At 33.7% G+C, this 72,089-nt stretch overlaps 4 protein-coding genes across 4 annotated transcripts; 2 read left to right on the forward strand and 2 right to left on the reverse strand.

Moving 5' to 3' along the window:
- The first annotated feature begins 6,773 nt into the window (after positions 1 to 6,773).
- LOC133307394 (uncharacterized) lies at positions 6,774 to 7,694 on the forward strand. Its single transcript, XM_061507900.1, has one exon. It carries the CDS (start codon positions 6,774 to 6,776, stop codon positions 7,692 to 7,694), a length of 921 nt encoding a protein of 306 aa, XP_061363884.1.
- Positions 7,695 to 23,217: 15,523 nt separating this feature from the next.
- On the reverse strand, positions 23,218 to 25,466 carry LOC133307399 (deSI-like protein At4g17486). The gene is made up of 3 exons (XM_061507906.1): positions 25,116 to 25,466; positions 24,300 to 24,587; positions 23,218 to 23,578 (listed from the first exon to the last, which is right to left on the reverse strand). The coding sequence occupies exons 1-3, from the start codon at positions 25,252 to 25,254 to the stop codon at positions 23,358 to 23,360; spliced, it is 648 nt and encodes a 215-aa protein (XP_061363890.1). The 5' UTR covers positions 25,255 to 25,466; the 3' UTR covers positions 23,218 to 23,357.
- A 15,111-nt stretch (positions 25,467 to 40,577) lies between these two features.
- LOC133307401 (uncharacterized protein At2g39795, mitochondrial) lies at positions 40,578 to 42,289 on the forward strand. Its single transcript, XM_061507909.1, has 3 exons — positions 40,578 to 40,847; positions 41,114 to 41,442; positions 41,685 to 42,289. The coding sequence occupies exons 1-3, from the start codon at positions 40,608 to 40,610 to the stop codon at positions 41,842 to 41,844; spliced, it is 729 nt and encodes a 242-aa protein (XP_061363893.1). The 5' UTR covers positions 40,578 to 40,607; the 3' UTR covers positions 41,845 to 42,289.
- Positions 42,290 to 54,381: 12,092 nt separating this feature from the next.
- On the reverse strand, positions 54,382 to 55,357 carry LOC133307403 (zinc finger protein 1-like). Its single transcript, XM_061507911.1, has one exon. It carries the CDS (start codon positions 55,344 to 55,346, stop codon positions 54,483 to 54,485), a length of 864 nt encoding a protein of 287 aa, XP_061363895.1. The 5' UTR covers positions 55,347 to 55,357; the 3' UTR covers positions 54,382 to 54,482.
- Positions 55,358 to 72,089: the final 16,732 nt, after the last annotated feature.

A 72,089-nucleotide genomic window follows, 5' to 3' on the forward strand; every position in this document is an offset into this window, starting at 1 on the left:
TGTCAGTCTTTTCAAATACTTGCAGAAGCAAGTGTACATGATTAAGAGTGGAGTAGAAATGTTTCAGACTCTTAATGACATGTTTGCTGCGTCTAGCAGCTCTGCTAGACAGAATGCAGTCGGTGCAGGTTTTGCTAAGAGTCTTGTTAAATCCAAAGGGAAACCCAAGGGTGGTAACAAGAACAAAATGACTTGGTTATCAGTTGTCAAACCAGTTGCTATGAAGAAGCCGCAAGGCAAGTTCTTCAAGTGCAGACTGAAGGGATACTGAAAGAAAAATTGCCCAGAGGTGATGAAAAGAACCTGACATGGGCATATCAAGGCCTGATCAGTGAATGAATTATTGATTCAGGAATCACTGATTATGTTTGTTACTCTTTGTAGTAGTTCAAACATGGCATACCTGTCAGCAATGGACATAGATATTTTAAGCTTGAAAATGGGAACTTGTGTCTGCATTTGCAGTAGGACAAGTTATTTATAAGACTATGGTTTTGGGTGACTGTTTATTTGTTCCAGATTTCAAGAGAAATTCAATTTTTGTAAGTTGTTTTGGTTAAAACACGGTTTGTCAATGCAATTGATTCCTCAGTTACATTTCGAAGTTCATCTTCGTCTTGTTTTGTTCTGGTACATTGTTTAAATAGTCTTTATTACCTTTGTCCTATACCCCCTAAATTTTTGTGTTGAATGGAAAGGATGATGAACAAGGATTTTCACCAAAGAAATAAAAGTTTCAAATGAAACAACTTTGGCCTTTGTGATTGAGTCACATGATCTCAAGTAGCAAACATGTTTTAGTTAAAAGAGGGACTGAAAGTTCAAGAATCTTTTAACTAACAGCTACATGTTAGTCCTATTTGGAAGGTAAAATGGCCAAGCAATCCTACCAGGGTCAAAAAGGTTTTGCGCAACTATTCAACTGGAACTGGTACATACTAAAGTATGTGGACCACTTAGCGTTCAGACCAGAAGAGGTGATAAGTACTTCATTATATGAATGTTTACCCTGGATTTGGACAGATGAACCAAGTGCGCTATAAGTCTAAAGCTTTTGGAAATTTCCAAGAGGTTTAAGTCTGAGGCAGAAAAGCATGTAGGTGTTCAAATCAAACCACTTTGGTCTACTAAAGTGTTTGGCTACCTGTCTGGTAATTTCAGGTCTTACCTGATTTAAGAGGGGATAGTTTTCGTAACTGTCAACTCTAAGAACGCGTTAGTTGAATGAAGTTGCAGTATGCAAAAATCAAACATTTCTAGACTTGGTGAAGATCATGTTCAGTTATTCATCTTTGCCAATGTTGTTCAAGGGAGATGCCTAAGAGAAGGAAATCTATCTTCTTAACTTGGTTCCATCAAAGTTTGTTGTAAAGACACCTAAAGAATTATGGAAGGGGTGCAAGCCCAGATCAAACCCTATTCGGATTTAGGGTGCTACGGCACACGTCCTACAACAGCAGTCAAATAAGATGGAATCTTGTATGGAAGAGTGCATATCTTTTGGCTACCCTAAGAGAACTAGGGATGATTTTTATTTAGTCTTAAGGACAAGATAATCTAAGTGAGCACTCACATGATTTTCTTAAAGGAGGACTAGATGAGAAATTATAAGCTCTTAAGTTAGGTTATTCTTGATGAGATTTATCTCAGCTCAAGAATTTCCAAAATCTCTAGAAGCTTCATCCACTGTTCCCTTGATTGTTCAAGAGGGGATAGATATATCTCTAAGTGAACAAACAAGAGAACCATGATTGGAAATTCAACATGATAATATATAAGTGAAACTAGTAGAAATATTAGTATCACATGTAAAGGAACAATATCAAGTATAAACGGATCCTCAAGAAATTGAAGATCCATCATTTGACCCATTTTTTGTTTTACTTATAAATACACAAGGTCTAGTGCAGTACATTCGTAGTGGGAGAGAACCTTGTTAACTCTCAAGTTGTCTCTTGTTGAGTGATATTGATCCTACTAGTTACGATAAAGCACTAGAAGATGTTGTTGATCAAGTGTTGCTCAGGCTATGAACAATGAGATGAAATACTTGTATTTCAACTCTGTTCGGTCCTAGTAAAGACACCAAGAGGGGTAAAACCCACAAGGTGCATGTGGACATAAAAGGCAAAGAGAGGATGGACAGAAAGGTGAATACCTTTAAAGCTAGCTTGGAGGCATTTTTTGCCAGACGCCATGCTTGAGTCTATCCAGATTCTCTTAGTTGCTATAAGTCTCTATTATGAGATTTCATTTTGGGAGTTGGATGTCAGGATATCTACATACAACAACCAAGAGGGTTTATAGCAAATGAGTAGGAACACACGGTATGCAAGTTGTGAAAGTCTATTTCATAGACTTAAGCAAGCATCCAGGTCTTGAAACATCAGTTTTGATCAGGTTATCAAAATTTTGATTTTGAGAGAACCTTGATGAATGATGTGTATTTGTATGTAAAGGATACAACGGAAGACAGTAGCTTTTATGGTACTTTATGTAGATGATATGCTCCTTATTAGAAACAATGTGGAGGTAATATCAAGCATAAAGAGTTGGCTAAGTTAGTATTTTGGTATGGAAGTACTGGGGAAGCCAATTATATTCTTGGTATAAAACTCTTATGAGGCCGGAAGAATAAGTTGTTGGCATCACCTCAGGCTACTTACATTGACAAAACCCAAAATTCAACATGAGAATTCTAAGAGAAGAATTATAATTCTCAGATGTGGAATTCATCTTCCTAAGGAGTGACCAAAGACTTCTAAGAAGGAAGAATGCATGAGCAAGATATCTTATGCTTTGGCAAAGGTAGACTCACGCATATCACGTTGGGCGTTAAACCAGGCATCTGTCATGCAGTGGGAGAAGTGAGATAATATCATTTTGAACCTAGAGGAATACTAGATTATTGTTAAGCATGTACTCAAGTATCTTTGGAGAACGAGAGATTATATACTGGTATATTCTAGTGGGAGTCTTGAAAAGCTGAGTTTTCAAAAATTCAGTTATTTCAAGTGGATATTGACTCAAGAAAATCAACCTCGAGCTATGAGTTTTTCACTAAACTCAGATAGCATTAGAGGTGGATCTTGCAGACCCAGTTACTAAGAGTTTGCCTGAACTTGTGTTCGAGAAGCATGTTACTTCTTTGGGTCTTAGGAGGATCTCAGACTTGCATTAAGCAAGTGAGAGTTATTGGTTTCATTGTGCTCTTGGAGTAAGACGATGAAACAATAAAATAATTTTCTGAATTTCATAAATAAGGTTTTATTTATTTATTTTGCGCACTATTTACAAACATAAAGGTCCGGATCAAATTGTGGAGTATATGATCATATGGATACGTTCATGGAGGACATGATCATAGGTTCTCACAGTTGATGAATGGAGTCACAGCCGTTAAATAAAGTTGGACACTTTATTCAGGCTGCAATATTTTATGAAATGATTTTGTTCGAATCATTGTAAAATATTGGTGTGAATTAACATTCACATTGAAAGGATCAAGGAGAGATTTGATTAAGGTTGTTTTTCTGTCATAAGGTATCAAATCTCCAGTTAACTATAGTTATGTGATTGCTCTTAATCCTGAGTTTATTATAAATAGGTAATCAAATAGTTTTTATTCTTTGATTTACCAACGGGTGAGGTTCGATCTATTGACGGCCAATAACTCGGTATTTTGGGAGTGAGATTATTTGATTATCGTTATTTATGAGATAAACAACATGGAATTTGTAGGATATGTCCCCTTGATATGTTTTGGTACTTGGATATTAAAGACACTGGCCAGTGCATGTAATCCATTAGAGAAACTATCATAGTCAATGGAATAAATAATTGATTGAGTTACAGAAAACTTGTCAATCAATTATAGACATTCTACAAAGGGGCGATGCATATTCATTTTATAAAGGTCATTAATCTTGGAGTTCACGTTCGGGCTTTTAGTGGAGTAGTGCCGAATTAAATAATCTTTCAAAGATTATCAGGAGTCTTGATCAATGACAAATGGTAGGTCCCCAGGCTAGCTCGAGATAAGGGATGGGGTATATTATCAGATGATGATAGCTTATGGGCTACATGGCCTTGGGTTTACGAACTCAAGTTTGTATCTTAAAGAGCAAGTGGGAGATTGTTGGATATATGCTCTTTTGGTCACTAAAGTCCTATTGGGCTTCAGTGACACTTGAGCCCATGAGGCTTAGGGTTGAGTTATGTCTAAGACCTAAGCGTATATATTCATAGTTTTCTCCTCTTGTGCCTCCAAGGTGAACAGATCATCAGAAACAAACCCCAAGAGGCAGACGTTCATCATCTGAACGGTTGCCCACACAACCATCTCATCCTCCTCGAGAGATAGTCTGGAAGATCTGCCACAGTCCAGCTTCAAGGAGGTTGTTCGTGCTGCGGCGCTGAGGTGAGCTGTTCGTGAAGAGGAATCCTACAAGGGAAGATTCTACACGAGACCTGCGCACCGAGAGGTAATTGTGAAACAAGGATGATTCGGTAAGCATACCAATGTACTAGGTCCTAAACCGCTTCCACATAAATCTAAGATTTCCTACAGTTTCTTGATAAGATGAGCGAATGGATACATTTTGACTAAAGATAATGACACCATGAAACCACTTAAAGACTTCATTAGTTCATATGAATGTACCGTATTAATATAGAAGGTATGTACATAAGATTATTTAAAAAAAAAAACTTTGTCTTGATTGACATGAACACTGACCCAAAAATATTCTTATTGTATACGGCAATACTAAATAAAATTGTGTTAAATAGACATAATATGTGAACTAATACATTATTTACATTACTAAGGTTTAGGAAACTTATATATATATATATATATATATATATATATATATATATATATGGGAAAGTTATATTTACAAACTACACTAAGTATGACCGGTCATACTTAGTGTAGTTTATAAAAAAAGTTTGTAAACGGATCATTCCTTATATGTGTGTGTGTGTGTGTGTGTGTGTGTGTGTGTGTGTGTGTGGGTGATGATCATTTTTTTTTGGTAATCGGGTGAGGATCATTTTACATTGGTGTAAGTTACACACTCAATTTTGGCCTCTGATTTCATTTATATCTAACAGCTCTAATTTTTTTATTACATGAGCTATTGGATACTGTTAGAGAAGTATATAAATCATTAAAAAAGACATCACCTAACACAAGAGAGCCCATTGAGCTTGAGGGCATCTTTAATGGTTTTATATCTCTAACATGCACCCTTCACAAGATAGCCCATTGAATTTAAAAGGTGAATGATGCATCAGGCCCAAAATTATTGAAATAAGTGTTGGGTGAAGGCTTTTTTAAGGATTTATATACTTTTCTATCACGCCCTTTCACACGAGAGCCTACTGGTCATAAAGGGTGGATAATTGGGTGAGAGTCTTTTTAATGATTTTATATACTTTTAACAAATACAAATTGATCAATAATCAATATTAAGCGTAAGATTTCTTATTCTTAAAATTTCTGGCCCCTATATTGCTTGTATTGAACCCCTCACATATGGGACAACGACCATTTTGCCACCATTTTGGCAAAAATTTACCGAATTGCCATGCCAAGAATTTTTTTTGCCAAAATGTCACGTCACCAAACATGTTGCACTGTGCAGCGAGATCACGTGGCACTATGTCAGCAAGTTTAAGGCCACGTAATCTCGCTACACTGTGTAGCGAGATTACGTGGCAGAGCCTAATTTGCTGCATTGTGTAGTGTTTTATGTGATTTCAGTAACAATTTGACACGTGGATTAAGAGGACGAATAAATAGTAATTTATTTTGTTTTCTTTTTGACAAATATAATAAACAATAAAGACAATAATATAGTGTCCATGGAAAAACGATAAAGACAAATTAGTGTCCAATAAATGTTGATTTGCTTTTTGTTTTCTTTTCTGAAAAATATAATACACAATAAAGACGATAGAGTGTCCATGGAAAAATGATAAAGACGAATTATTGTCCAATAAATATTGATTTATTTTGTTTTCTTTTTGAAAAATATAATACACAATAAAGACGATGGAGTGCCCATGGAAAAACGATAAAGGCGATTTAATGTCCAATAAATGCTGATTCATTTTTTATTTTCTTTTTGTAAAATATAATACACAATAAAGATGATGGAGTGTCCAAAAGGAGTATTCATGGAAAAATGACAAAGACGATTTAATGTCTAATAAATACTGATTTATTTTTTATTTTCTTTTTGAAAAATATAATACGCAATAAAGACAATGGAGTGTCAAATGGAGTATCCATGAGAAAATGAAAAAGACAATTTAATGTCCAATAAATGCTATTTTTTATTGGTCTTCTCAATCCATGTGTCAAATTATTACTGGCGCCACGTAATCTCGCTACATAGTGCAGTGAATTAGGTTCTGCCACGTAATCTCGCTTCACAGTGCAACGAGATTACGTGGCCTTAAACTTGTTGACATGGCGCCACGTAATTTCATTCCATAGTACAGCGAGTTTGGTGACATGACATTTTGGCAATTTTTTTTCTAACGTGCCAATTTGATAAATTTTGCCAAAAAAGGTGGCAAAACAGTATTTGTTTCCTCACTTATCAATGTATTATATTTAGACAATTTTATTTGTTTGTGCAACAAATATTCAAACTCAAACCCCACAAAACCCTACATCTCAAATATTCAAAAACCAGTTATACCCCTTTTTCTCTTGTTACATTCCCAAAACCCAAAACATTGAAATAACTTACAATCAAATGTCCATAATCTCCTCTCCCTTCCCTTCCTGCTTCCGCCTATCCAAAACCACCAACGACGACCACCACCACCCGCCGCCGCTCTCCACCAACCCCAACCTCACCACCTACATCTACGACACCGACGCAGGCACCGTTTCCCTCACATGGTCCCGCTCCATTTTGGGTCGCTCCTTTCACATTCACCTCCCATTTTACTCCTCCTTCCACCTCCACATCAAGCCCTTCCTTTTCTGGAACAACCACGGATCCAAGAAGCTTTCCCACAACACCCTCATCTTCTGGAACCTTTCCAACGCCAGGTTCGGCTCCGGACCCGAACCTCACTCCAGCTTCTACGTTGCCGTCGTCGTTGACAACAAGTTGATCCTTCTCGTCGGAGATATCTCCACCAACGACGCGCACGCCAAGTGCAAAGCCCAAGAGCCCAATAACCGCCAACTCCTCGTGCTGAAAAGGGAACACGTTGACGTGGCAGCACATCAAAGAGTCGTGTACACCACGAGAACTCGGTCGCGTGGGAGAGAGATAGAGATAGAGATAGAGATAGATTCGGTTAGTTACGATAACAACTCGAGGCTGTTGTTCTGTGTGGACGGGGAAAAGGTGTTGGAGGTTAAGATGTTGAAGTGGAAATTCAGAGGGAATGAGAGAGTTGAAGTTGACGGGGTTTCCCTTCAGATCTCGTGGGACGTGTGCAATTGGCTTTTCGAAAACGACAACAATAATAACAGAAACGGCCACGCGGTTTTCATGTTCAAGTTCGAGGAAGACGAGGTACGAGGTAAGAGCTGGTCAGTGTCGTCTTGCGCAGGGTCTTTTGGTGGAAGTTCCTCTGTGATGGAATGGTCTAGTGTGGAGGAGAATGAGTTGGTGGTTCCGCTTGGGTTTTCTTTGCTTGTTTATGCCTCGAAAAGGTGATCACAAGAACATGGATCAATTGAATTGGTTTCTAGTTTGAGTACAGTTCTGTTAAAACTTGGTAAGCAGAGTTTTGCAGAACATATAATTCTATACGACTTGAATTGGATTTGTCCGATGAACCGATAATGTGAACACAGATTTAGCCATTTAGGTGCTAGTTATTGAATTTCTTTTATTATTAGTACTACTAACCAGTAAGAAAGTATAATTTAGAATACGGATAGGATATTGTAACAATTAATTAGTGTTACTACTAATATTACTACCAATTAATTTCACCGTTAGATTGATTATTTTGATCCAAATGGTTATATTTATTTCCATCTTTGTATGGTTATAATTTCGCATATTTAATGTGGAAGCATTAAATATGAAAAATCATAACCATACAAAGGTAGAAATAAATATAAAATATTAAATATGAGAAATTATAATCATACAAAGATGGAAATAAATATAATAGTTGGATTAACATAACGATCTAACGGTGAAATTGATTGGTAGTAAAATTAATTAGTTGTTACAATATCCTTTTCCTTTATAATATAGATTTTATTTTTATTTTTTGCTCAATAACACATTTGCTTGGTGAACATATAGAGAGGTTGAATAAATCTACTTAGAAAGCTTTTGAGAATGTATTGGCAGATCAAACAGATTTATTTTTCCTTGCATTTTTTCCTTCCACTTCGTTTATGGTTTTATGTGGAAATTGTTGTCTTGCAATGTAAATGTTTTTTTGGAATCATGTTTTGCAGTTATCATGCTATGAGAAACAGATTGGTTAAGTTAAGCATGATGGAACGAATTATTGTTATTGTTATTATTGTTATTGAAAAGCATGATGGAATAATGTTGGTAATGAATTTCTAAAGGAAAATTTTCTAAGAAAACATTATTATTGCTATTGTTGTTATTATTATTATCATCGGGTTGGGGGTGATTGGAATTGGACTCGTGATGTGCATGTTATATGTTCGACCAAATGACAGCGTGCGAGTTAGGATGTGTTTTTTTTCTTTTTCTTTTTTCTTTGGTTCAATTACAGGGAGTCATTTCAATTGAATGGTTAATATTTGGTCGACAGCACAACAAAGTGGTTGTTCTTATTTTCTTCCAAAAATAAAAACAAAAAGTTTTTGCGCCCAAAAAGAACAAGTTTCAGCTAAGGAAAAATAGCTATCTTCAAATTGTAATTTTGAAGACCCTGTAGAAGGGTTGGGAACAAGAATAAAGAGACTATTGGGGGTGCTTTATAGGAAACAGCAGAAGAAAATGGATGCGACCGAAGAGGCAGGGAGCAATTATTGTGGGTATTATTGTGTTTGGATAGAAAATTTGGCGGAGTAATTTATACTTCAAAAGATTTACATTTTTTTATTATAAAATAAGTTATTTGGACAATCAACACAAATTTCAAATGTTTTATGTGGGTATTTTATTATTAGAAAAAAAAATTAAAATTATACTTTAGTAGAGGAAATTTATAGAATTTATCATCTCTCTGGACACTCTCTCCTTGTTTGACTATGAATTAGGACTTTAACTTATCGCACTCGCGTGGAATGTTAGGCGTTTGATAAACCTACACGGTGATTGATGTTTCTAATATTTTGTTTAAAGCTGGCTTCGATCGCAGCAGAAGAGGATAGCAAAATCTTCAAACTCGGAACCATTTCGTGTCGCAAAATTTTGTGCTTTTGGTTGCTTTGCAGTTACATTTGCAGCCGGAGTTCCGCACCGAATGTGTAAACGAGTTAACAATAATTTTATAAACCGAGAAATGTACACGATGAAGCAAAATCGTTTTCTGAGATTTTAACTTAACCAATCAGTTACACTTTTGTACTGCTTCACTACCATGAATTCTAAACTAGTAAAGAAGTCCACTATACGATGAATTGCACTTGCGTGCTCGATAAGTAGTAAGTACCACTCAGTATACACCTGAACATTAAAAAAAACGACTGTTAAAAAATTTGTACACTCTAGCGCAACATTGGACCCTATACTTTTTACAAGAGTCGGGACAATTTGATGGAAGGCTGTTCATGTTGAAAAGTACAAAGTATATGTACTATGTCATGAAGTTCAACTTTTAAATTGCGAACTATTAGTTGAATTATATAAGAACGGGGCACGTTAAGTTTACAATTTTTTTTTATTCAGAACTCTTACGATCTCAATTATGTAATATGGGGAATACACTCTAAAGTATTCGTATTTTTTGAAGTACATAATTGAGATTGTGAGAGTTGTAAATAAAAAAAAGTTGTAAACATAAGTACGTAACCCTTTCCTATAAGAATATATTAATATTATTGTTTACAATATATACACTAATATATCGAGAATAAATTATACCTATAATCATATATATGTATATATAGGGTTTATCATTTTTCCATATGCTTGAGATAATTTTATCTTCAGCTACTAATGGTGTGCATGACAACCTTTCCGAAATCAATTCTTTTTTAATTTTTGTTCCCGTGAATAGAAATTGATAGGAAACTCGTTTGGTAAAACCGATTTATTTTTTGTTCCCAGGATGAACCAGTTTAATTTTTGTGCTGGGGAACACAAAAAGAATCAGAAAATTTTTGTTTTTTTGTTCCCGGGCACAAAATGAGAAACACTTATCTCTCTAATCACTTTCCACCTCTACCATCATCACCACCACCACCACTACCATCATCCTGACACGACTACCGCCACCATCATCGCCGCCGCCAACGTACCACTAGTGCCGTCATCACCATCCCTCACCACCACAATGCCATCGCCACCATTACCACCATCACTACCACCAGGCCACCGTCACCACCACCATAACTATCACCGCGGCAACCGCCAGCACCACTATCACTGTCACCGTCACCACCACCATTACCACTACCGTCATCAACCACCACCACCATCATCGCAACTAAGTTGCCGTCACCGCCACCATCGCCATCACACGCCACTGCCACCAACCCCATCGCCACCACTACCATCACCACGACGCCACCACTACTATCACCACCACTGTCACCAACCACCACTACCATTACCGCAGCCACTACCGTCACCACTATCACCATCGCCGTCGCCACCGCCACCAACAACCACCACCATCGTCACAGCCATTACCTTCACCACCACCACTATCGCCACTATTACACCACCCCTGCCACTACCATCACCACGTCATCGCCACCACTACCACCACCACTGTCACCTACCTCCACCGCTGCAGCCACTGCCACCACCATGATGCCTTCACAACCACCACCATCATGCCATTGCTACCATTGTTGCCGCCACCAACCACCATACCCACCACCATTGTCGTAGCCACTTCCGTCACAACCACCACCACCACTATCTTCACCATGTCACTGCCACCACCACTATCATACCGCTGTCGCCATCGCCACCACCACTATGTCACCCGCCGCCACCACCACCACAACCACACCATATGAAAAGGAAAGTGATGATCTAATTTTTTTTATATTTAATAGGAATTATTTTTTATTATATTATTTGTTGTGTTATCAAACACAATTCTCATTCTCAGAATAAAAATAGAACATGTTATCAAACACATTTTTTTCTCAGAAACTATTCTAAGGCACAGAAATAGAAAAGAATTGTTTCTTTGCAGAAACAGTGCTAGGAAATAGAATGGTTGTCATGCACACCCTAAATCATAACCGTACAAAGATGGATCAATGGTGATAAAGAAAGAGAGAGAAAAGGGTAATCATAACCATTCAAAGGTGAATCAATTAATATAAGAAAATTAATAAAGAAAACGATGTAGCTTTGGGGTGACTGAAGATAAATATATCTCAAGCAGCTTGAAAAATATTTTTCTCATATATATATATATATATGTGTGTGTGTGTGTGTGTGTATTGGACGTCCAGCAATAAATCTTACACTGCTGATTAATTATGATTCCTCGCATTTAATGCTTTCACCTACCTTTGTATGGTTATGATTCCCCGAATTTATTTGATGGACGTCAAACGGATAGAGAAAAGTAAAGTCACATATATATATATGGCTTTAATGTTTCTAAAGTGAATGTAGATAAGTTATCTACATCCGCTCCCAAAACGACATCGTTTTGGGTTGAAAGATTAAAAAATTATAATGAAAAAGACTATTATAGCCCTGAAATAAATTATAATTACAAAAATACCTTGATTTCCGCCTCAAAACGACGTCGTTTTGGGCTCACTGTAGATAAGTTATCTACATTGACTGTAGAAAAAGCGAACTCTATATATATATATATATAAAGTGTTTGTAATTTTAAATAACATAAATTTATGTCATTTTAAGAAAGAGATAGACACAATATTTTTTTATTTAAAATTTAAATTAAAAAAAATCACTCATTTTCTCTCCCATGATTTTCATTCCTTGTGTCTATATCTCTGCTAAAATGACATAACTTATGTCATTTAAAATGACAAACATCAAACTCATATATATATATACACACACATATATATTTGGGTTTAATATTTTTCATGTTGTAGGAGATAAATTTTATCTGCTACACATGTATAAAAGTGTATGGAACCCATATTTTCTCATTCTCTCTATTTTCCTCACATTGGCTCACACGAGCCCCACATATTTTTTTTGTATGTTGGAGAAAAATTTATTTCCTACAACATGCGAAACATTAATCTCTTTATTTTGTCCTATCGTATTTTATCTAAGAAAGAAAGAAAAAATTAAATTTATAATAACTGTTTATTTAAAATACTTTATCGTAAGTTCATGAATTGATATTTATCATTCACTGCATGTTAGTGATTACCTTATTAATTAAGAACCTGCTTACTATAAAGACGAAAACAAATCTCCTTAGTGTGATCAGATTTCTTACAATGGTTGTACCAACATCTGTCTCACTTAGGTGTAGAAAAGGTAGAAGGTGAGCCTTGTTTAGTGGACTTATGGCAGTTGGCATCTAACATGATTGCCCCCGCGACTCTATTTTCTCAGTGTGTGAAACATTTCAGAAAGAGTGGGCAACTTTTTCTTTCCTAGAATTTGATCCCTGATATGGTCATACTCAAGGTTTAGCCTAGAGAAATTTAAAGATCTTATCATGTTCAACAAAGCTTGTCAAGGTGGCAACATCATTGCTACATTCCATTTTGAGATTACGGACTTGATCAAACTCGACCCTAAGCTATTGAGAATGTCGTAATAGTAAGTCACAGAAAGGGTGCCTTGTTTTATAGAGGAAATCCTAGTTTTCAATTCACAAACGGTGGCGTCATCCTGCTTTATATAGTAAGTCTTCTGAAGACCATCCCAAATCTCACAAGCAGTAGGCAAGAATATGTAATTCTGATTCATCTTTGAAGTCATAATATGTAAGGGACGCGAACCCTTGAACATTATTTCAGTAACATAACAGAGGGAAAGAGAGGGAAGAAAGAAGAAAAGGGATGAGTTTGTATATTTCTGAATTGTGTTAACTGAATGACAGCTGGTATCTTTTATTACATGTGTCAAGGTATCATCTAACTTGACTAACAGCACACTACTCACCGTATGCTACCACTAACAGCATGTACAACCAATGTTCAATGCAACAAAGTAAATTGACTCACTATTGTCTATGACCTTCTATGACTTAGTGATATAGTCCTTGGCCCACAAAGGAGCCCCAACTATCCTCTTGGACTTGAGCCTAGTAGCATCTCTAACATTCGCCCCTTCTGCAACAGAAACCTTGTCCTCAAGGTTTGATTTAGGCAAAGAAAATTCTGGATAATACAAAGTAAGATCGATCTCATTCTCCCAGGTAGCATCCTCTGGAAGGGAGTTGGACCAATGAATTAACCACTGTATATAAGTTCCATGCTCATCCTGAATGACCGACTCATTAATGCAGCCAAAGGTTGCTGAATTGGGCAATTTTCATTGCTGTCTATAGGTAAAGGAAGAGCTACAGCTGACACATCTCCCTTGTATGACTTAAGCACAGAAATATGAAAGGAAGAACGTATCCTACAACCATCTGGCAGCCCAATCTGATAAGCTACAGGGCTTAATACTCTCACCACTGGAAATGGACCAAAGTACCTCTTGGCCAACTTCTGACTTATGCGTTTTGCCACTGTGATTTGTCTAAAGGGTTGTAACTTTACTAAGACTAAATCACCAACCTTAAAAGAAGCATCCTTCCTATGCTTATCAGCTTGTGCTTTCATTCGGTTCTGTGCACCATGCAAATGTGATTTCAACCTCTTCAGCAGCTCATCTCTTTGAGTTAAACTTGTATCCACAGCCTCCACTCGAACTGACCATCTAGGATATGGAGGAATCATATAGGTATCTTACCATAAAGGGCTTGAAAATGTGTCATCCCAATAGCTAAATGACATGCAGAATTATAATGATAGTCAGCCCATCCCAAGAAAACAGCCCACTTGTGATTCTCATCATGGCAAAAGTCTCTGATATACTGTTCCAGATACTTATTGGTGACCTCTGTTTGGCCATCCGATTGAGGATGGTAAGCAGTGCTAGTCCTGAGTGTAGTGCCATTGCATTTGAAGATCTCAGACCAGAACTTGCTCACAAAAAAACTGCATCACGGTCTGATAAAATTGTCCTAGGAAACCCATGTAATTTCACCACCATCTCACAGAATAAGGAAGCTACTTTTGCAGTAGTGTAAGGATGAGCTAGAGCACCAAAATGTGCATATTTTGTCAAACGGTCAACAACAACCAAGATGACATTAAATCCCTTAGAATTTGGTAATCCTGTAATAAAATCCATGCTCAAATCCTCAAATACCCCTACTGGCACAGGTAATGGCTAAAGCAGCCCCAATGGTGGTGAATTGGCTGTTTTGACCAATTGGCAAGTAGTACATCTCTTGACAAAATCATGTACATCCTTCCTCATTCCTCCCCAATAGAAAGAAGCTGTGAGCCTGAGTAATGTGCGGGAAATACCTGCATGTCCTCCCATAGGGTAGAATGTGCCTCTTTTAATACAACCTCCCTCAACTCAGATTTGGATCCCAACAAGAAACGATCCCTGTGATAAAGTATTCCCTCCCTTTCTGTTATCTCAGTATTAACCAACTCTCCTTTCTGTAACTTCAATCTCATGTTAGCCAACTCAGAATCAGATACATTCTCCTCTCTAATTTGCTCAACTAAATGGAAAGTTGCCTCGGATAGCAGGGATAAGGACACACCTGTTTGATCTTCCTCCATACAACTTGATAAAGAATCTGCTACAATATTTCCTGCACCCGGTTTGTATTCAATTACAAAATCATATCCCATCAATTTGGAGGCATATTTCTGTTGCTCTACAGTCTGTACTGTCTGAACAAGGAGTTCCTTCAAGCTCCTATGATCGGTGCGTATGATGAATTTGGATCCCAACAAATAATGACGCCTTTTTTTACTGCCTCTGTCACAACATACAATTCCCGGACATAAGTAGAGGCCATTCGCATCCTTGGACCCAATTTCTTGCTGAAGAAAGCAATAGGTCGATTCTGTTCTTGGAGGACAGCCCCTATGCCTAGTGATGAGGCATCTGTTTCCATTATGAAAGGCTTAGTGAAATCAGGTAAGAGGAGCACTGGTGTCCTAGTCATTACTTGCTTTAATTTCTCAAATGATTGCTCAGCTTCTCCACTCCAATGGAAGGAATCAGACTTCAACATATTTGTCAAAGGTGAGGCAATAGCAGCATAATTCTTTATAAACCTTCTGTAGTACCCTGTGAGGCCAATAAAGCCTCTTAGTTGCTTCACATTCTTCGGTTGTGGCCACTCCCTCATGGTAGCAATTTTTTTAGGGTCAGCTTTGACTCCATCTCCTGACACCACATGACCCAAATAATCAATCTCAGCCAAGGCAAATCCACGCTTGCTGAGCTTAACCACAAACTGGTTCTGTTGTAAACAGCCCAAAGTGACCTGTAGATGATCATAGTGTTCCTTCATTGACCCACTATATACCAGAATATCATCGAAGAATACTATAATAAATCTACGAAGGTAAGGCCGAAACATATGATTCATGGCTGCTTGAAAGGTTGACCGAGCATTGGTCAGGCCAAATGGCATTACCAAAAACTCATAATGCCCCTCATGGGTTCTAAAAGCAATCTTGGATGTATCCTCAGGCACCAAGAGTATCTGGTGATAACCACTCCTCAAATCTAGCTTGGAAAAAATCTTGGCTTCCTTGAGTTCATCCAGCAATTCATCTATTGTTGGAATTGGAAAACGATCCTTGATTGTGATGCTATTCAAAGCCCGATAGTCAATGCACATCTGCCATGAATTATCTTGTTTCTTTACAAGCAAGACAGGTGAGGAAAATAGGCTCCTACTTTCCTTAATAAATCCAGAAATCAATAGATCTGAGACCTGTTTCTCTATCTCTCCCTTTTGGTGGTGAGCATATCTATATGGTCTCACATTGACAGGTTTAGAACCTTCAATCAGATGAATAGCATGATCACAACCTCTATGTGGTGGCAGCCCCTGTGGTAGCTGGAAAACAGCTTGAAACTGCACTAGAATGTCGCAAATAGCTGCTGGAATGATGTCTTTTAATGCCAATAATTCAGGTGCTAAATCGGGTACACTATCCCTTGCACCATGCAAAACCAAAGGGCTTTTCTTCATTTGACCACAATGTGCACCATGCAAAACCACCCTTCCATCCTTAGCCATGAATTCCATAGACATCTCAGCATAATCATGGATAACTCTGCCAAGTGCACTTAACCATGAAATTCCCAAAATAACTCCTAAATTGGCCAAATCTATCACCCACAAATCCACAGAAAATTCATGCCCTTGGATATTTAATGGAACTGCCAAACATTTCCTTTCACAGACTAAGAATTCCTCATTTCCTAAGAACACACGCATCCTTGGGACTTTCACAGATGACAATCCAATAGCATCAACCAATTTCTCCTGAATGAAACAATGAGAACTGCCAGAATCCACTAGAATAGAGACTAACCTCCCTTTGAACTCCACATGAAATTGAAGTGCTCTAGGATTTCGGTCTCCTGCTAAGGAATGCAACGCAGCTTCAAGAGACTCCTCTTGAGGAGGTTCTGGTTGCCAAACAATCTGTTCCTCACCATCAGCTGTTAACTCATCCGAATCTCCCATCAACAGGAACAACTTGCCCTTACACCGATGCCGAGAGTTCCACTTTTCATCGCAAGTGTAACAAATTCCCATGTCTCTCTTCTTCTGCAACTCTTCATGTGATAATTTTCTATAAGGAGCTGATGAAGGCAAGGCAGGAACCACTGGTTTTGAATTTGGCAGCACTGTAGCAATGGGATTGGGTTGCTCGACAGTGTAATTATTGTTTACAAATCCTCTCTTAGTACCAGAAGAAGAAAAAGAAGATCGTAACTCCACAAAATGTGCATCATAAGTGATTGCCAATTGCATTACTTGGTGGAGAGAAGTTGGTGAATGAAGCTGAATTGCCCTTCTTAAATCAGGCAGTAAACCAGACACAAAAAAACACATTAGCACCTCATCAGAAAACTCAGTAACCTGGTTAATCATGGCTTCGAAGTTTCTTATATATTCACTCAATGGCCCTTCCTGTGTTAGCTTGGACAAAACTCCCCTTAAATCTTGATAAGCAGTACCTCCAAATCGCTGACGAATCGCAAGCTTTAACTCCTCCCAAGATTGGACCGAACCTCCATTAAACAACCACTGGAACCATGGCCCTGCTAATCCTTCCATCTTCATACCAGCTAATCGAACCTTAATGGTTTATGGTACTTGTTGTAAGCCAAAATACAACTTAGTACGAAAAATCCAGCTATTTGGATCTGCTCCGTTGAAACTTGGAAGCTCCATTCAAATCGATTTCAGCACCGAGCGAGGATCAGTAGGATCCCACCGCGATTGATTTCGTCCACCCGACTCCATAGTCGGCGAAGCATGTGTGCCTCGCGAGTGAACATTTTCTCCACTACGAGCCTCAACCCCAACCACGGCTGCATGAATTTGCTGGAGCTGCGCGGTGATGTTAACAAACTGATTCTGATGATCATTGAACCGTTGTTCCACCCTAGCTTGCAGATCCTCGAAATTTCGCTCGATTCGAAGCTGGAAAGTACCAAATTCCTCAGCTAAATCCTGGACACGCATCGTGAATCTCGAAAAGAGCTCAATCAATGAAAGCACCAATGTAAGGGACGCAAACCCTTGAACACTGTTTCAGTAAGAGAACAGAGGAAAAGAGAGGGAAGAAAGAAGAAAAGGAATGAGCAATTTGTATATTTCTGAATTGTGTTAACCGAATGACAGCTGGTATTTTTTATTACATGTGTCAAGGTATCATCTAACTTGACTAACAGCACACTACTCACCGTATGCTACCACTAACAGCATGTACAACCAATGTTCAATGCAACAAAGTAAATGGACTCACTATCGTCTAGGACCTTCTATGACTTAGTGATATAGTCCTTGGCCCACAAAGGAGCCCCAACTATCCTCTTGGACTTGGGCCTAGCAGCATCTCCAACATAATATTCCACAAAAAAGTGATGATTTTTGTTTGGAGTTTATCTCCCGGTAATTCCATAGATTTTCTATGGACTAATCTGGAGTTCGGAGTATATCCTCCTAAAAATGATACTGGGAAGGATTGAATGCATCCTCGCATTCCCATCTCCTCAACTCCTCAACTCCCGTGTGCCAACTACCATCATTTAGTACAAAAAGTGATGATAAGCAAGTCTTCATCATCCCACTCATTGAACTTAGGATCTGTTTTGTCTAAGGCTTGCCTTTCAATATGAGTCAATTTACGATGTCCTTTAAGGGTAGTCCGAATGATCCGGAACCGCTATAGATAATTTTTCCCAATGAGGTAGTAAGTCTGATGCAAAATTGGGAGGTCATAAGGAGAGAAAAGTGTAGTCATGGTGGAATGAGAAGCGGGTTGGTTGGCCGTTGGTCGACCAGGAGATCTGGGTGGTTTCAAAATGTAACATGGTATGAAAGCATGAGATAAGTTATTCTACCTACCTTTACCTACTACTCTCCAACATCGTTAGATCAGAATCTCAATAGGAGAGAGAAATAATAAATGTAGTTGAGATTCTGATCCAATGATATTGGAGAGTGGTAGGCAAAGGTATGCAGAAAAAATAGTAGGTAAAATAATCTATCGCTGAAAGCATTTATAATCGTTTAGAGTTTTATTATTTCTGCCTCTATTATTTTAATAAAAAATTCAATGAAAAATAGATGGACATATACATTATTTACGCATGAACGCCAGAAGACCCTTGCGTGTGGATATGTGTTAAAAATGTAAAAACATGGGAGCGCATAAGAAGGCCAAGGTGGCAATTTAGGTCGACACGACCTGATACTAATTCGACACAAACACGAATATACTTAACATGAACATAACACGAATTTGAAATTAGGTTAAAATATTTTACACAAACACGACTCACTTATTTTGTGGGTTAACATGACACGCATAAACAACCTGCAAACTCATAATATATCGCTTATTATGCGAGTTGACACGACACGACACGACACAACACAACATAAATAATCTGTCAACACCAAATTGTGTTATTTATTATACGTGTCGACAGGATATGATAAGATACAAATAATATGTTTATGACATAATACGATATAAATAATATGTAAAAAAAATTAATGCGGATCAATTTCAAATTTGCAGATTGACATGTGACACTACATAAATTTTTTCGGGCTAAATTTTATCAACCTGAATACAATATAAATTAAAAAATGAGTCGACTCAAATATAAATCTTTTGTGTCGTATTAGTAGATCATATTAAAAATTGTATCCTCTGTGAATAAAACCACGTTGGATCTTAAAAAACAGTGACCAATTGATCTTCAAATGTAATAAAGGCGCAAATAAAAGAGCCGCATTGAAGGGGGTAACTACAATCAATACGGACTTAAAAGATCAAGTACATATATTTTTAAAGGGAAATAATCGTTTATAATTTTTTTTTTATAAATTTACATAAATTACATTATGTTCTTCCAAGAGAAGATAATGTTATTATTGTTTTTCAGGAAGAAAATAATGTAGATTGTACGAGTTTGTATATAAAAAAGTTTGTAAATATAACCTGTCCCATTTTTAAAGGGATATATATTTATTATATTGTACAAAATAATTTTATCTCTTATATGCATATATAAAAGTGTGGGGCGCTTTATTTTCATTTTTTTTCTTTTTTCTTTTCACATGACCTCAAATAAAACTCATATATTTTTATGTGTATAAAAAGTAAAATTATCTCTTACTGAGAAATATCAATCCTATATTTATAATATCTATCTAATATGCATAATTGATTACCTAATAAAGAATTAATTCTAAGGAAACAGCTCAGGAGTGAATCAAACCTTAATCTGTCACATATTTTTTCAATAATCAATCCTATCATAATCTATCTAACAAAAAAAGAAAAAATTATTCAATCCTAATCTGTCTAATAAAAGAAAAAAAATAAATCTATAAGAATTACTATAATCATACATTCTTTATTTATACCAGTACCACCCTTCCTGAGAAGGCGCAATAAAATGAGGTAGAGAATCCGAAATACCAGTACCAACCTTTTAGGTCTAGTTTAATATTTTAACACGTTATACTTTTTTTTTTTTTAGTATAACTCTCGGAGGCCGTTTGGTGAAAGAGAATTTTTTTTTTTTTTTGAAAATTACGATTTTCAGGAATATAATGAGAAGATGAATTTTCTGTGAATGTTATCAAAAAGTTGTTTGGTAGACCAAAATATTCTCGAAATATTAGATTGATTTTCTTGATGCTATGTTTAGTTGTATTAAATTTTTCCTTGCCATAGAAATCCTAAAAAATACCACCCCTGGATAGTATTCCTGGATGGTATTTTCAAAAAAAATTACACACACAAAATAAAATTCTGGAAAAATCAGATTTTTAGAAAAATTTTAAAAATCTTGTACTAAATAAATACAATTACCACTTTAAGTTTTCCGAAAATTCTAAAAAAAATCTTGTGACAAACGCTTCCGTAGGTATCCCCAACCAACAGTTGAAGACTAATAATACCCTTGAAGCTTAGAGATCACGATACTTAATAATTTCATATTCCATAAAAATTTCACCAAACTCAGATTCCTTCTCCGTAACAGTACTAAAGGAATGAATAAAAGAGAAAGGGAAAGGGATGGCTTGTGTGGACACGATTTCCAAAAAAAGCTTTGTTGATTGTCATGCTTCCATGCGACGTTTTGCATCAAGCATATCCAAAGTACGGGAAAAGGATTAATAGGGTGCTTATCCTTCACAGTACTGCTACAAGCGAAAATACAACTGCGCAAGAAAAGAGAGCGGGCAGGAAGAAAATGCTAACGTTATCTATTTCAGTGAATTAGCTGTGAATTTTAGTATATTGATGTTAGAACTTGGAAGAGTCCAGATAATTTTTTCCTCCTAATGTCAAATTCAGTTTTTGTAGTAATTTTCTTTTCATGTGGATAATGCTGGAGCTAGATAACAAGAAGAGTTCTTTCCGTTGATAAAGAATCACTTCAACCCAAAATCTTAAGATTAAGATTAAGATTTTGGATAAGAGTCTTTTTAATGATTTATATTATATTCTCTAACACACCTCCTAACGCAAGAGTTCTTTGGGCTTGAAGATTGGATATGACACAAGTTTATTTTTGATTTGTCTTGTGAGGCACAAGCCCATTATTTAATCTGCCTTGTACTCTTCTTAATTTTACCTGAAAATAGGGGCGGTGATGATCGAACTCGTGACCTTGTGGTCACTTAAACTCAAATATCATGATAAAGAACCACTTCAACCCAAAACCTTAATATTTTGGATAAAAGTCTTTTTAATGATTTATATTATATTCTCTAACATCTGTTTCGTGGTTCATTTGCATATTTAACTTTTTTTCCCCTCCCACTCAAGTTGTTGGGAGTAGTTGTGCCAAAGCTAATGCGTTAATCTAGAAGTACTTAGCCAGCAGTATCGAGAAGGAGATGAGCAAAATATTTTCATTACTCCTCCTGGGAGTGGAAAAAATATATATTAGTCCCTTTCTCTCTCTCTTTTATCTTTCTTTCTCTCTCTTTTCCTCTGTCTCTAATTGGCTCAGCTGATCCGAGGAGACAAAAAAAACGCTCCTAGTAGAGAATACTTGAACATCACTTACTAGAAATAGAAAAAAATAACGCCCCTAACACCGGGATTTTTTAAAATGATCCGGGCCTATTTTCTTATGGTGGTCCCTTTTCTATTTTTTGAAAAACGTGTTTTCTTTTTTGTCTCTCGCTTCTTTAAAAATTTTCTCCAACTCCCTTGTTCTTTTCTACTTTTAAAATGGGACCATGTGTACCTGGCTCACTAAAACAAAGCTCCCTAACACCAAACCCTACCCCCTCTTTTGTGATTAATGACATGTTTTTTATTACTTTAGATAAAAAGGCACCTACTCCGGGAGCACCGGAAATATGTTGCTGGATGAGATGATTATCGTTTAGAGGTGAGAAGTTGGACCGGGGACAATGAAAATGATGATAAGGTGTAATGGGTAGTCGTTAAGAGTGCCTTAAGTCACTCTTAATAGTAAGCTATTGGATGCCATACCAACTCAGGTGCATTTAAGATAACAGGCTGTGATCTCAAAAGATCATAAAAACTAAACATAAAAAGCGAATAAAAACACTAGGACCAAGCTCAGAAGATCATATAAACACAGACTCCTTATTTGCCTAGAAAATTCCAGCTTTCAAATCATACCTAATTGAGGTAGCAGCCGACTATCAGCTGCATCTATATCTACCCAAGATTTTTCCCGTACAATATTGCTTTGTATTTAATAATACATTGGCAGCCAACCATAGGCTGGAGCCTATATCTGTATCTACCCGATAACATTCCCCACAAAATTTAACCTACAAATCCGTGCCAACCCTATTGGGTGGAAGGATAATAACCGTGCAAATCAAAAGGTCCCAGGCCTAATTTGGAGCCCATATTATTTCAAGCTAATTTGGTCTCTCTAATACTGCATCCCCGAATTCTCTTTCCCTGAATATTTCATATCTTGCATATCACAATGGAAAAGGATCCTATTAAATGGGATTGAGAACCCCGAATAGATTCAGTATCTAAAGCACAAGGTTGAGAAATTAGGACTCTAGTTTGTGCTAATTTAAGACTCTGTTGCCGTCAACTCACCATCTCTCTTATATTTCCTGTCTTGAATTTATTTCGCACTTAATTAAATGTACACTATCTTACATAATGAACACATTACTATATGCTACATCAGCAGCTAATATAGATAAATCAAGATTAAGAAATACGTAGCCCAAAAATCTAAAAATAAAGGACCCTTCCTTCCCGTTCACCAAAGAAAGCAAGCATTTAAAAAGAACAGAGACAGAGCAACCATTCCATTTTAGCCATTGCCACACAATTGAAGATATACAGCAGAATAGACAGATGAAGCAGATGAAAAGGTTGCTTCCCTGCTCATCTTTGGTTGCTTACATGATTCTAACATCCTATGTTTCAGAGCCTGTCTCCTGTCAAAGCTTTACTTTACTGTTAAGGTTGAGGATGAACAAGCATTAATTACAGATGAAGACGGAGGAAGGCAATGTCTTTGGCTACTAGACAATGGAAGATTGGAGGAAGCCTCATACTTCCTGGACTGGCTTCTAATTTTCTTCTTTTCTCCATCCTGAACCCTGTCTAAAGTAACTGGAATCTTTGCTTCATTTAGGCTGGTTGGAAGAACGCAGTTACAGAGAAAACCTTCATAAGGAGAAGTAGAGCTTAACATTAGAAATCAGGAAATGCTTAGTAGTTGTTTTCTTCTCTTTTACAAGTAGAATCATAGGAACATAAAAAACTTTTAAGTGCAACATATGACATAACAAGTGCATATTGAATGTGGAACACTACAGCATGATAAAAACAGCAAGAGATTTAAACTTTACAAAACATCAATTAATCCTGGCAAAACATCTCTCTTGTCACTTTATGCAAAGAGTGAACAAAACAAAACAAAAGCACTCAATTCTTTATTTCCAATAAAATTAGATGGAAAACAGTGCAAAAAGTAATTACAACCTAAAAGCAGATATAAAAAACAAAGATTAATCTGCAATATAACATTCAAAACTCAAACATAACCATATAACTACATTTTTCACAGGTGTGTTTGATATGCAAGAAGCAAGAGTTAGTTCATCCTGTCCAGATCCTATATCATTTAAAATTTAAAAGAGGAAAAAGAGGGTGATTGCCATTCTAGAATCTAGTGGTGAGCTAGCACATTGATCCCTGAAAATAACATCAACGCCTGACACCTTTTTGAAAAATAGGAAAGAATTCATGATAAAAAATATCTTTTTTCACAATTATCATAGCTTCTTGCAAAATCTTCTAAGCATCTGAGTGAAAAACAAACTAAGACAAACAAGATGAATGAAAGATAATAACTAATCACAATACACTTTCATATATCTCTTACCAATTCTAGCAAGCCGATTTACCCATCCAGGGATTGACCTTCCTGTTAATCTGAGACAAACATCGTTACAGAAGTGGTTACAGTTTTTTTGGATAAGATGGTAGGTGTTCCCAAAATAATCTTCAGCTAGCTTCTCCATAAATTCTCGAACATCCTTCTGGCCCAGATCCGTTGATCCAATGAAAATTGATTTTCTGAAGGTGAATCCAGGACAGTGTTTAGGTTCCACTTCAAAAATCCCGGTCGCGTTACGTTCATGTGCTCCAAATCCATATTCAATACCATGAACTACAAAAAAAACTGAAGCCATTAAAAAAAATATATATTTTTTAATATAATGACAAACATCTAAGCAGACAATGAAAATCTGATTCAATTACAGCAGATTTAAAACAACATGGAGAACAATAGTTATTAGTTTATAATTCGTATCCAACATTGATGTTAGCCTTCAATAGATTTAAAGAATAGATCATTTTATTCTGTAACTAACTCCCAAAAAAAAAAAAAACAGTTAGGAAGAAGTTCGTGAATGTTTTTATATTGTCGTTATTAGTTTATATTGAAATATAACATTTATACACAGACGAATGTTCCTTTTACGCACACTAACCTATTCCGAGGATTGAGCTTTTTACCAAACAGGTAGCATATCCTCGGATCTGGATTTAAAAATCCAGATTCAAATTAACCGTAATTATCTGGAACAGTAATTGACAATACCCAAACATCCAAAATATGATTCATTAGGAACATGTCCAAGGAAAGAAGAACCAACGACAGAACAAAAGGGAACAAAAAAAAAAACCGCGTTACCTTGAACACCAGAATGGTAAACTCCGAGGCCAAGCCAATAAGCGTACCCATTGATCGGGGTAAGATCATAAACGTTAAGGTAAACCGGAACCGAACCGGGTTTTTTCTTCCGCGGAAGCGGTACCAGTTTACACAGCATTATTTGAATTTGATTTTTTTTTTTTTCTTTCAGGTTCTCGTCCTAACAGAGTTGGTTGGTTCTGGCTTTTGGCTATGGTGTGTGTATGTTACATTAGCGGCGAAAAGGAAAATTTAGAGAAATTCCAAGGGCAAATTGGGAACCCCAAATAACCCCTGAAAATTTCTCTGAATTTAAATGATTCTTCCTTCTCAGTATATGATATATGCTCCCCTTACCTTTCGGAACAAAGAAGAAGAAGAATGTTGTAGTGTGCTTTTGCTTCCCTCACTTTAGCTTTTATTCCTTTCTTTTTGGTACATTTTTTTATTATTATTATTATTACCATAATTACTGGGAATAACATTTATCATTTTAAAGGATATAAACTTATATCCTTTTAGATACTAATCATTGATTTTTGTCCATCAACGGTTATAATTTATTAGATTAAAATTATTAATTAATTAATAATAAATTTGACCCATTAAGTTTGGTCCAATAGATTATAACCGTTGATGGACGAAAATCAACGGTTAGGATCTAAAAGAATATAAACTTATATCCTTTAAAAGAGGATAAATGTTTTTCTCTTGTTTCTGGGTATCACTATTATTTATGGAAAATAAAACACGGCCATAATTTTACAAAATGAAAGTTAAAATGATATAGTTAAGATCTTAAAAATACATTTTGTACATTATATATTATTTTAACAAAAAATAAGTTAAGAGATTAAGCCATTCTCAAAAAAAAAAAAAAGTGTATTCTAATTTAATATAGAAATAAGAAATATTTACTAGTTAATTTAGATATGATACTCAATCTTAATTGAAATTTGGAAACACTCCCATTAAAAAAAATAAAGAATTGAATTTTTAAAATATTAATAGAGAACGAGTAATAATATGCTTACCTTTTTTCATGCTTATTGTTCTTACTCCTCTTAAATGCCATTAAGGACCAGTTTTGATAGACTTTTTTAAAGAAGAAAAAAAAAAGCATTTTTACTACAAAATTTGTTTGAATTCTGCTTTTAAAAAAAAAAAAAAAAAGTCATAAAAAAGTTAATATGCTTTTTTGGAAGTTAAAAATTTTGACTTTAAAAAAAAATACGTTAAAAGTTAAATATTATTTTGAAAAATCAAATATTATTTTTAAAAAATAAATAAATAGTTTTACCTCTTGTAAAAAATACTTTTAAAATAAGCAAGGCATAAAAAATATTTTTTTTACAAGCCCATCCAAATGAATCATAATCTGAGCTCACCCTCGTTCTTTTTCTCTAGAAATTGTCATCAAACAATGTTGAAGAATGAAGAGTAGTAGGTATAGGGTTGGCAATATGGGCCAGCCGTCCCGGCCCGCCGCTAGCCCGTCCAAAATGGGCTGGCCCGCCCCGGCCCGTTTTGACAAAATGGGTTGAATTGAGTAACCCGGCCCGTTTTATGAGTGGGCTGGCGGGCTACGGGCCAGCCCGCCTAAAATAAAAAAAATAAAAAAATAAAATACAAAAAATTAAATTCTGCATAAAATCACATAAAAAAATCTGTATAAAAGCATACAAAAATCTGTATAAAATCCTAATGTGCTTATGAAACCAAGAAGATCAGTGTTTAATAATCTGCATATAAATATGCATCTTTCAATCCAAAAAAAATAAAAAAAAAATAAAATCATATCAGGATAAAATAGAATAACAAAACAAGTAACAAAGTGTTGTATGAGCAGTCCACAACAATTCAAAAAAGCCACTTGCAAGCAGAGAAATCTAAGATACGGAGCTACATAACAATTGGGTAACCTAAAAAAAAAAAAAAAAATGACTTGGCGGGCTAGCCCGCCCCGTGGCGGGCTGACCCATATGGGCTGGCGGGTTTGGCGGGGCGGGTTTGGCGGGCTGGTGGGTTGAAAGACTCAACCCAGCCCGCCCCATTTGGCAGGCGGGGCGGGCCAGCCCGGCGGGCTCAGCCCATTTTGCCGGCCCTAAGTAGGTAGAGTAGAGTAATATGAAAAAAAAAGTAGGCATAATATATTATCCCTTGAAACTTGAAAGTAATTAATACGCATAAAGAATTTGTTTTGCTTATTGTATCTATCCCTCTTCAACATCGTTAGATCATGATCAGAATTCTAAGATGAGAGAAAAATTTTGAAAGTCAATTGAGATTCTAATCTAACTAGTATATTATCCGTGCGATGCACCGAGAAAAAAGATTAAAATTTTTGTCGTTCGTCGTGATTGGTTAATCGCACTGCAAATCTTATATTTACAAAAAATTGTGTTATTATTTTGTTCTATATTTCAGGTGAAAAAAATTACAACATTGACATAGAGCTTTGCAAATATCAACAACAAACAAAAATCTGCTATTCAGAGGGATAAATAATTTTGCATACAACTACTTCATAATACACCATAATATGTTATAATACACCATGTTAACACGAGAAAGGGATATAAAAAGAAAAATGCATACAAATCATTGCTTACTATAATATTTATCAACAAAATCAAAGTGACAATAACACCAAGCAAATATGGATTTAAAATATCAGCTTTTACCTATAATATGAAAACGCTATTCATTCAGTGTCATTTCATAGCAATCATTGGAGGGATGAGTTCAACACTTACTAAATATGTCATTTCTTGTGTGATTTTCGTTCCTTGTGCCTACGATACAGAAGGAAAAAACTCATTAAATAAGTAACACTAATATGTTAACACCCAAAAGTCATAGTATTAGCAAAAAAAAAAGAATGTATTAAATTTTTTTAAGGACCAAAAAAAATGTTGTCTGAACGGAATTTGAATGCAACTTAATCAAATAAGCATGTGTAAGTCATATTTTTTGCTTACATTGCAACAAATGCATATGAACAGAATCAAAGCAACTACACTAATCTTTGAGATAGACTTTCATTTATTGCAATAACATTTAAAAAATAATAATAAATAATTATTATTTGCAAGGATTTGTGTCGTTAGTATTTGGAATTCTACAAATTTGTATTTACAAAAATTAAAATCAGATTTAGGAATTTAATTATAAAAGAAAAAGGATGAAATTTTAATTTAATTATAAAAATGTGTTTGTGGGTCGGCCCTCCTAGCCGAGTCCAGTTTGTCACCTCTAACTATAAGCATGTAATAGGTTTTTATATTTATCCATAAAAAAAGATTTTTATAGTTGCGTCTAGATTTTTATGTTTTATCCCAGAGATGAACTTTCATTTACTACAATAAGATTTATAAAATAATAATAAATAATTTTTTTGCGAGGATTTGTGTCGTTAGTCTTTGGAATTTCACAAATTTATATTTACAAAAATTGAAATCAGATTTAAGATTATTCAAACCAGAACAATGTTTCCCTCCAAATTATTCCAACCAACACGTTGTTTCCCTCCAAAATCCAAACCACGAAGAGCACCGACGCCTCGGGCCGGCCGACTCGTCACACGGTTCGTACTTGCGTGTTAAACATAATTTTTTATCATGTTTTTTTTTAATTTTTATTAATATATTTTATTAAATTTTTATTAAATTATTTTATTAATTTTTTATTAAATTATTTTATTAATTTTATGTCCAAAATACCCCTGTCCCTATCCGTTGCTTCTCTCCAGATTATTCAAACCGAAACATTGCTTTCCTCGAGATTATTCAAACCAGAACAATGTTTCCCTCCAAATTATTCCAACCAACACATTGCTTCCCTCCAAAATCCCAACCATCAAGCGCACCGACACTTAATTATAAAAGAAGAAGGATAAAATTTCAGTTGAATTATAAAAATATATTAGCGGGCCAGCCCTCCGGGCCGAGTCCAGCTTTTCACCTCTAACTATCAGCATTTTATACTTGCAATTTTTTTTTGCAAGGATTAGTGTCGTTAGTCTTTGAAATTTCACAAATTTGTATTTACAAAAATTGAAATCAGATTTAGTAATTTAATTATAAAAGAAGAAAGATAAAATTTCAATTGAATTATAAAAATATATTGGCGGGGTGGCCCTCCGAGACGAGCCCAGTTTTCCACCTTTAACTGTTAGCATTTCATATAAATAATTATTTTTTGCAAGTATTTGTGTTAATTACACTATTGCAATAAAAAAATGAAAGTTTGTTTATAAAAAAAAAAAATGAAAGTTTAATTTCTTTCTTATGTTCTAAATTAAAATTTTAATTTTTATAGTTCTTAAATTTTAATAATTTTTTTTTTTACAGAATGACAGACGTCATCTTTTATTTAAATTTAAAATTTAAAACTTTTTATATTAATTGTATATATTCTTTTATATAATTTTTTTCTATTTTAATTTATGGTTTTTATATTTTTTTTAAGTGGTTATACATGTATATTTAAAAAAATTATGTTAATTTTTTTTTTAAAAATACATGTATATTATTTTAATTGGTTATACATGTATAATTAAAAAATTTATGTTAAAATTTTAATTTATTTTTTGTAAAGTATAAATTGTGCCATTTCTTATTTTTTTTCTTTTAAATTTGAAATTTTAAATAATTTTTATCTATTATAAATATTTTTTTATAATTTTAAATATTTTATTGTTTAATCTATAATTTTATATTAAATTTAATTTATTATATAAATCTTTTTCCACTGCATAAATATTAAATGCTGAACTCTTTTTCCACATATCAAGTTCACATAATTTTTCATTTAATTTATTTCCAAATTTCAAATTTATTTTACAATATAATTAATTTTGTTATTTTACAATTTTTTTAATGTTTTGTTTTTTTATTCAGCATTAATAGGGCTAACAATTATCCATGTAAAAAATAGTGGATATACAACAAAAGAAAAGTATAGGTCTTTTTTTCTTATAATATACAATAACAAAAAAGTAGTGGGACATTAAATGAGTTGTCTGCCACAATAAATGACTAACTTAATTTTTCATTGTTTTTTTATTTTGATTTTTAAAATAAATTATTATTTATTTAATTTTTTTATTTCCAAATCCTTTTCCACCATTCCAATTTGAAATTTAAAATTGAAATTCAAAATTTGAAATCAATTCAGAATTTGAATTTCAAAAGAGTGAGCGATTCCAATATAGAAAGCATTTAAAAGAGCTGAGTAGTTCAAATGTACAAATCAGTGAGACATTGAATGAGTTGTCTGCCACCATAAATGATTAACTTAATTTTCCATTATTTTTTATTTCGATTTTTAAAAGAAATTATTATTTATTTAATATTTTATTTCTAAATCCTTTCCCACCATTCCAATTTGAAATTTAAAATTTAAATCCAAAATTTGAAATCAATTCAGAATTCGAAATTCAAAAGAGTGAGTAATTCCAATGTAGAAAGCATTTAAAAGAGCTGAGTAATTTCAATTTACAAATCCGTGGGACATTGAATGAGTTGTCTGCCACCATAAATGATTAACTTAATTTTTCATTGATTTTTTTAAAAGAAATTATTAATTATTTAATTTTTTATTTCCAAATCCTTTCCCACAATTACAACTTGAAATTTAAAATTGAAATTCAAAATTTGAAATTAATTCAGAATTCGAATTTCAAAATAGTGAGCAATTCTAATGTAGAAAGCATTTAAAAGAGGTGAACAATTTCAATATACAAATCAGTGGGACATTGAATGAATTGTCTACCACACTAAATGATTAACTTAATATTTTATTTATTTTTATTTTGATTTAAAAAGAAATTATTATTTATTTAATTTTTTATTTTCAAATCCTTTCCCACCATTACAATTTAAAATTGAAACCATAAATTTGAAATCAATTCAGAATTCGAATTTCAAAAGAGTGAACAATTCCAATGTATAAAGCATTTAAAAGAGCTAAGTAATTCCAAAGTACAAATCAGTGGGACATTGAATGAGTTGTCTGCCACCATAAATGATTAACTTAGTTTTTCATTGATTTTTTATTTCAATTTTTAAAAGGAATTATTATCTATTTAATTTTTTATTTCTAAATCCTTTCCCACCATTACAATTTGAAATTTAAAATTGAATTCCAAAATTTGAAATCAATTCAGAATTTAAATTTCAAAAGAGTGAACAATTCCAATGTAGAAAGCATTTAAAAGAGCTCAGTAATTCCAATGTACAAATTAGTGAGACGTTGTATGAGTTGTCTACCATCATAAATGATTAACTTAATTTTTCATTGATTTTTTATTTCAATTTTTAAAATAAATTATTATTTATTTAATTTTTTTATTTCCAAATCCTTTCCCACCATTCCATTTTGAAATTTAAAATTGAAATCCAAAATTTGAAATCAATTCAGAATTTGAATTTCAAAAGAGTGAGCAATTCCAATATAGAAAGCATTTAAAAGAGCTGAGTAATTCAAATGTACAAATCAGTGGGACATTGAATGAGTTGTTTGCCACCATAAATGATTAGCTTAATTTTCCATAATTTTTTATTTCGATTTTTAAAAGAAAATATTATTTATTTAATTTTTTATTTCCAAATCCTTTCCCTCCATTCCAATTTGAAATTTAAAATTGAAATCCAAAATTTGAAATAAATTCAGAATTTGAATTTCGAAAGAGTGAGCAATTCCAATATAGAAAGCATTTAAAAGAACTGAATAATTCAAATGTACAAATCAGTGAGGCATTGAATGAGTTGTTTGCCACCATAAATGATTAACTTAATTTTTCATAATTTTTTATTTCGATTTTTAAAAGAAAATATTATTTATTTAATTTTTTTATTTCCGAATCCTTTCCCACCATTCCATTTTGAAATTTAAAATTGAAATCCAAAATTTGAAATCAATTCAGAATTTGAATCTCAAAAGAGTTAGCGATTCCAATATAGAAAACATTTAAAAGAGCTCATTAATTCAAATGTACAAATCAGTAGGACATTGAATGAGTTGTCCGCCACCATAAATGATTAACTTAATTTTCCATAATTTTTTATTTCGATTTTTAAAGAAAATAATATTTATTGAATTTTTTATTTCCAAATCTTTTCCCACCATTCAAATTTGAAATTTAAAATTGAAATCCAAAATTTGAAATCAATTCAGAATTCGAATTTCAAAAGAGTAAGTAATTCCAATGTAGAAAGCATTTAAAGGAGCTTAGTAATTCCAATCTACAAATCAGTGGGACATTGAATGAGTTGTCTGCCACCATAAATGATTACCTTAATTTTCCATTGATTTTTTTAAAAGAAATTATTAATTATTTAATTTTTTATTTCCAAATCCTTTCCCACAATTACAATTTGAAATTTAAAATTGATAGTTTTAAAATCGAACTCAAATGCAAATAAAATAAAAATCTAGCTAGCTTACCAAAAAAAAAAAAAATCTAGCTATTGCCGTGATTAGATATTTATATTTTTGAGCAGGCGCAAGTTAATTACTTACTTTGCTTACAAGTTACAGCTGGGGAAAAAAGATGCATCAATTTTAATATTTCTCCTTTAATCAACTCAAGAATGAATATTCTTACAAATATCATGGCGAATATATATTATAATTGATTGCATTATTTAAGGGGAAAAATCATTAAAAGGTAATACTTTATTGACATTATGAGCACCAAAGCAGCCATGTAATTGACAGTATTGTTAGGATTTAATGGAAATGTCATCCGAATTAAATTATTTAATTTTTAACAATTAAATTTTTTTCTTTTTTAATTAAAAAATTTAAACTAAATCAAATTAATTTTAATGGGTTTGATTTAATTTGATTCAAATAATTTTTTTTCAATTATATGTTTCCATTTCCTAAAGTAAATGCAATATCATTTAAGAAATCAAGGCAGACATGACCAAGGCCATGGTCGCAGGCAAAATAATAATAAGAGTAAACATCATTTTTAGTCCCTGGCAATATTTACGAAGTCCTTTTCAGTCCCTGACAATAAAAAAGGATCAAATTGGTCCCTGAAAGTACAAGAAAAGGGCCACTCTACATATTTGGGAGTTGACATAAGGACTAACATGACCCTTATTTTGTAATTTCAGGGACCAATTTGGTCCTTTTTTATTGTCAGGGACTAAAAAGGACTTCGTAGATATTGACAGGGACTAAAAAAGGTGTTTACTCTAATAATAATAGTGGTCGGAATACCAAGAATTTATCTTATCACAAGAAATGGGTGAACAATAAATAGAAAAGGTGTAAAATTGTTACTATTGTGTTGTGAAAATACATTTGACTCGTTGTATGCCCAATATATCTTACAAAACTATCAGGGGGCGTTTGGTTGAGGAGAAATTTTTTGAATACTAGGGAAATGTAATTGATAGGGAAATGGTTGGAAAGTGAGTTTGATAGGGAAATGTAAAAAAAGTTGTTTGGTTGTAAAAAATATAGATGGACAAATTAGGTAAGATTTATAAAGTCTATGTTTGGTTTGGGGTAAATATAGATGGGAAAATAAGTGACAATTACGAAAATATCCCTGTTTTTAAAATTTTTGGGAAAATAAAAAAATTGTAAATTAAAGACAAATGCGAAAAAGAAAACTGGGTTTAATGCTTTGTCAATGGAGGAAGGTGTGAGACCTAGGTCATCTGCAGTGCCTTCCCCAAAACCTGCAATGATTTTAATGAGGCCGCCAAGTTCAGGGCCAACAACGAATCTGCAACACCAATTTGTGCAGAACATGGGTCCTCCTATACCACCACCGAAGTGGATTACTGAGCACAGGTTACGAATGGAGTATATACTGGGCATCAAGAAGCTGCATTGGGGGGAGCTTATGATAAGCACATGAAGAAGGTGTACCAAATTAAAACTCGTCAACCCCAAGACATGCCAGAGTATGGGACTCAATAGTGATTATTGTGGATTTCATTTGCCTTGTGACCGAAGTGCAATTGCTTCTTGTTCCTCAAATCGGAGCTCATTCAAGTTCAATTCAACAATGGAATTTGAGGGGGCATTTATTTGATGCCATAAATCAATAGGCAGACAAATGCTGATCAAAGCTTACAATAACACTAATTTGCAGTGAAAGAGTTACTACGATCAGCCTTCAGTAGACAAGGGCTCTTTGTTGATAGTTGTCCAGGCCAAACCAATTGGAAAGTTGCGACACAGTACATTTTCTTCGCCTTTTTCTTCATGCTTTACATGAGGGTATTACAGTCTTATCTTGATTCCACTTTTGCCATTTCCCCCTCTAAGGAGAAAAACCCACCTCCAATTTGTCTTTCCTAATAGTGCCAATAGCTTGCTTTCTACCACCAGATGAAGAATGATAGGAAAATATAATAGATGGGGAACATAAGAAAAACTGTCTACCAAATGTGGGCGTCTTAATTTGCCACTTTTATTTGCATAGGCAAGTTATAGAAAACCCTCAACCAAACAGCACCTCAAGCATCCATAGGAAAAGGAATAGGGTACGTAGAAAGTAGAAACAGTGGCGCGGAGCCGCGCTCTAATTTCAGCTGTGCCAAATAATTATATGTATTTATTTTTTTTAATTTTTGTTGGTTTATATCCTAATATATTTAAATTACATTAAATACAGAATATCTTTTTTTTTTTTGGAGGTTAAATACAGAATATCTAGACAAGCAGCATTACGAAGAGTTATAATTTTATTAAATATGTTTTAATTTTACTAAAAATAATTTATTTTTATTTTTTTTATACAAGTAAAAGTTAGACACATAACCTAATACAACTTACTCAAATCTTTTACAAAAAATATTTTAAGTTTTACATAAGGCCAAATTATAAATGGTAGTCGGGCCAAATTATAATTTTAACCCGGATTAAATTATAATTAATTATATAATTATATATAATAAGTACAATTTATTAAAATTTAACCCGGACCGAGGCCACACCCACATCATACATACTCCGCCACTGCGTAGAAATAAATTTCACCTAGTACGATGATAATGAATTTATTGGAATAACACATTGTGTGTCAAACTTCTTTGACGAACCTCAAAGCAAAAATTGATTACTTGATAATAAGTGATGTGAATACCCATAAAAGAATAAATGGTTCTACTATTAGTTTGAATTTCTTCTTGTTTTTTTGTTTTTACTTTTTTTTTTATCATTTCCTTTAATGAAGCAATATGAACATTTGACAATCATCCATTAAACTCAAGATAAATGATAATAATATGCCTTGTCGATAGCATAACAGCGCAGAATATCTTTTTTTTTTTTTTTTTTTTTTTTGTATTAACGCACGAAATCTTTAAAAATACAAAATATTTTATTAATTTGGTTATGGGTAAAGCCAATATTGATTCAATATCTAGCAATGCAAAAATGGTTGAAAGCTGCAAAAGAGTTTAAACATTTCTATCCATGAGAACAAACTTATCATATTGAAAATTTCTTTAATATGTTTGGTTAATGGGAGCTTGAAAATTTAAATTATTTGGCCCAGCTTTTCTTTTTAAGTTTGACCTAATTCTTAAATTGGTCTAAGTTAATTCCTCCCCCAAGATATACATAAAACAAGTCATCAAACCAAAAGCCCAATAATTTGGAGAAGTTTTATTTATTCTGGAAAAATTTGAGGTTTTTATATCTTTCTATTTTTTTTAATAATAATCTAATTATCTAATAAAAATATCATATTATAAGTAGATACATTAATATATTAAAAACTAAAAAAATAATATATTTTAACCAGAAATTAAGATGATCATTGAAAAATATTATTTAGTATGATTTATAATTATTCCTCTTCAATAGTCCTTTTTTTTTCTTTTTAGATAAATCACTGACGGGAGATAATCAAGACAGGTCCATGATTAAGGCTTTAAGTCTTTTTAATTTTATAACATTTTAACTTTGTTTCTAAAAGAGTTCTTGATAACTTATTTACGTTCATTGTAGAAACATTAAATCCTTATAATAATATCATAAATAATACTTAAAAAAGTTATTGATTTAAACTTAATCTATATAGTTATCATAAATGCAAGGTAATAAAAAAAGCCCTGTTGGGGTATGGGTATAGCATCCTCTGATAAAAAACGGGTGAATATAATTAAGAACATTTTTTTTGGTAAGCTGTAATTAAGAAATTTTAACATAACAGTAAACCGCTAAATTTCATGATTGCCGCATGCTAAAGGTTCCTTAAACAATGATGTGTGATAATGGAGCTTGAAACAAGGTAGAATTATTATACGGAGTTGATGTCGGTGCTTTGGATCTCACAATCTCAACTCAACATCCATTATTTGCAGATTTCAATGTTTTGGAAAAAAATTTCCTGGAAATGGGGGCTTCTATATAAAAAAATATATATATCAATCGCTTGGGGTTTTTAATAGAATGCAATTCGTATTGGGTGGGCTGTCCTTATATCCAGAATTTTTTTTTTTTCAAATGTTCATGTAATATTTTTTGGAAACAAATAATTAATCTTGTTATTTATACGGCATCGTATCATATCAACACATTATTGATGAAAAGAATATTCAGTATGTAAGTTATTTCATGTCTTATCATTTTTTGTTAACCAGCATAAATAAATAAATCGTATTCATATTAAATATATTCGTATGTGTGTTAATTCGGTATCAAATCGAATTAAAACAAAATTATATAGCATCTTTTATTATTTTTTATATTAATTTATTTGTTGGTATTACGGATTGCATAGTAAGTAGCTATATAGTGTCAATCATAAGAACATAAACAAAATTCACAACCTACCGATCTACTTTTTAACTTTATTCATCGTGGGGTACCTAAGGAATCGATGCTTTATTTTTCCCATTTTTTGCCCTCTTTTTCTTTCTTGACGAAAAGAAGTCCGATACTTTTCCCGCGGGAATAACTTTGTGGAAGTTGTGCTGGGAGTAAATAGCAGTGCTTAGCAATATGATAATTTAAGGAGATAGAATATTTATATTATCAATTTTTTTATTTTATTATCATTCTTATTATTATTAGATTAAAGAAAAAGTTAGATGAAGAGAGAAAAAATAATTTTAGAATCCAATGATGATTAAAGTATTAATAGAAAAATTGATGATATAAATATCATATCCCTAATTTTATTTTGAGTTTGTTTTGGGTTCATATCTCCGCCTAGGCTTAAAATGCTCAAACCTGTAAAGAACTTTAGGATACACTACTCCAAAAGTTTGTATTCTAAGGTTCTTAACATGGTATCAAAGTCGAACGCCTCTCATTTTTTTTGTAGTGGAATTTTCACATGTAGGTGAACTTGTATGTCGTTCACCATTCAAGCCCAAGGGGCTCTCGTGTGAGAGGACGTGTTGAAATATATAGTCCCACATTGATTCTATGGACAACTAATGTGGGGTTTTAAGGCCTTGGACACTTCCATCCTTAGAGCTAGTTTTTAAAGTGGTGTATCCCAAGATTCTTTACCGAACCAAAGAGTTCAACCTATTCAGAGACCCAAAATCCTTTTACCCGAATTATTATTTCCAACTAACAGTATAAGCCACAAACCCGGATTATGAGACCATATGTCACGAGCCAGGATCATGGATTTAAACCCATGACCCTTTCCCACTCGCTCATAACCACGATCACTTATAAATTATAACCACTTGGTAGGGCAACAATTCCTACAATTGCGTGACAATACCATGTCTGTTATAAGTTGTAATTATCACATCTGAAGGTTATATAGGCTTACAAACAATACCAAAGGAGGACACTTTTCATGAACCACATTTACCTATTCTTGCAGAGCATTCGTATTATTATCACCTAGGTCATTTATGGTGGACCGGGCTTTGGTGTGCCTTAATCAAAAAGAAAAAGAAAAAAGAATGAGAGGTAATTTAAAAAGAAAATAGGGATATAAACGTAAAAAAAAATCCTTTATTGAAAAAGGAGCATCGAAAAAAATGTGCACCGACATCATAATAAAAAAATCCCATCTATTATCCAAACTCTTATCCAATTATCCTAGTTGGTGTTTACTCAGAATTATTTTTTATACTTTTTTTAAATAGTTTTATACTAGTATCTAATAATATAAGTTGGCTGGCAATATATTATATTTAAAGACATTAAATGATGTCACAATATATTATTCATCATTTTATCAATTATTTAATTAATCTGATTTCAGCCAATTAAAATCACATGGATGTTTTTAAATTGCGTTGAGATATCACATTTGCTTAAATTTCATTGAGATTTCTTTATCTCGCTTTAATTTACTTTCTCTTTTCTCATGTAAGTTTATAAATTTTTTACAAAATAATAATAATAAAAATAATAATAAGTGGATTAACAAATAAAATTATTTATTATCCCTAATACACTAATATTTCAAATCCATGAGAGGGGGTGATGTGGGAGAGTTGAACTGCCAACCCATAAAAGAAGTTTCGCCTCAAATGGAAATCTTATGTTTGTTTATTAAAGAAAACAAAAAGTTTGAAATGTATTATCATTTGATGTTGCATTTCACCAAACTAATAGAATTACTGTTGTTTCCTTAGCACTTGAAATTGGTAATATTATGTTTCACAAATGGGATTTAATTTATTGTTTCTAATATAACATCATTTATTTAATAGAATAATTAAATTTACCCTTCTAAATCATAATCTTATTTTTAACTTATCTATTTCTTATGATTAATTTATAATATTCATGTTTATTTTTAAAAAAAATAATAATTATGAAAATAAATAAAAATCATAATAAAAAGCAAATATCACCCAAAGTACCTCAGAAAATATTGTGAAAAATGTATGGAGCATTTTATCCAATATAGTGTTTGTTATTTTATAATGAATAAATTTTGGTATTAAATTTAAAATAAATCGACAGAAATTTTAACTTATTTATTTTTTATGTAGTGTAACTAAATCTTTTAGATTAAATTTAATTTTTTGTCTCTATTGATTTTTATATACTAAACAATTTTAAAAAGTATGAAATTTAAATTGAAAATAATGAATTCAGTTTAGTCTGTTTCATTTCATTATATCTTATTTTTATACCATGAAATCATTATATGTGTAGCAAGCGTAACATAAATTCTGTCTTCATTATATGTGCTGGCTACAAACCCTTATCAACTACTTTTTTCAGAGTTAATTAAGCATTTCTTTTTAATTTTTTTTTTCTTAAATTTAGGAATAAACCAAATGCTACAAGAGTTTAAATTTTTTCTTTTTTCTTTTTTTTTTTGGAACCGATTGACTGCGTGAAACTTTACTTTATAATACCAATGTCACATGCAATGCATTTTATCCTATCAATTCTTGGCTCATATCATCCATACACATCTCTTGCATTGTTGGACACGTACGTATATTGAAGAACTCAAACGCTACCAAGTAGGACTTGGTTTTGTTTCTTTCTCTATTTCTCACAAGCAAACTCACGTGTGTTGTCTGTGTAATGCCTTTGTCGATTACGTCCAGCGAAACATCCCTGTCACTCAACAACAACAACCCTTTCAACAACAGTCTCTATTCTCTTCTAGTTCTGTGGATACTACATGGAATTGACTAGCCTCCACGCTCCGTCCCTCTTATTGTTATTATTGTAAGCCCCATAGCTTGAAAAAACAAAAAAAATGTTAGACAGATAAATATAAAACAAAAATTTAATTAACATATAAAATATAGGGTTATTAAAATTTATGTAAATTTGTAAAGAAAAAATAAAGAAAATGAAAACCATTGTAAGCTTAGAGAAACATTTAAAAAAATAGGAAAACTATGTGAACTTTAATATGAATAGTACTATTGTTTGTCTATATTAAATCACAAATTGTTTAAAAAATTTATTTTAGTATTGTCAAAAGGGGAATGATATTGTGACAACCAAGTTGTGTTACTACCAAGTGACTATCAATCAATCTTACCGTTAGATCGATTATATGGATCCAACGGTTATATTTATTTCCATCTTTGTATGGTCATGATTCCCCAAATTTAATACTTTATATTTATTTTCACCTTTGTATGGTTATGATTTCTCATATTTAATGCGAAATGGAAATCATAACCATACAAAGGTGAAAATAAATATAACCGTTGGATCAACATAATCGATCTAACGATGAAATTGATTGGTAGTCACTTGGTAGTAACACAACTTGGTTGTCACAATATCCTCCCCGTTGTCAAAATTGAAAGTATAAGCGATGATGCAACATTTTGAATAACGAGATAACGAGATAAGCGGTTGAGCCCAGCCCAATCCTCCTCTACAGGCCTGCTTCTAGAGCCCTAGGGCCCAAGGTTGAAATGCAGTGTCGTATAGCAATCTAGAGACTCTACACGCATTTTCCGCGATGCCGTTTATTTAAACTGGTGGGGTTGAAGGCAATGCTTAAACCCTTCGTTTTCCCAATTTTCGCTTTTCAAGATTCCGAAATCTGAATCAATGGCTGGCCTTATTCGAACGGTTCAAAGAACGCGTAGATGGAAATGGAATTGTTCTTCGCCTTCGTCGGTTGTTAGAACCCTGAGAGCGAGTAATGAACTCTCTGGTAACTTGGATTTCGGAATCAGAGCTTACGCAGCAGAAGTTGAAACAGTTACCAAATCGCCCTTTGAATCCAACATTTTACGAATACTCCGAAACGAGATGGAGTACCAGTTGGAGTACGCTCCTCCACAACAGGTTCCTACTTACTTTTCATAATGACCCGTAAACTTTTAGAAAATAATAAGAACTTGATGTTTGTAGTTATTAGGTTTATGCATACATTTAGTTAAATCATATGCTAACTTATGTGAAATTAAAGTATTATTATTTATATGTATTAAAATGTATTCAATGTCGATTTCTTTTATCTGTTTATATTTTTTGTAGCTTATATTCAGGCTCAATTTGTAATATTAATCACTGCTTTCTAAGGATTCGTGTTCTTTTTTTGACTTATGCAGCCTGTTACCAAATTCAATGCGTTTACGGTTGAAGGGCGACCTGGTGAGCAGGTGATTACGATTAGGGGGAAATTTGGGGAGGGGGAAGATATCAAAATTGAAGCTACCATGTTTGATGGGTTTGAACATGTTCCTGTGGTTGGAGATGACAGTTCTGGGGTAAATGTGCGTCTTCACCTCAGTTTAATTGTGGATATATCAAAAGGGGGAGGTGATAGTACATTAGAATTCATCTGCTCGGCATGGCCCGGGTGTCTAGATGTTGAGAAACTTTATGTATTGAGGTGTGGTCAAATGCCGGCTAGGCCTTACCTCGGACCTGATTTCAGGTTTGGATTTCGTTCCCACTTTTCTTGTAACAAGTGTTGTTTGGTGGAGAAGAAGATACAAGCTTGACCTTATCATTTTTGTTCTTTGGTTCATTGGCTGAAAATTCCATATTCACATTTCAACTGTACAAGCTTGAATTTAAGACTAAAAACTTGTATCAAGGCCTAGATGTTTTGAAGTTATTTGGTTCCTCAATGTTGGTTTGCTGTCAAATCTTATCTGTTTCTATTGTTGATTTCAGGGACCTGAATCCTAAGATTCAGGAAAAGTTTCGCGAGTACTTGGACGCTAGGGGAGTAAATAATGAACTCGCTGTCTTCTTACATGATTATATGATGAACAAGGATAGAATTGAACTCCTGCGGTGGATGAATAGTCTTAAGTCTTTTGTGGGAAAATAAACGGGTACGCTTGGCAACTAAGAATTGGTGTTAAAATTATGTTTTGTAATTCTAGGAATTAGTTTCTCTGGCGAAAAGTCATTAATTTGTAACATTTTGCATCAGTTTCTTTATTTCATCTGAGTGCACCTCGACAATGTCGAGCATTAGGAGGCAAGGGCAGTAAATAATGAACTCTATATTTTCTTACTTGGTTATATGATGAGGAACTGGGATAGAGATGAACATCTATTGTGGATGGATAGTTTCGAGTCTCTTGGAAAATAGACAGGTAAGCTTGGCAACTAAGAATTGATGTAAACACGTCTAAGTTTTTCCGTTGTAGGAATTACATAGCTCATGTAAAAGTTCATTTGATTTGTAGTATCTGCATCATTTTCTTTATTTGATAATAAAATCATGCAAGTACACCTTATGAATGTTGAGAAATAGGAGTCCCATATGTCCCTGTATTTGTTTTCCCTATAATTATTTATTTATGTATTTGTTTATTTATTTTTTTTCCCTGAATCTTTTCTTGTTTTTTATGTGGGTTCATAAAATGCTGACCGTAATTAGATTGGGATAAAGGTGATGTTGATGTTGATCAGAAAATTTAGTTACAAATTAAAGTGTGAATTTGTTTTTGAGGTTGAGAAGTGGTAGTAAGGCTAATAAATCTGTAAACTGAGGCCATACCAGTAGAACTTCTTTTGTCATGATGTTAGGAGTAAGGCTAAGCTAAACCTAAGTGATTATAAGATAGTGTTGAAACTTCTATCTTGAGAATTAGGGCATCTTGTTTTAGCTGAATAATTCCTATCCTCGCAAGTGATAACCTATTTGTTTTGTCTATTCTGTGATGATGCCCTTGCATTTTTATTTTATTTTTTGGAAATATTCCAATCGGTTCATTACTTCGCAACTAATCCGATTCGGGGCGGGTCCAGATGCCCTTGCATTTTATGTTACATGTTCATAATCCGCTTTTCATTTTTATTGTGCTTTTTTTTTTTTGGTAAACATTTTTATTGTGCTTTACTTGGTAATATATGGGCATTGGCGATAAGACGGCGTATCTTTTAGGTTTTGCTTTAGGAAAAAAATAAAATAAAATATTATTATTTTAATAAAAAATTACTAAAACATAACTGTTGTGAATCAATTTATAGATCTATTGCAAGTGGTCACACCCAAAATGAACGCGACCACTCATGCTTAATTTAGGCGCATTCTCTCTCCTAATCATGCCCAAAATGGATGCAACCACTCATGCCAAATTTAGGCACATTCTCTCTCCTAGTCATGCCCAAAATGGGCGCCACCTAGCACCAACTATTCTCGTGCCCTAAGAAACCCGTACATGCAAATTTTTTTAAAAATGGCGTGTCAGACACGGACATGCTCCGACACGTTTGGACACGCGTCTGATACGCGATCAACATTTTGGGACACATGGTCAACTCTTCGACACATTTTTTGGACACGCAGTCACCTTTTTCGGATACGTGACATGTTTTTCTTTTTTAGTCTTAATTTTATTTTATTAACTAAAAATAAAAAAACATTTATAAATCAATTTTTTCTGTTATGAAATTTGACATGAAAAATTAACAAGGTACGAAAAATTATTATTTTTTATATTTATGTTATGAAATTTGAATATTTGATTGATTATATAACTAATTATGAACTGTTATATGTATTAAATATAAATTATATTATATATATTAAAAATATTATTTAATATCAAAACGTGTCCCAACGTATCAAAATATGTCATTTTTTAGAATTAACATGTTGGTGTGTCATGTCGTGTCCCGTATCAGTGTCCGTGCATCATAGCTCGTGCCCCCTCGTGCCTTTCTCACCCCTCTTCCTTTATTCTTAAATCTTTATGCCCACCGTTTTACGTTTCCTTTTCTACCTTGAAGCTAAGGTTCATCAATGGCTTCTCGAACATCACCACCAGAGAAGATGATGGTTCCTTCATGTCAGCCACCCAGCAGACGATGGTTCCTTCAGGTCAGCCACCCACGTGGACCCTGGGTCTCGAAAGCGAACGGTCCTGATTTCTCCACCAAGTTTGTGCCCTGTGGGACTGGTATTGAGATTGGCCATTTGCTCCTCTTGGAAATTTTCTTCATCTTTTTTTGAATAATGCGGAGTACTAGAATGGACAACAGAATCAAGACAAGTGCTGGTGTTTCACAAGACACCGCAGGAATCAGTGTTTTGAGGGAGTTAAGTGGAGGGAAATCAAAAGGGAAAGCACCGGTCAAAGTGTTGTTTGTTGTTTGATAAGTCTTAAGTATTGAAGTGAGTGTAGAGAAGAAATGGGTTTTATGTTGCCTTGGAGATTGCAGCTTGAGAGGTCAAGTTGTTGTAGCTTGGAGAGCATTTTGAACCCTGAGGGGCTTGTTCGCAAATCGCAGGATTGTTCCTAGCTTATTGTATGAAAGGTCGAGGCTTTTTAGGTTTGGGAAGCCATATAATTGAACCGAATTGGTGAACCTGTTGTGTGAGAGATTGAGCATTTGGATGGGATGGAAATAAGGTGTTTTCTGATGTGGGTTTTGAAGCAATAGTGGTGCTCCCTCCGAACCTGTTCCTTGAGAGATCCACTTCCAATAAGGTTGAACTTGACCAAAACCAGCTTGGCACATGGCCTTGCAGGGAATTCCCAGAGAAAGGCACAAGGGGGCACGAGAACAGAATGTGTTAGTTGGTGCTGGGTCATGCCCAAAATGGGCATGATTGGGAGACAGAATACACCTAAATTAGGTGTGAGTGGTCACAAACATTTTGGGCATAATTAGGAGAGAGGCTGTGCCTAAATTAGACGTGAATGGTCATGCTCATATATATATATATATATGTGGCCTAAAATATAGTACATTTGAATGAGGTTTTTTTTTAGGAATTTTTTTTTTTAAAATATAAAATTGCTCTTTATTTTATATGTTTGTTTGGATTTAGCTTTGAATAAAGCAAAAGTCAGAAAAAAAGTTAAAATACTGTTTTTTTAAGCCAAGGTTTCAAAAGTCAAAATATTGCTAGCTACTCAAAAGTGCTTTTTAGATACTTATATAAATGCAAAATAGCTCTGGCATTTGATAAAAATCCTTCTAAAGTAGTACGAGAACGTTTATTGTTTAGATGTATAATTGTGGTCTAAGGTTGAGACCAAAGGACAAGGGTGATTTTTCCTCCATTTTTGGAACTGACGATTAGGGGGTGTTCAAAATATCTAAAAGAATCAAACCAATTCATAACTAAATTGTTTCATATTAAAAAAATTGATTTTTTTTAAAAAATCGATAAACTGCATTTTATTTTATAAACTGATTATTTACTAAATTTTATATGAAACTGCATTTTATATTATAAACTGATTATTTACCAAATCATAAAAATAATTGGTTGTCTATGATTATCTATAATCAAATTACTCTACCTTCTCCCGGATATCTTTCCAAGGAAAATGCAGGACCATTTTAATTTCATTATCTTATTCTACTTGGTTTATGTCCCCAATCAATTCTTTTAATAAAACTGTTTATTTATGTTGAAGAAATATAGTCATGCATTTTATTTGCTGCATTGGACTAAAGAAACTGTCTCTGGATGCGGTTAAGACGATTGCATATATGCAGTAAACGAAAATTGGATTTATAATTTACTAGAGTTATTCGTTGTGTATCTAAGCTTTTGCAAGTTTGTAATCAAGACTGAGTGTTGATATTGTTTTCATGTTTTTTTTATTATAATAGCACAATTTATAACCGGTTTTGAATTTATGAAAAAATAGCACAATTCATCAAAAAATCAGTTTTGAATTTGTTATAAAACTAGTTTTAAACTTGATAATCGGTTTATGATTCATAATCGATTTTAATTTAAAATCAGTTTTAATTAAAACCAGTTTTAAATCAAAACCAGTTTTAAATCAAAACCAGTTTTAAATCAAAACCAGTTATGAACCACAAAATGGTTTTGAAATCGGTTTCAAACCGGTTTGGACAAATTAAAATTGGGTTTTTTTTAAGTGGTTCGGTTTAAAAACTAAATTGTTTAAAATTGATTCGGTTCGATTTTTGTCAAAAACTGAACCGAACCGCTCATGCACATTCCCACGGACGACGACTTATTAGCCAATATTGGTAGACAGTTATTTTACTAATTAAGCGGGTAATTAGTTTTCAGTTAGTTATTGTTAGTTAACTAGTGTTAGTTACTATTAGTAATTCCTGCTTAAGTGTATAACAGCTTTGCTCCTATAGTTGATGTATAAATAGGCTTCTGTAATATGCATTATTCATTCAATTCAATGAGCAATTCAGTTTCACAAGATTCTATTATGGTATCAGTGCTCTAATTGAGGTATTCTGCAATTCTCATTCTCCCTTTCCTTTCTTCCTCCTTCTTCTTGTTCCTATCTTTCTTCTTCTTTCTTGCTGAAAAATGGCAAATCTGATCCCAAACCTACCAAAATTCATAACAAATTCTTCTAATCACTACTACCTTCACCCAAATGAAAACCCCTCATTGATACTTGTATCTCCTCCTCTCAGTGGAAGAAATTATCACACTTGGGTGAGAGGTATGAAGATGGCGCTGAAATCCAAGAACAAGCTTACCATTGTCAATGGCAGCTTGGTCATACCTGCTGATGAAGATCCATTATTTCCAGCATGGGATAGATGCAATACCATGGTCCTTTCTTGGATCCACAAGTCTATCGATGAATCAATTTCTCAATCCATACTATGGATGGACAAAGCCATTGATGTATGGAACAATCTCAAAGAAAGATTCTCACAGAATGACATATTCAGAGTTTCTGATTTACAAGATGAGGTTTCCAAGATTCAACAAGGAGACAAAACTGTATCAAATTACTTTACACATCTCAAAACACTATGGGATGAACTGGAAAGCTTGCAGCCCTTGCCAGCATGTGTCTGTGGTGGACTCAATCCCATCAAAGAGATTCGAGAACGTGATTATGTCATCAGATTCCTCAAAGGACTGAATGAATAATTCGAGCATGTCAAGACACAGGTAATGCTAATTGAACCATTGCCAAACATTAACAAAACGTTTTCTTTGATAATCCAGCAAGAAAGAAGGCTGAATCTTGGAGTTATTTCAACTGAACCAAGTGAGAATCAAGCTATCATCAATTTAGCTGAACAACAAAGGCCCAGTTTCAGAGGTGAACAACATAGACCCAGTTTCAGAGGTGAACAACAAAGACCAAGTTTCAGAAATCGAGCTGAGCATTTCAATGGTGAAAGAGAAAGGTTTAATGCAGGACGTGGACGTGGTAATAAGTTCTGCACTCACTGTAAGCGCACAAATCATACAGTGGACACATGTTACATCAAGCATGGCTTTCCACCAGGTTATCGCTCATTTAGAGAACCAAACACACATTCTGCTCACATGATAAATCAAGAAAATTCTCTGCATCCTGAGTTTCTTGATAGCCAACAATCATCTGATGTAAAGATCACAATGGAGCAGTATCAAGATCTAATGAACCTGCTTAAAGGATCCAAGGAAGAAGAACAGCCAAGCCATATGAGCAATATGATTCAAGCCTCAGCTTTTAATGCAGACATCAAACCAGGTAATTTGACCAAAAGTTGGATCTTAGACTCAGGAGCAACAGATCATATTACCTGTTCTATATCTAATTTTTCTTCAATCCATAAAATTGAACCAATTCCCATCTCCTTACCAAATGGTACACGAATTCTTGCTACTCAATCAGGTTCTGTACACTTATCTCCAAACATTACCTTACAGAATGTCCTATATGTACCTACCTTTCATGTCAATCTCATTTCCATTACATAATTAATTCGTGATTGTCACTGTGATATCACATTTCATGAATTAACTTGTTCCATTTTACAACAATCATCCAAGAAGATGATTAGTTCAGCTAGGCAATTCAATAGCTTATATGTGCTTCAAGACAGTGGAAATTCTCCTAAGGACAGTTCCTGCAATCACACAAAAGCTGATGACTCAAAGCTATGGCATTAAAGACTTGGTCATCCTTCAAACACTGTAACCAAGATTTTAGCTTTAACATTTCCTTTCATTTCTTGTAATGATGTAAATCCATGTGACATTTGTCATATTTCAAAACAGAAAAGACTCCCATATCATTCTAGTTCCACTCAAAGCAATAAATTTTTTGAATTGATCCATGTTGACATTTGGGGTCCCTTTTCCACTATTTCCATTCATGGTCATCGATATTTTCTCACTGTGGTAGATGACTATAGCAGATTCACATGGGCTATCCTTATGAAAAACAAAAGTGAAGCTCGACCCTTTCTACAACACTTTATTCACATGGTTGAAAATCAATTCAATGCTTCTGTTAAAACAGTGAGAAGTGACAATGGCAAGGAATTTATTATGAATGATTTCTTTAATAAAAAGGGCATTAATCATCACAGGTCATGTGTAGAATGTCCCCAACAAAATGGGAGAGTAGAGAGGAAACACCAACACATCCTAAACACTGCCCGATCCTTGTTTTTTCAAGCCCAATTACCTTCTAGTTTATGGTGCTATGCTATTTCCCATGCTGTACACATCATAAATAGAATTCCTACACCTGTTATAAACAATCAGACACCATATGACCTTCTTTACAATAAACCTCCCTCACTTAATGACCTTAAAGTATTTGGATGCTAAGCATATGCTTCTACTTTACCAAGTATCAGATACAAATTTTCTCCAAGATCACAAAAATGCATATTTCTGGGATATAAAACTCACACCAAAGGTTACTTACTTTTCGATATAAATACAAGAACTATTCTCCTCTCAAGAAATGTAATTTTCTATGAGAACCTTTTTCCACTTAAAACTGACATATCCTCACAATCACCACAAATTATCCATACACCTGATACAATATACGATCCTCCAAATATAAATACATATTCCCATCTCCCTTCTGATATACAAAACAATCCAAACCATCCCATTCAAATTTCTCCCAATACAGCAACTGACCTCACCAATAATCAAACTCAATCAAATCCTCCAATCTCACCCAATATTCGCAGATCATCTCGAATCTGTTCTTAACCCAAGTACTTAGCAGATTTCCATTGCTTGATGTCCAATGCCAACTGCAACAAATCATCTTCAGGTACTACTCCTTATCCCTTATCCTCTGTATTATCATATACCAATTGTTCACCTCCCTATAAACATTTCTGTCTCACTACTTCCACTCACAAAGAACCAACCAGCTATTCCCAAGCTGTAAAGCGGGAACCTTGGAAGCAGGCAATGCAGACTGAGTTGGATGCTCTCAAGTTCACCAATACATGGTCAATAGTTGATTTACCACCTGAGAAGCAAGCAATTGGCTGTAAATGGGTCTACAAAATCAAGTATAGAGCAGATGGAACAATTGAAAGATATAAGGCTCGTTTGGTAGCAAAAGGGTATAATCAACTTGAAGGACTTGACTTTCTTGAAACCTTTTCTCCAGTTGTGAAGATTACAACTGTTCGGGTACTGTTATCCATAGCTGTAGCCAAAGGATGGTGCTTAGAACAACTTGATGTAAATAATGCATTCCTCCATGGTGATTTAGATGAGGATGTCTATATGCAGCTCCCTCCAGGTGTTCCTAACAGCAAGCCTAATCATGTTTGTAAGCTCAACAAGTCACTATATGGCCTTAAACAGGCTAGTCGACAGTGGAATGCCAAACTGCTTTCATCTTTGCATGTCCTTGGCTATCAGCAATCCACAGCAGACCCCTCTCTGTTAATTAGATTATCTTCTACTTCCTTCACTGCACTATTGATCTATGTGGATGACATTGTTCTCACTGGCAATGATGCAGCTGAAATCCTTCGAGTAAAACACCACCTTGATGCTGCATTTCGCATAAAAGACTTGGGTCATCTCAGATTTTTTCTTGGTTTTGAAGTTGCTCGATCTTCATCAGGATTGGTAATCAATCAAAGGAAGTACACCCTGGAACTTATTGCTGATGCTGGTCTTCTTGCTTCTAAACCAGCCTCTACTCCTATGGATCCTTCGATCAAGTTACAAAAGGACTAGGGTCACCCTTATTCAGATATTTCTGCTTATAGAAGATTGGTTGGTAGATTACTATATCTCACCAATACACGACCTGACATAAATTTTGCTGTTCAACAACTCACTCAGTTCGTATCTCAGCCTATGGAGGCTCATTATCAGGCTGCTACTCGCATTCTGAGATATCTTAAGGGATCTCCATCAAAAGGGCTGTTCTTTCCCTCGAAAAATGACCTCGCACCATCTGGTTTTGCTGATGCTGATTGGGCATGTTGCATTGATACAAGACGTTATGTTTCTGGTATGTGTGTTTTCTTAGGTTCTTCTCTCTTTTCATGGAAGACTAAGAAGCAAACAACTGTATCCAGATCATCTTCTGAGGCAGAATACCGTGCTCGTGCAAATCTAGCTTATGAACTTCAATGGCTTTCCTTTCTCCTTCGTGATTTACAGCTTCCGCTCACCAAATCCATTGCTGTCTTTTGTGACAGTCAATCAGTTATCTACCTTGCTCACAATCCCACATTCCACGAAAGAAGTAAGCATATTGACATTGACTGTCATGTCATTAGGGAACGCATTCAAGATGGACTCATTCACCTTCTTCCAATTCGTTCCCCATTTCAACTTGCAGACTTCTTCACAAAGGCACTGTCTATCCCTCAGTTTCAAGCTTTAATTTCCAAGTTGGGTTTGAAGGATATATTACTCCCAACTTGAGGGGGGATATTAGCCAATATTGTACCAGAGGCAATATTGGTAGACCGTTATTTTACTAATTAAGTGGGTAGTTAGTTTTCAGTTAATTATTGTTAGTTAACTAGTGTTAGTTAATTCCTGCTTAAGTGTATAACAGCTTTGCTCCTATAGCTGATGTATAAATAGGCTTCTGTAATATGCATTATTCATTCAATTCAATGAGCAATTCAGTTTCACAAGATTTTATGACGACTTCGCCCATGCACTTTTCTCTTTGAACCCCTCCACCACCCAATGTCACTACCCTCAACCTCACTGGCCTCTTTTACTCTGGTACTCTCTATGGTTGACATGGAAAGTTTATTCAGTGGAAGAAGCTCGCACATAGTTTATTCGGTACAAGTGGTGCCGCACGGGATCTAGAGTGACAATTCTCTGGCTGAAGGGGGAAATGGAAATGGACAGAAGAGAGTGGATTTGAAAATGAGAGGTTGGGAGTGAGTGAGGAGAGAAAATGAATTTGTCTGCATTTTCCAGGCAGTTCAAAATTTTCCCAGAATTTTTTTTGTCCTATCATGTGCATGAAGAAGGGTAAGTCATCACTCCTTGCTGTGGTACGAGTCAAGTGGGAATGAGTGAGAAAGCTAATGGCAAGCATGAAAACCCAACAAAAACAGTTTGTGATTATGTACCAAACACCCGTAATTTTTAAAAGGGTAAAATATTTTACTCCATTAATTAACATCTAATCCGTTAAAATTCTCTCTTAAATATTTATTGCATACCAAACACAACCTAAGTATTTGTTTCACCCTGGTTTTGCATTAATAAATAATTCCATGAGGAGTGATTGTTCTTTCTTTTGTAAAGAATTTCAACTTACGTTTTCTGGAAACTTATACTTATGCCATGGGTCACTTTACCATCTCAACAATCCCAACTGCTTTCTTATGATTGTATTTTCCAAATCTGATGTTTATATCCAATTTCTCAATGCTCAATGGTCAATCTGGTAATTAACTTGACAGAATGATAACTTCTCTGTGGCTATGTTCTCCAAAGGAAAATTAAGGCTTATCTGTCTTCTTCTTTTTTAAAGGAAAAGATTCTTCTTTAACTAAGAATTATGTTCAAATTTTTTTATAATTTATGTAAGGTTTTTGGAAAAAAAAAAAAAAAAATTGTTTTATTGCTTTTTTGAACTAAAAAATAATTTTTTTTGTATAAAAAAAATGATTGCTGTTGAGATAAAGTTATGTCATAAACTCTTTTTTAAAGCTTAAACAATCAGACCCCGTTTTGTTGTTGTTGTTGTGGGTGGGTCAAGGAGTTAAAAAGGATCATTAGAGCGTTGAAAAGGAGTTAATTAATTGAAGGGAGGTACTGTTACGGTGGAAAAAGTTTGGATAAATTCGAACTTATTAAACTATGTTAAAAAAACTAATGTTATGTTTTCATTCAAATTTAACGGTGGCAATTTGTACATAAGAAATATGTGAGAAACTTTAAGACTTAAATTTGATGTGTCTCATAAAATTAATACTAATTTTATTTTTGGCGTGTAGATTCTTTCATTAAATTTGACGGATAATATAAAGATATTTCTTTACCATAATTTAGGGGTTATGAATTTGAAAATAAAATTTATGTATGAAAAAAATAAAATGGGTTAAAATAAAAGGGAATAAAGAGTAATTTTTTCAAAAGTTTTAATTTCATGTATTAAATAGATACTGTATAAATAGATTGACTAAATTTTTAATCAGATATCTAAAATTAATGTGTCACTATATTAATTTTTAAAATACTTTTATTACTAATTAATTCTTTAAAATTATGGTATAATTTTCAAAATTTTCTTTTTATGTCACGAATTTGATCTTTTACGAAGAGAATTCAATAATAATTTTCTTTAAAAAAATTAATGAAATGATGACACAAAAAAACTGATTTAAAGGATTTGTCTAATTAAAATAGTAGGATGGCTACGGTTCCCTCATCCACTTGGCAATTGCTTGTGCTTAATTTGTTGATATTAATTTTATGTCATGTCCGCTTGTAAAAGGGACTTAAATCATAATGATAATTTTCGTGTCGTGACAGAAGCAGATTAAACAAGGGCAAAATAAAATAAAAGAAAATATTACTTTCATTTTACATAAGACAATTTCTTGCATGTTCTTTCAATTCGATTTTTGCACCCTATTTTTTTTTTCTTTTTTTTTGTAATGGTAAAACTTACCTATTTTTTCTTTAAAACATAAGATAACTATCTTATGTAAAAAGAGACTAATAAAGCTCTAAAAAAAAATCCTTGGGAAAGACCCATGTGAAAATAAATTTGTACTATCTGGTGTGTTTGTAGCTGTGCGAATGGGACGGCAGGTTTTGATGACTATAAGCCACGTTTGTTAATTACTATTTAAAAGTGAAGTCTCTGTCCTTACTATGATGAGATATGTGCAGACTTTGGACTTAGGCTTAATTTTACATCCCAACTAACTAATTTAGGTTTGAACTCGTTTCATACTAAGAAGAAGTTATAGACATGTTTTCATTCTTTATATATATGCCTGATTACATCACTTAATTTTCTTTGCCGTTTGGGGTTTGGTGGTATTTAGTTATTTACTATTATTATACTTTCAGATACAAAGCAGACGAATCTCTACTAGATTTGAGGCCACTGGGTGACAGTGACCTAGTGCATGAACCGCAGATAGGACAAAAATGCCTTCCTATACTAAAACCAAAAAAATAGGGCAAGTCTTATTCTACTGTTCCATGTGTGGACAAAGAAATAACCTAATTTACTTGATAAGATATTATATATTTATAATGTTATCCAGCTCCCAATCCAGGAGAGGAATTTAGGTGATCGCGAACACCACTTACTCACAATGCTCCTTTCTCAAAAAAATAAAAAAATATGAATACAAAAGAAAGAAGATTTTTCTCCGGACTATCAAATGATCATCTTACGAAAATAATGGATCACTTTAGAATTTTTTCAAATCCACCAGTTTGGTCTTTGTTATAATGAGAAAATTTTTGGTCTTTGTTATAATGAGAAAATTTAAATATTTATTAATGACCTCACTTTGCCATTGGTTCTTGCCCTTCTACTACATGATATCGGAATCTTATTATCCAGAATAACCCCCACATAATTTTTAAAGAATATTTAGATTTTTATGTGGCACTACATATTTCATAGGCTAAAGATTAAGTGCGTTTCAATAGGAGGGCCTTTGGCTCTGAATTTGCTGTGTATTAGTTTTGTTTTTGGAAATTAAGTGCGTTTTAGAAATTAAGGATCATAAATGTGTTCCAAATTATTGGGTCAGAACCATATTTTGGAAACAAATTAGTCTGAACAGATTTCTATACATAAGCATGGGACATGATATACTCTGGCATAGTGGTGATTTTATGTTTCCATTATTTTACGGATTAAATTTCATTTTGTGGATGATTTTGCCAGGGCAAATTTGATTTATGAAAATGGAACCAGTTGTGGCAGATTCTGATTCTGTCTTGAGACTGTCAAGATTTATAGTAACTTCGAAACCCTCATTAGATTTACTTATATCTATTGAACAGAATAGGGGTTAAAAATTTCGGGAAGAAAAGGACTTAACAAACTTACAAATTTCAACTCTATAAGGCATCCTGACCATATTAGAGTCGAATGATTCTGAAGTCATTAACAGGTAAAGAACTTTGATCCTCCCATAAACAAATTTACACAAATGTTATTTCACATGTCCGGAAAAAAAAAAAAAAAAAAAAAGTTTAGCAAAATCATAACACACTAATCTAGAAGTACCAACCATTGATGCAAAGACTAAAAGCCAAGCCCATTTTCAGAGCTTGAGGGATAAATCAAGGTGCTTCATTTCTTCTGGATTACTAGTCTTCAAACGAGTTCCACCACTAACCAAATATCCACTGATTTCTTTATTGGCTGCAGAATTCATCATAGTATTTACCCCTTCAAACCTACCAACACTACCTCGTGATGATAACACTGATGTTGTTCTGTGAAAATCTGCCACAGCTAGCTTTGCTATTGCTGGTTGTTGATCAATAAGGGGTCTTGACCAACCATGATGATGTCCATAAGAGCTTCCTAATAACCCATTAGAGGAAATATGAGAAGGCTTGTGGATCATGGAGTGTGCTTGAATTCCAAGAGGGTTATTACTTGAAGAACCATAAAGGGGTAGAGAAGCCATGCTTGCATAGCGGTGGTTATGCAGAAGAGGAAGCCCAAAAGCTGCTGCTGAAACCATTATCTGTGTTCCAAACCTGTGCCCTCTTTTTGCTATGGACCTTTCTCTCTTGTGAGCATTTTGGTGGCCCCCGAGAGCTTGTGAACTGTAGAATTTTCTATGGCAGTAGTTGCAAGAGAAGACTCGTGGCTCTGCATCAACAGAAACAAGAGGGTTTTCTGATGAATTAGCATTAGATGAATCAACATCCAAACAAGTGATGAGATTGAGTTCTTGTCTTTCAAGACTGCAACCAGGAGCAGAATCATTGTCAGATATATTTAGATCCAATAAAGTATCCACCTTTGTCTCCCTTTCTTCCTCTTCTTCCTCAAGAGATTGATGTTTCTTTTCCAGTGGATTCTGCAATGGGGTATTTGGACTTGGAGGAGCCTCTGGAGCAGAGATGATGGTGGGTCTGTCAGAGAGGTATTGCTCCTTGTTCAGTGTTTCCATTGCAGGGTTCTACTACCTCGTCCCTTTGTTGGTGGGTTAAGGAATTTTAATCTTTTTTATAATTCTTGAAGGCTTTTCTTATATGTTTAAATTTTTTAATACCCTCAACACTATTTTCTAAAATATGCCACTTCTCATTCCTCATTGGAAAGTTGGTTCATTCCAAGCCAACTTAACTTTTTTCTTTTTTTTATGATTTCTTATAGAGAAGTCGGTTTGGGATTATTATTATTTTTTATAGAAGTTGGGAGGTTTTTTTTCTTAATTTTTTTTTTACTTTCTAACATGTTTTTATTTTAAATAAATTATATAAGTTATTTAAGTGATAAAAGGTTAATGATTGACCAAAAAATAAATATCAGTGAAAAAAAATATAAGATACATTATCAAAAACTTGGATAAAATGCATGGTGTAAAGAAATGGAAATCTATATGAAAACATATTCATTTTACCATTATTTTCATAAATGATCATTTACTACAAATGAAAAAAACAACCCACTTAATATTATTTACTCTAACAGTTCTTTTAATCAATATCACATGAGTTTCAATTTTTTAATTTTAAATAAGAAAATATTTACTATGGGAGCACTAAAAATATATTGCTCTTCTCAACCTTTACTATTTCTCTACATGTGAAACCACATCTTGTTGAGTAACAACTTCCTATATGTTAAGAGAAAAGTGTTTGTCCTTTTAAATGACATAACTTATATCCTTTCACTCTCACAAGAAAGTAGGACCCACACATTTATATTTTTTTGTCCACTCTCTCTCCTCCTTTATCTATCTCTTTCTCTCACTTAAAATGACACAATTTTACATCTTTTAAAATGATACACACTTTTCCCGTATGTTAATTCTAGTATAGATTAACTACGACTAGTTTGATTGAAATATGAGGGAGTGCCAAATGTTTATAGGTTATACATATATTAATTATTCGATTTTAGGGTCCAATGGTCACATTAAATAGATTTGTAATAGACTCATTCCCAATAGCAATAAAGGAAAGTTGGTTAGATCAACATCCATCCAAGCACCTTCTTGTTGCATCAGAGGAGGTTCAAGCACTTCTTGATGCTTGATACTACCACAAACCTGAGTTGTGGATTGGGAATCTGTTGAATGTGTCAAACGTCATTGTCTACATGCTAAAAAATTGAATGGCCGGAAAACAAAAATAATGTGGGTAACCTTTTGGTGTGACCTAGTCCCTCCACCCACCTCCACCCACCTCTAGCAAATGACCAAGTTTTGATATTTAAATGAATTTGACATCATATTTCAATCTAAAATCTTAAGATATTAGGTTAATGGATTCTCTCGCTTACATGGACATTTCATCAGACTTGAATATCTCAATAGAGTATTATATACTTTGAGATGATGACAAAATGGCCTTGAATTGGAGAAGAACCAAGTCATATATTTTTATAGTCGGCGATATCTAGACCTCTTCTCCAATATGGTAGTCACTGGGTATACTTTTCATATCAATTTGTGCAGTGATTACCACGTATATCAATCTTATGGACTTTGTTATAATTAATAGGTGGTTGTCGAATACCCTAAACAATACTAAATTTATCTTGACCCAGTGATAACTCTCTTGTGAAGAGTTATTTTTAGGCTTTATTTACATGATTTAGTGTTATATTATGCATAATTCCCTTAGAATTACATGATATTAACATTAATCTTGTCTCTTTATGTTTTGAATGAGAAATGTGCTAAGTGTTGATATTTGATGTTATTTAGAGTGCTAGAACAATTCACTGTCTTTGTTGTTTTTATTGTAGATCAGAAACGCAGCAGTGCTGTAGCAATCGTGCTTAAGTAAAACGATGTGTTAAAGGTACAAGGAGTAACTAAATTTTGAATTTCAAATTCAAATAAAGAGATAAGGGAGCTACAACACTAGATCAGGATACAGAAGCTGTGCAAGTTAAGGATAAGGCATATATCACTTCCAATTCCAAAATTCAGCTAACAAAAGGATTAAACCGAGTTAAAGGATAAATATTTATCCTCTTCAGAAGCTATTTTATAGGGAATTTGAATTTGAAGAGATACTTGGCACCCAAGTCACCATTGTCTATATAAAGTAGAGTGTACAGACGTCCAAAGAAAGTTGAGAAGTCGTGGAACACTTAGAGGATTTGAGGGCTTGTTGAGAGAGATCCAACGGGTCAAAGGGTGAAGCTGGGGTCCAATAGGGAGATCACTAAATCTGGTTGATCCATGCACTACTCCAATGGCTGAGAAATGGTGTAGAGTGGCGGCGCAAGGAGTTGCTATGAGAATAGAGCTATAGCATTGCCCCTGTCTATTTTATCTTAGTTCTATAGAGTCTTTATCTTTCTTTGTTGTTTCTTTTTATTCAAGTATGAGCTAAATCGTATAGAATTGGGAGAAAGAGTACCCGTATTGTGATGTAACCATGTTTTCCTAAACTTTACTATGTATTTTTTCATTAAATTGGTTAATAAAAGTATTTAATCTTCCTCAATCTTGTTGACTTATCGAGAGAGAGCTGCAAATGTTATGGATTTGGGCTATAGAGATATAGGTGAATCCGAAAAATTATTAAACATTATGAAATTAACTAATTAATTTAGTTAAGTGTGGATAGAGAAATCATTCACACCACAAACCACATGGAACTTGCACTTAATGAATTCCATAATTAGTTTAGCCATAGAGACATGGGAACTAGTATACATGTAAGGTTTGTGAGAGCCCCTGCATACACAAATGATATGATTACTAATGGAAGATTGCCATAACATTGTTACTGCATTCTAGTGAAGTTACAATATTGGAGAAATCGATCCCAATCTACCTTTTGATACTTGAAACTTATCTTTTTAATTGTATTTTTGTAGATAATCAGTAGCTTTAGCTTAATTTAATTATTAGTTATTAGTTTAGATCTTGGTTTAGTCATAATCATTGTTGTTACTCTCATTGCTTCATAGAGAGCCGTAGCTTTATTTAGTCTTCGTGGGAACCATCTTGAACTTAACACATCCCTTTATTACTTGTGAAACGTGCACTTGTGCATTTGTGTGATTAATATATTTGATTGCAAAATTGCACAACACTCTACCTGTATGATGTCACTCAATAATTGAGAAGCAGATTAGAATGTGCATGAGTTGCTGATCTCACCAATGATGTTTCCTTGCTTACTAAGTCATTTTGGCTTGTTAGCCAAGTAGGCGAGATGCCCACGGTTCATACGCAGAATGGACTCAGTTCTTTCAGGGTTAAGTTTACAGTTCTTGGGCTTTCTAAGCCTCTAATGGATTAAGCCTTCATCTCGTATATATTAGGTCCAGATCAGAAGTCCTCCAGTTTGTTGCTTGTACTGGAAACGTGAATAGCGAGATGTATATCCATGCGAGATGTGTGTTATGTCATTCACATAAGTTCACTGATACCACATTTGCTTTTTTGCACTCGAGTGGGCGTTGCTAATCAGTCATTTCGCCGCTTAAGAAACGATTGATTTGACTTTGATCTATTTTTAATGCTTCTTTTATTACATGTGGGTTAACGTATTAACCTTTGCCCCATAGGCTGACACGCGTCCCACTTCATTTTACCACTATTTCACTTTTGTGGTTATTTACCCAAATACCCTCGGTTACTTTTTAAGTTTTTATCTTTTAAGGCTTTTGGAGGGAACAATTCATTTCCTATTGCTGCTTCATTTGCCTTCCTCGTTCTTCATCTCTAAAAACACAATCATCCCTGTTCCATTGCTGATTTCCTCTTTTGACATGTTGGTCATGACTGAGCTATCTGCTCTTCTTGTTTCAAAGTTCAAGTTTTTCTCCTATATAACAGGTATGCTTTCTTCATTTTCATTTTCGTTAAAATCTTTGCATGTTGATTTTTCTGGGCTTTTGTCTAGACTTGAGTTTGGATTCCTTTGTCCTACATTTTCTTTGTTCATCTTTTCTAGTGGGTGTCGGGTTGTGTTTCCTCTTTTCACATTTCTGGATTTCTTGAGTATAACTCTAACTGTTTTTCAAAAGTGTCCTCTAAACATCACTTTTTTTTTCTTATTCTAGAATGGTAGAGAGATTTGATTCCATTAGCCCAAAACTCAGGCCTGTTAAGTCTACGAGTACCGACAAATGTGGTTGTTCGGTGAAGGAATGTCTCCTTGGAAGAAAGCCAATCTCCTTGGAACTTTCCCTCCCACACTAAGGGGGTATGGAAGAGGTTCCACATCTCATGGCTTTATGAGATCTAGACCTTCATCTCGCCGAGGTCATAGATCTCGCGCGACGTACAGAGCTCCTTTCCAACATAGCAATATTCAGGAAAGAGCTGGACCAAGCACTTTTGTTCCTTCTAAGTCCAGGGAACCCATTGTCATTTCTAGTAGTTTAGAGTCAGAGTCTATTCCTCAAGCTACACCACCAAGGGTATTTTGCAGCCCTAGCCCCCTGCCTTTGAATGTCATTTATCCTGCGGGTTATCCGTTCAAAAAACATAAGGTACGCAAGATGCCAGTTAGTTTTTTTTTTTTAACTGATCCTAATTATCTCTTTGAGGCGAATCAGAATCTACCAGTATTCCCACGAGTTCGACTCTTTGAGCTGCCTATAGGATTAATCCAGAGTTCGGGTGCGAGTCCAAAGATTACGGTATTTACGCCCCTCCCAAGTTAGCTTTTCTTTAGATTCATCTTATTCAAGTTCAACTTCTTCCTCCTTCAAGACAGTCATGGGTCGTTCTAGAAAGTTTCTAGAGGGAAAGGCTCAACAAATTTTCGGTGTGAGAGATGCGGCTAATCTCGCTTGGGTTAATCAGGATGGATTGAACTCTGTCTGGAAATACAACTATTATTCGAAGCAATTTTAACAATTATGATAAGCGCATTGTAGGAGCATTTCTTTGTTAGTATTAGAAATCAGCAACGAGGCGCCGTTTCACAAGGTCCAGAAGAAAATTACTGAGTGATAAAATCACGCGCGCCTTAAAAGCACCTTAATTAATCATATTGCAGACAAAGCCAAACATCGTCCTTGTAGACCAAAGCCACCAACTATATTACTTAAAAGTCAATCAGTAAGGCCACCCATGTCCCTACTTGTTGTAAAACTCTGGCCCCACAAATATTAATTGGGTAGGTTATTTTTATATCAGAATAAAAAAAAAGTGTTATTTTTATTCTTTATCATTAATTTTTTTGTATTCAATGATGTATATAATTTAAAAATTAAAATCGTCAAATAAAAATAAGATGAATGGTCAAGATAGGAAATATAACTCATATGGGATTTTATAGTTACTATATTTTTTTTCTTACAACCAATTTTATTATAGTTGGATTAAAATTAAATCAATGACTCTTATTTAGTGATATTTTGTAACGTTAATTTTATTTTGATCTAATGATAATAAAATTGGAGGTAAGAAGTGAGAAAGAATTAAGAAGAAGAAGATAAATACAACTTATCTCTATCTTATATTTATATAAAATAAATTCGAATCCGTATTAAAATAATTTTAAGGTAATGGGAAAAAATAGAGGAATGAAAGATCCTATATGATGCATCCACAGTGGCAGAAGGGACAAATGTTCGACAATTAAAAGAGGATGCTGATGTGGAGTCCCTCGAATGCCCTTCCCATTGTTATTTCGTACTAAGTTATATTGTTATTAATTAACAGGATCAAGTTAAACTATTTGATTAGGTATATGAGCTTTTGGCTTTTGCATATATATAATAAGTCATTTTTGGATTATTATATATAATAATAATTATTGTTACCATATTCACAAGTCATTTTTGGCAACTTTGATTAGTTAAATTAAGTCCTAACCCCGCCCACCTTAAAGTGCAATGAGTGAGTTTTGGAATTTAAACGGATCAATTTCATTGGGCAAACAACTTAATGACTCCATGTTAGTATATTGTTAGCTGTCTAATCAATTAATATAACCAAATCTCTTTCAGAGATCTCTCTGTCTGTCCAAACGGGTTCACATTTGAAAGCCCCTCAAAAAAGAAACCACCAAGTCCCAATCCATCCTCTCTCCCTTGCCTTTATAAAAAAAGTATCTTTAGGATCCGCATCAAAGTACTCGAAAGATAACAAGTCTAATGCTTTATCTTTTCTCTACTAATCACAAACGGGTTTAAAGTTTTTTTTATTGTAGAAAATAAAATTTTATATATATACGTACAGAAATTAAATACTTGTCATATATATACGTGAAAGTATTAAATGTCAAAAATTATAACTATATAAAAAATAAAAGCATTAAATGTGAAAAATCATAACCATACATCTGTCGTTGTTGTACGTAAAACGGCTGCAGAAATGATTTTACCATATATATATATATATATATATATTTTTTTTTTTTCTTTATATGATTTCACATAAAGCTTACACAATTTTGTGGGAAATAATTTTATTTTTTATGATAAATTTTAAACCGCATGATAAAATCAAACAATGAATGAGTGTTCAAAATGCGCTCTCTATCTAGACACAAACACATACTGATATTGTCAAATCAAAACATGGTTGGCTGGGTCCTGATGTCACGTACTCGAGTTATGGATAACCCCCTAACACCGTGTTCACTTCACCAGTATCTTGTGCTTTTTCTTTCTTTCAATATGCGCCTTCTAAACCTTAATTTGTTTAACTTTGTGCATCATCTCATCCTCAGTTTACTTTCACACGCATCCAAAATGTCCTTTCCCAATAGCCCAGTTTGCTTTATGCACGTTAAGTTGTGTGCTATTTATGGCCACATGAATGGATCTAAAACTAGGTTTTTGAAAAGAGAGTCAAGCATGGGGGCAAAGCTAGGCAAATACAGTGAGGCTGATATAAAGAGATTCGAAAGTGCTCCTAACGAATGGGACTAAAAGTTTATTCCAATGTTTTTCCTGCATTACGTAGACCACATTGTCCTTGACTTTTGGTTGCTTTCAGCTCATGACCATAGTTAGGTACGGCATATATAATTTAGCTCATGATAAACATATAGTTTTTTTTGTTACAAAAAAAAAAGACATAGTTTTGGTCCAGTTTCAAGATTTGCTTGCTAGAGGGTTATTAGATTCTATGTAACTATTCATTGAGTTATGGAGCCTGCTCTTATAACATGGACCATGTCAACCATGCTTTCACCCTAAATATTTGTGACCCAATTTTTTTTTTAAAGCAAAAAAACGTAGTCCGTGACTTTTGTGTATAAGACAGCGAAATGCCTGTGTTCATGTTGTTGGTATGATGTCAATGATGAATTAAGGCCAAGTCAACTGGTTGGCATCCTCAAACCAAACCACAATGAATTTGGTTCATATGAGTCGGTACCAAAATGACTTCTAATCATCCACTTGCTTTTATTTAATTATGGGATATTACTCATGTCTTTTTCCTTTCTTTCTATTTTTTTCAATGTTGACAACCCTATATTTGTAATAAAATTTTTTAATACCAATCAACCGAAAAAGAAAAGGAAGGTGATTCCTTCCATAATAAATAGTAGTTCACGCAATATTGGGAACTTGGCCATCTTCACGATTATAATGTACCAATTGCATCAAAGCCTTGGTTTAGTCCAAGTGATAGTTTTAATTAAAGAAAAGTTGTACTTAAAGTAATTATTTTCATATGTTACGGTTTCATGAGTAACAGGCAAAGTAATCGTTAATTTTGTTAAGCTAAAAATGGCATTTAAATAGTGAGTCATCTTGTGGGCTATGTTGCCCTGACACCGACATGAGATATGAGATGTGACACGACACGACATTCTTAATTCTAAAAAATATTAAATTTCGACACGTTAGGACATGTTTTGATATTATATAATATTTTTAATTTATGTAGTATATATTATATTTAATATTCAATAATTTAAAAAAAATTAAAACTAAACTTATAATATCCATCAATTTTGTAAAGAAACATAAGATATCCCAAATGTTTATATTAAACTCAATAAAATGGTAATCATAATTTAAAGAATCTAATAGTTGGAACTCAAAATGCAATGCAACGTAAACTTTGAACCTTTTTTTGAGTCTTTGCAACGAGTATTTGAGAGTCGGGAAGTGTCGGAGTGTCGACGAGTGTCGGAAAGTGTCAGATACGACACGTCAGAATTTTTGAAGTGTCGGTGCTTCATAGCTTGTGAGAACCTAAGTTATTCTGGAATATTTTTTTAAAATTATTATTTAAATAAGAAATTACGAAAACATAGTATTTTGAAATCTATTTACGAATCTATAGCAATCAGTCGCGCCTAAAATGGACGGAACTGGTCGCACTCTAATTAGGCGCATATGTCCATGGTCGCGCCCTATCTAGACTCTCCAAATGTTGACACATGGCACAAAAAAGTCAACAGTTTGACAATAAAATTTTGTAAAGCCATAACTTCTGACTCGGGTGTCCGAATAAGGTATTTTTTTATTTCATATAACTTTTCGAGATCTACACAATGACATCTCATTTGAAGGAGATTTAGTCAAAAGAAAATCCAATTTTTTTTTGAATTTGCAACAATGGTACCACTACAAGAGCATTTTATCTCCCAAAATTTTCCAAAAAAAGGAAAACATACGTTTATTTGCTAGAAATGTTTCTAATCATGATAGTGGTTTCTTCTCTATACACACGCATAGGAAAAAATGGACAACAACAGTTCTTCTTCCGGAAAGCCCTAGAGTAATGATCTTGTTGTTGAAAAAATCGTTGGTTCAAAAGCTAACAGTGGCGAAAAAGGAGTGCTAAATTGCTGGCTCGAGTTAATAGAAATTAGGGGAACCATTGTAACTGGGGGTGTTAATGGGACGGTTGGGCTTTGGTCTCGAAATGCTAAGCATGTGTTTAAATGTGTCAGACTGCTGACCTAGCTTGTAACCTGTTATGAATATGATTATCGGCCTTTGGCCTGACTTATTTGCAAAAAATTAAAGTTGGTTTAGCCTGTTAAAAAAAATAAGACAACAAAAATTTATCCAAACAGAATATACGATCAACAACACTAATGATTCCACAAACATTCATAAATTCAATTTATATCCAAACAACATAATATAAAATAAAATCATTCAAAAAGTCTACTTAACCAATAAACTAAAGTAGTACAAAATTATGCATATCCAAAAAAACAAAAGATTATAAATTATGTATAAACAATTTAATATACTCATATCAACAATTTAATATATTGCGATGTTGCCTCTCCTACATAAAAAAAGAAACAAAAAAAAGTCAGATTATTTTTGACATTGAACTATAATATCATAAATATAAAACAATTTAATTTAAGTAAATTAATAAAGTGAAGTGGGGGAGAGAAAGGGAAACGATGATGGACCACGAAGAGGAAGTGAAAATTAGGTTGAATTTAATAAATAAGTAGTATAAAAAATATAAAATAAAAATAAGAATTAGTATGCCAGCTCAGCCTGATAGGTTTTAAGGTCAGACTTTTGAATTGGAGCCTAATGTCTTTTTATTAAATGAGCTTTACATAAGTCTAAGTCTGTATCCAACAACTAAAATAGACGGGTCAGTCCAGGCCAGGTCGAAGGCCCATGGCTCTTTTAACACCGCTAGTTGTAATGGGGTAATAGACACAAGTGATGAAGAGACGAGGAAGTAATACTATTGAGAATATAGGGAAGTGGGAAAATTAGGCCAAGAAATCAATAACATATGATGCAGCTCATGATATTGGTTTGGGAGGGAGGGCTTCTAGGTTTAAACACTTTTGTGGTTATGGCACCATTGTTGCAAATTCAAACCATGTTTGTGAGAGACAGAACTGCATCTTAAATAACAGTATTCACATTTACAAAGATAAAATGTGTCAAACGGGACACAAGAAAGCATTTTTTGGGAAATTTTTTTGACCAAATTCCATTTGGGTATTTGCCCATGCGTAGACCTCATAAAGTTATGTGGTATAAAAAAATCACCACATTCAGACACCCGAGTCAAAAGTTATAACTTTATGAAGTTTTACGGCAAAACAATTAAAAATTTTGTGCTACATGTGATCACCAGCTCGCCGAGGAGCTCGCTGAAGCGAGCTACTCAGCGAGTAATTTTCCTCTCCTCGCTATTGTGCTCGCTGTTGCGAGATTAAGAGCGAGCTTCTCGCTGTTGCGAGCTGAAGAGCGGGCTTAATTGGATGTTTCGCTCACTTGCTCGCTGAAGCGAGAAGTTGAGCGAGTTAAACTGAATCTTTTAAAAATCTTTATTTTTTATTTTCTTCAGCTGATGCCAACTGCTCCTTCTTATCACATAATCATATTAGTAGTAGTTTGTTCTTCTAGTATAAAACAACCTGAAACAATGAAAAAAGATTAGAATCTTATCTAGTTGTTTGCATTCTACTAACCTTTAATGTTTTATTTAATTAATACTATTTTTTTATTACTTTAATTATTATTTGAACTATATATTTTTAACATTAAAAACATAGTGTCTGTGACACGTATCAACCCATAACAGTACCAAGCCTCTACGGGCCCAAGGACGCTGCCCTTTGCACCCATGACAGGGTAGCTCCACCATACCCTCACCCGCTAACCCCACCAACAAGGGTCATCATCTGAATGCGAAGTATCGGTTATACCTAACAATACTTGGACATGATATTTAAAAGGAGAAAAGGACAGCATATAAGTTGAGGAAAGTACACTCTGGGCTGAAACAAGCTGTCAGAGCTTAGCATAGCCAAATTAATGATTGTTCTGCCCAAAAGACTTCAAGAGGAGTCAAAGTGAACAAACCTATCGTATGACTGGAAATTTAGAGAAGATAATATATAGAATAATTCACGCAAGATATGACAAGAAGGCATAATATGATTGATGTGGAGATATTTATTATGCTATTTTCTTGGAATGGAGGTGCATCGATATGATAATGGTATTTTATGTCTCAGAACGAAAGTTTACAAAGTATAGCTAGATATAAGGAATTGGATAAGGAAGACGGTGGCAGAAAGGTAGATGAAGTGCAAATAAGATAAAGGAGTTGAATTGTGTTCCTTAAAATTTAGAGAATAGCACAACCAAAAATACCTTACTTAAATCTGGTAACTTAAAGATTTGAAAGTTCAAATTAAGTAGAGATTCAACAGAGAAAGTTCAAATTCAACTTAAACTTCGGCTAGATTAAATAACAAAAGTTAAAGTATTTTACTTAGATCTGGTTTGAAGAAACTTTCAAATGCTTATTTTAAAATTTCCAAATTAAATTTCGAATAATTCATGAACGTCAGAGAATCTTTAAGGGATTATTAAGCACGTGGATGCTTACGTTTCAAAGCTCTTAGTTAGTTGAGTTAGTCAAATTAAGCAATAACCAATATATATCAAAGGTTTCACTAAAACACTGTATAAAAACAATTTTAAAACAATTTAACTTAAAGCATCAAACTATTCTTCAAGAGATTTATCATGCACAAGCTAAAGTTTCAAAATTTCTAGTTAGTTGCTTATGAAAGTCTTCTGTGAAAACTTGATTTTAACAAGTAAATCAAATAAGTCATTTCACCAAAAAAAAAATAAAAAAAATCAAATAATTAAGTCAATTTCAAAATAGTCATATATAAAATTCGAAAACACAAGATGAGGCCAGAGAGAATTTAACACAAGTAATTATATTAGTTTATTCTGAAATCATGTGTGTAATTTTTATTCCTCAACTCATTGAGATTTCCACTATGCAAGGAGGGTACAAAATAGAGTTGAGAAATAAATTTACAACTTTCATGCATATTTAAGAAGGGAAAACATTAACTACCAAAAAAACAAAAAGAAGGGAAAACATTTTCTCCTACTAGTGACTCATAGTATAAGTGGGGCCTACAAAATAGTGAAGAGAAAAAAAAAAAATCAAGGTGAGACTCACTTATGCTATGAGTCACTAGCAGGAGAAAAATTTTTCTCTTTTAAAAGGAGAAAATGTTTTCCCGTTTAAGAAATAGAATATTACTTCTGTCTTCAATTTATTCGTTCATATCATTTCCAAAGATAATGTGGCCTATATGGTTCTAATCAAAATTAATAAATAAGTCCAGTTGCCACTCCTATGCTTGCTTGTATCGGTGTCAAAATACCACAAAATGTTAATCTCTTTTGGGAAAGAATAGTAAGAGTTTCTTTTAATTTTATTTAACTTCAAAGTTTCTTCTTGGTTGGTGGGAGCACTCCATATTCATTATAATTAATGTGACGATTATAGCATTGGAAGTTAGATTTATCATACTCCTCATCTAAAGCCATAGCTTCCACATCTTTGTGATCTTTAGGTTTGTTGGTTTCACTCTTCATTATTGGAGTTATGATCAACTCTTTCTCTTCTACTAGTGCGACCAAAATCACCACCATGACCTTCACCTCTTTGGCTCTTTCGATGGCCTTGTCTACGATCTTTTCCTATTCCTTGTAAACTAGCATGCTCTTGCTCTGGTCTCTAGCTCAAAGAAACCTTTGGTTGGAATGCTTGAACTAAAAGCTCCTCCTCTTAAATCTTTTTCCAAGACTTGCAAAGATCATTGTAATTCATTAATATACATAAAGTCATGAGTGAGGATTATAATCGTTTCTTAGCTAGGGTTTGTAGACATATCTTTTTCACTTTGTCAACTCGAAAAATATTTTGAAGAATCCTCCAAGCTTTTTCCCGCTTTTGTCGTACAATCAATATTGTGTCATCTAGATATTATACCAAACAGCATGTTAGAAACTTTTGACCAGAACTCGTTTTAAATATTAGACTTTTCTAACAAGTCCTTCATTCTAGAGTTCATCATTCTCCTTCCTAACCATGCATCTCCCAAGCCTCTTAGGAGCGAATAAGTGCCTTCACTCAAGCACACTAATACTTAACCATAGTTATTTTTTGTGAGTTTACAAATTGAAAGAGTAGAGTTAGACATCTTCATAAAATTATAGGATCTGAGGGGGGTAGTAGTTAAGAGAACTCCCACACTGTTGAATCTCACATGATTTGATATTCTTTGCTTACTTGAGTTCTCTTACTCTTGGCTTATATGAATAGCAAAAACGCAAAACTATTTATGGGTGTTTTTAATTTGCTATAAAATAAGAGACAAGACATAAAAAAAAATACTTCATTTGATTATTTGAATGATATAAGTACTAGAAAAAGAAATTCAAGAAACTGTGAATTTTTTTAATTTTTGTTACCAGATTGCAAAATATTGTCCACATCATAAAAATAGGATTAATAACCCCAACACCTTCATTATGCAACTTTTATTGCATGTAAATATAATACACAAACAAAAATGGTGTTATAACAAATTTTGTATTACTCTATTCATATATATCACAAATTTTAGATCTAGGGTATTTGTCATCAAATAGTTAACAATACAAAAAATTATTGTGTGACTCAACTATTTTATTATTTTATTTATAGTGTCCCTTAATATGTATCAAACGCTACCTACAAGTATTATGATTTCTCTAGACAACTCTTATTATAAAATTAGCTCCAAAATATTTAAACACACCTATCAACTAAGTACATATACATGAATAATTAATTAAGTGAATCCATCTACTTAAAATTTCCAATACAGCTGTGTTGGGCATTAGTTTTTCTCATATAGCTTGTCTTTATGTTCTATTTCCTTTTTTTTAAGATCCGGTTCATAATTGTTTTTCTATTGTCGAGTCTATATGTTTGTTTCTCTCCCTTTTGTATTTATTCTGTTGTACTTATTTGAATAACAGTATAGGTAGGTTCAGTTTGTTTGAGATATTATTAATTGCTTCCTTTAATTTGACTACTGTACTATAGAGATTTAACTTCTTTTTTGGTTTAACTTCTTTCATTTGACAGATTCCACTCTGACAGATTCCACTCCAGAAATATATATATATATATATATATATATATATATATATATATATATATATATATATGGAAAAAGTTTCTGATGTTACTTTAGACAATTTTGTCTAATGTTCATCGAAACGACGTCGTTTCGAGGTTAAAAATTAAAAAATTATAATGATAAAGACTATTATAACTCTGAAATAAATTAAAATTATAAAAACACCATGATTTCCATCCCAAAACGACGTCGTTTCGATGAACATTAGATAAAGTTATCTAAAGTAACTTTAGAAAAAACAAACCCTATATATATAGGGGCAGGTTATATTTACAAACTTTTTGTTTACAAACTCTTACAAACTACACTATGTAGAACCGGTCTTACATTAATCACACAGTGTACGACCGGTCCTACATTAGTGTAATTGCAAAAAAAGTTTGTAAACGGATCCTGTCCCATATATATGTATATGGAAGGTTACATTTATAAATTTTTTGTTTATAAATTCTTACAAACTACACTAAGTATGACCTGTCATACTTCAATCAAGAGTGTATGATCGGTCATATTTAGAGTAATTCGTAAAAAAAAAAAATTATAATCGGATCCTTTCCCTATATATATATGATCAATTTAAATCAGTGTAAGAATAATAAGTATTACACCAAATTTTAACTATTGATTTTCGTGCATATAACGTTTGTAATTTATTGGGTCATATATATATATATATATATATATATATATATATATATATATATTAATTAATTATTAATTTTTAAGAAATTATAACCGTTAGATATATGAAAATTATCGGTTAAGATTTAGTGTAAGATTTATTATGCTTATATTATTCTGTCTCCTCTATATAGGTACATATAGAGGGACATGATCAATTTACACCGATATAAGAATAATAAGTATTATACTCAATCTCAACCGTTGATTCCCGTCCATCAAATGACTGTAATTAATTGGATTATTTTTATTAATTAATTATTAATTTTTAATAAATTATAACTATCAGATATGAGAAAATTAATGGTTAAGATTGAGTGTAAAATTTATTATTTTTACAATAGTGTAAAAAGATCCCGCTCCATATATATAAGATAAGATCAGGTTACACAATGTAAGAATAACAAGTCTTAAACCAAATCTTAACCGTTGATTTCTGTATATTTAATCATTGTCATTTATTGCAAATTAATAATTAATTAATAAGGGGGCGTTTGGTTCAGGAATTTTTTTTGGAATAGTAGAAAAATGAGATAGATAGAGAAATGATTGGAAAGATAGATAAAGTGAGATAGGTAGAAAAATGTAAAAAAAAGTTGTTTGGTGGGGGAAAACTTTACTGGGAAAATTAGGTAACTTTATGAAATCAACAGTGCATTAAAAGCCAAATAACAGGTTTTCCGAAAAATTCCACCTTTAAATTGGGTTTCTAAACAGTGCGGATATCTATGTTTATCATAAATCCAGACAAATTGGATAGATGGGTTTTTGGTGAAAAATGTTGAAACAAACATGGTGTTTCTAAAAACCATACTTGAGAAAGATAGATATCCGCTGAAAATCTCCCAACCAAGCACCACCTAAGTGTAATCCAATAAATAATAACGGTTATATACATGAAATTTGACAGTTAAAATTTAATATAAGACTTATTATTTTTATATATGGAAAGTGATCTTCTTATGTGAAAAAAAATGATATGGTCATGTAGGAAGTGTTGGGCTTCCTCCTTCAATGCTTAGCCCAAGCCCATTTGAAGGGTTTCCTAAAAACCCTAACCCTAATTTCCACCTCCTCTATATATACTCATTAGTTGTGGGTGGAAGCTGGGGTTAGATTTGAGAGAACAAATTTGAGAGAAAAATTATTTGATTGTTTGAGCAAAGCTTTATGCTTTGCATTTGAGAGATCTCTAGAGAGAGTTTGAGTGAAACATCTCTAGGGTAGTTTGATTATCACCATTGTTGGAGAGGTTGAGTTAACCACCACATTGGTGTATTTGATTATTTGTAACCATTATTTTCATGGTGGATTTTTTGATCTGAACTAGGTCCCGTGGATTTTTACTTCTTCATTGGAGAAGGTTTTCCCACGTTAAATCTGGTTGTATTCTTCTTCTCTCTCCTGTTTTTTGTTTTGATTTTTCCGCTGCGCTGCCCGACCTGGTGAAGTTCAGGCCGAGGTATTGCCGAGATCAGGATCTTGTTGATTGACTTCCGCACAAAGACTGCTTAGCCGAGTTTGAGGGAACCGAGTTTTTCCAACAGTGGTATCAGAGCCCGAGTTCGACGGGTTCTGAGGGAGACGAGATGGAGACCAGTGGCATAACTCATGATGGAGATATGTTCAAGTTGACTGCAGACAACTTCACTTATTGGAGACCGATGATGGAAGATCATCTCTACTGCAATGATTTGCATGAGCCCATTATCCTTGATGAGAGACCGACATGCAAAACTGATAAGGAGTGGGAGATCCTGAGTCGGAAGGTGGTAGCCACGATCAGGAAATATAATGATAAAAGCCTCTTTGAGCAAGTGTCCGAGTTCACAAACGCATATGAGTTGTGGACGAAGCTAGAGTCCATGATTCAGAAGAAAACTCCAAGAACAAAGCACACCTGGTTCGCCGACTTGTTAAGCTTGAATACAAGGACGGCATGAGCATGATTGAACACCTGAACACCTACAAAGGTATTGTGAATCAGCTATCAAAGGCTGATATGAAAATTGATGAAGAATTGCAGGCATTGTTGCTGTTGAGCTCGCTGCCAGAAAGCTGGGATACTCTGGTGGTGACCCTGAATAACTCGACTCCAGATGGAAAATTGAAGATGGATGTCG

Source organism: Gastrolobium bilobum, unplaced genomic scaffold (assembly GCF_033153095.1).
Source record: "Gastrolobium bilobum isolate Gb01-03AN ecotype WA unplaced genomic scaffold, APGP_CSIRO_Gbil_v1 utg5611, whole genome shotgun sequence".
NCBI classification, from domain to species: Eukaryota; Viridiplantae; Streptophyta; class Magnoliopsida; order Fabales; family Fabaceae; genus Gastrolobium; species Gastrolobium bilobum.

Excerpts from the sequence above, each read along its gene's own strand:
- LOC133307399 (XM_061507906.1), bottom strand. The coding sequence starts at position 25,254 with ATGCTGTGTAAACTGGTACCGCTTCCGCGGAAGAAAAAACCCGGTTCG. Across the intron at positions 24,588-25,115 it reads TTACCATTCTGGTGTTCAAG|TTCATGGTATTGAATATGGA; the intron begins GTAACGCGGTTT and ends TTTTTTTTGTAG. Across the intron at positions 23,579-24,299 it reads AAATCGGCTTGCTAGAATTG|GTTTTCTCTGTAACTGCGTT; the intron begins GTAAGAGATATA and ends CTCCTTATGAAG.
- LOC133307403 (XM_061507911.1), bottom strand. The coding sequence starts at position 55,346 with ATGGAAACACTGAACAAGGAGCAATACCTCTCTGACAGACCCACCATC.
- LOC133307401 (XM_061507909.1), top strand. The coding sequence starts at position 40,608 with ATGGCTGGCCTTATTCGAACGGTTCAAAGAACGCGTAGATGGAAATGG. Across the intron at positions 40,848-41,113 it reads AGTACGCTCCTCCACAACAG|CCTGTTACCAAATTCAATGC; the intron begins GTTCCTACTTAC and ends TGACTTATGCAG. Across the intron at positions 41,443-41,684 it reads TACCTCGGACCTGATTTCAG|GGACCTGAATCCTAAGATTC; the intron begins GTTTGGATTTCG and ends TGTTGATTTCAG.
- LOC133307394 (XM_061507900.1), top strand. The coding sequence starts at position 6,774 with ATGTCCATAATCTCCTCTCCCTTCCCTTCCTGCTTCCGCCTATCCAAA.